Here is a 72,089-nt window from a genome sequence, read left to right as displayed (position 1 = left end):
TAAGAGTATTAAAACTGCACCAGATATGTCTACAGTTGTGTGCTTGGTGCTAATTCCCTAAGAGGGAAAACTACACAAACTGCAGTCCATCGGTGTCCCACAGAGGCTGCTATGAACAAGCAGCAATTTCACGTTTCTAATTTCTTTTACTTTGCTCTCCGAATGGCTCAGCGGGGATGGATAGAATGTGAAAAATGTCCTCGAGCTGGTCGATCTGAGGTATTTCATTTTGTGATTCTGTCTAGAAACTGCCAGCTCATTTCTTTGATCAATGGCCATCCCAGCATTGGAGTCTGTGTTATCACCACCTTAAACCAACACTGAATGAGTTCCCGAGGAGCAAGCAGCACCAAGAGCCACTCAGCTCGCTTAGAGATGTGGCTGTTCTACAGTCAGATTCCAACCTGCCATTTGGGCAATTTGCGTTTGTGCACAGACTTCTTTCTCTCAAACTCTAACTGCCTAGCTTTTGAATCAGGTTTTTGTAGCTCTTTGGATGGTCTATAATGGCATTTGTAACCATCCTGTCTCACCTTCGAAGCATCCTAGGTTTCAAGTATAAACAGGTCCAAGTAGACATTATGTCAGTCAATAGATCAATTAAACATATATCAAATACAAGCTCTGTTCATGGTCAGGAATTTTATCACAGAAGAAAAAATATATATACACACATATATACATATAAAATCTCTGATCTTAAAGACTTAACGTGATTTTTAACACAGCTCTATGGGTAATAAAGAGAATACTTAAGTAGGGGTGCTGAGAAACTGTTGAAAAGGAGAACCATCCCCCACATTCATAGATCCTCTCCTCAAAAAGATGTTAGCTAATCCCCACCCACCCCCATCCCTCTAACAAAATCATGGGCAGACCTCACAGGAGCCAGGTACTAGATCAATAACAAATAACTTCTGACCCATATATTGTTAACATGCTTTGAGTTTCCATTAATTTTACAGAACCACTCCCCTCCATTTCAAGCAGATGGTTGCATTCACACAAACAAATGTGATCCATCATTTAGTATGGTAGAGGTATATTAGGTTTAGAGTTGTGGAGTCACACAGTCGAGGATGAGAGTCCCACCTTTACTACCTCCTGTCACATCTGAAAGGGGGGTCAGTCCATCATCTTTCCTTCAAGACTTTGTCAGGATAAGATGTAATGCAAGTAGGGCTAACAGTGGTGCAAAACGATGAAAAGTAAATTCCGTACACTACTATGACCCTATTAAACAAACACAGCAGCTCTGCCCTTGCTACCTCTCTTCATGACAGATGAAGTTCAGCTGTGAGCTACTAGCGCTCGCTCAACAGGGTACTGAGCTCAGGAGACCCCACAACAGCAAGTGAAGCTCAAAACTCTCCTTTCCTCTATGTCATGTTGCACTCTTACAAGTAGAAAGACAAAATGCAAGTCTTAGGAAAACAGGCAAAACCTAGTGAATTAGAACTCCACGGCAAATGCCCTGTAAACCCATGCTGCCTGGAGAGCTCCAGGCCAACTGTGTCAGACCCAGCCACCTGCAGCCTATTGTATCCCTGCAGCCTCCTTAAAAGTGACTCAATGGGGAATAGAAGTTAACTTTCTGAGTTTCTATATTCTCGTTGCCACTGTGACAGGTATCCACATACAATAAATCAGTGAGATCCATGATTCTCTCTTTGGAAGAGTGGGTGGGGCCAGATTTCTTTCATTACTTACATCATGGTGCTCTTGGAATTCCTAGTTGGCACAGCATAGCCCAGCCGATCTTCACCAGTACATCTTTGATTCTTGTACACCTTTTCTTTTTTTCTCTCTCATATATAAACTTTACATTGAGCATTTATTGTGGTCTAAAGAATAGCAAGAAGGGCCTGGAGAGATGGCTCAGTGGTCAAGAGCACTGCCCCCTCTTCCAAAGGACCTGGGTTCAATTTCAAGCACCCACATGGCAGCTCACAACTGTCTGTAACTCCAAGATCTGACACCCTCACACAATGAACATAATTTTTAAATATTCAATAAAATACTTTAAAAAAAAAAAGAATGGCAAGAAATGGTTGAACATTTCAGAAGAAAAAGTGAGAGTATTCTACCTCAAGTCACAAAGACACTACTGAAGAAGCAGGTTGACCCAACATAAAATAAGCATTTCTTTCTCATTTATTACATGTAACCAGCTTCCTGAGTTACAGTTTCAGGGACGGACAAACACCAAGTCCAGTGAGAGAGAGAGAGTCCTACTTTCTGGAAACAAAACTTGGCTAAAGACTGAAAGGCCCAGGCAAAGCCAGCCCAACCCAGCAACACAGCCAAGGCTCTGATTGGCCATAAAGGAGAAGAAGCCACGTTTTCCTCTGATTCATGCAAAAATCACTTACTCTCCATCCTTCTAACCATTAACAGTCCAAAAAAAACCTGGTGGAACTGGTCCCCAGAGCCACCACACACTCTCACAGCATAGCCAAGAATCCCCTGCCGTGGTGACATGCAAACCAGATCAAAAGGGAATCTGAGGTTGTGGCACCCTCCTAACAGTTGACAGATGGAGAAGGGAAACCACATAAATGTTCTCTCTTGTGTCAGCACTATAAAAATGTCGGGCTGACCCATGAAAGATGGAACTGGAAGGCTAGGCAGCCATTAGGAGCCATATGGCTCACTTGGAGCGATAACTCACGCCATGGTATTATGAAAATGGTTTTATTGCACTGGATTACTTTTTTACTCTCTCTGCAAAAATTACTGCTTATCGGTGTCACAGAAGTCAAGCTAAAACCTCTCCACCTTTTATCCTCTTTAATATAGCCCCTCCTTTTGGCCAAGAATTTAATAAAATGGAACATTTAGGTATTCTGGTTTGCATGGCTCTTTTGAAGCTAAAGCTCTTGTCTCCGGTGAGCACTCAGAGAAGGACCGTATATGGGTGTTTGACTGATTCTAGCATTACTTTATTCATTGGAATACCTGAAGAACCGTGTGATGTCCACTTGATGACTCTTACTGGGCCAGATTTAGGAGTTGCAATTGGAAAGAAATCCTTATGAACCAGTGGTTTTCAATTCCATCAAATGAAAGTTTGATGAAGCTAGATTTTTTTTAAAAAGAAAGTGTTTAAAGACTTATTTATTTATTATTTTGTATACAGTGCTCTGTCCGCACATACACCTTCTGGCCATAAGAGAGCATCAGGTCACATTATAGATGGTTGTGAGCCACCATGTGATTGCTGGGAATTGAACTTAGGACCTCTGGAAGAGCAATCAGCGCTCTTAACCTCTGAGCCATCTCTCCAGCCCTGAGGCTTGATTTTTCATAAGCTATTAACTGCCTGTCAGAATCCATGAGTAAAGAAGACAAAACTAGTTGGGGAAAGAATTATATAATTCACAAACAGCCTTGCAAGGCCTCTTCTTCCTAAGGTCCATTTGCGGTTCTCACTAACAGGTCAAGACAGCAGCACTACCAGATAGAGATTACTATTTTTGTAGTGGAAGCTTCTACAACTTACCATCATATTCAGGCAATGGTCCTGATTTGAGTTAACATTCTACTAGTATCCTCAGCAGAGGGCAAAATCTTCATCCATATATAGACTATCAGGCCACATCCAGGCTTACTGAATCTGAATCAGTGTTTCTATCAGATCTCTGGGCTATCTATAAACATAGAAGGCTCTGGCTTATACTCCTTGCAAAAGCAATGTTACTAACGTGACTTCCCAGGTTACTTGCCTGTTTTTCAGTTGGTATTTTCAGTCATCATGTTACATGTTACCACAGAAGCTGTATCCAGTGAGATATGGCTGCCACTGCCTGGGGTTCTAGCATCTGAGGGGACTGCAAACAACATTGGAGTGTGCTGAGCCATCTACAAAGGAGCCCTAAGAACGCTGCAGACTGTAAGTGGCAAGAAGCATGTGACAGACGTCTCCGGGCCACCTACCTGTACCCTATGGGGATGCCTGATGCCTTTTCGAAGCTCAGCAGTCCAAGCAAAACTATTCCTAATGCAAACATTTCTGACCTTGATAGGACCTTCCCCACTCCCTCTAAGCAGTCCACCCTCTGCAAGCACATATAAAGCATTTACTCCACATAAGCATTGGTAGTCAGCAAAAGAGACCTTTTTCAAATGTTCGTGGTAGAGATGATGGCTTTAGAGGCACTCAACACATCCTCCTTTATTTCCCAGCTCATCTTCAGTGAACAAAAAGGATGAAATGTGCCCCTGATGGAAGAACTACAAGGTCTAGGCAGCCTAGCTAGAGACCTTAGGAAGAAGCTTTCCAGAAAGGGCGGGCTAGCAGAATCTACACACACAAGAAATACTTTATAAATTAAACCAGATTGCTTGGGGTTCCTTGGAGGCACAGCGTAGCCCAGCCTGTCTCTACTCATATATCTTGTGAAGTATCTTTTTTTTTTTTCTTTCATGTATAACTTTTAATCAGGCCTCTAAGTTTATTGTGGCCTAAAGAAAGGCAAGAAATGCTTCAACATGCTAAGGATTTTCCTTCGAGTTTTATCATAAATGCACTCATTTCATTTTTTTTTTCTTTAAATAACAATTCGAAAATAGAGTGAGATTTGCCCTATTGTAAGATGTTCTGGGTACAGCTGCCTTCACTTAACTAGCTCCTTGTCCTCACCTTGAAGTTGGGAAGACTATAATCTATTGGAAATGCTAAGTAACTGTAGTGTACGTATCAGTGTAGTCAGTGGCAGTCATGTTAACAAGTCAGCTACCATACTGCTGGGGAGGTTGCTTTCTAATCCAGAGAGACTGTCCTGTTGCAGAGAATCCTTGCTTAAGCCTCTCCTTTTTTTTTTTTTTTTTTAAAGATTTATTTATTTATTACGCATACAGTGCTCTGTCTGCTTGTACACCTGCAGGGCAGAAGAGGGCACAAGAATCTCACTACAGATGGTTGTGTGTCACCGTGGTAGCTGGGAATTGAACTCAGGGCCTTTGGAAGAGCAGCCAGTGCTCTTAAGCACTGAGCCATCTCTCCAGCCCTAAGCCTCTCCTTGCTGCATAAAAATTGAGCTCAAAAGTGGCAGGCTTCTCTTTTCTTGGTACCCATGACTCATTGTAAGTTTTCTCTCTTCAAATTAATCCTTAGAAGTAAAACAAGTGGGACAGTTACCTAATACTTCAGCAACATGTGCAAGCCAATGCTATGACTTTAAATAACATGTCAATCATATTTAAACCTTCAGTTCCAGAATCATATTGCTTTCTTTTTGTATTCTAAAGGAATGGGTTTTTTGTTTTGGTTTGGTTTGGTTTGTTTGTTAGTTTTTTGGGAGTTTTTTTTTTCTTTCTTTTAACTAGCCTTTTAAAAAAGGGAGGGACAGTAAAAAGTTTGTGCCTCAAAATGTATTCTAATGAGGTAACTGAGTATTAGCAATTTGGTTTAACAAGCCCAGAATACAGATAGAAATTAATTCTTCCATATGAGGTCATGAGAAAAACATATATTGCCTTTGGGTCTCCATATGAACAGTTTTCCTGCCCTGTATGATCCAAGGCATTGTAACCATATGTCACAAGGAAGCATGGCACAGCCTCTAGTCTCTAACACACGGGAGTAACAGCTCACAAGGTAAGTCTTGCTTATGCTTGTCTGTCACTGATGAGTTAAAGCTGTGCAGTCCAGTCTGGGATAGCCGCTGGTGGTCCCACATTCAGCTACCAGGAAGTGCGTGGAAGGAATGCTTGCTTCTTTTCGTCTCCTAAGTATCATGAAGTTCTTTAGAGATGAAAAAAATCAAAATGCTCCAGGGAAATGTTTCCTCCTGTACAAAGAGCTTCTTTTATCACAGGCATTCTTTGGATTCCTTCTTTACTATCCACCATGAAACTGAAGATTCAGAACAAAACTTCCCACTCTCAGCTAGATTGCCTTATGGCATGAGAAATCTATCAAGTCTATATTAAATATTATTAGTTCTCTTTCTATCATCTATCAATCAAGAACCAGCTCGAAACAAGGAACGTACAGTGCCCTGCCCACAGCAATTTTTTGGAAAACATTCATCTTTTAATCTTTTAGTATCTCTCTGTCTTTTTTCTTTCCCTTCTATTTCTTGGGGGTTTTCTTCTCTTCTCTGTCTTCTGTTTCTATGTACACGTGTCTTTTTTCATATTTCTATAATCAGACCTGTCTACCTTTTATCTTTTACTTTTATGGCTTTGTTTTTTTTCAATCATCTGATTCTATATGTTTTGTCTAAGTCACAAAAACAAATAGATAAATACCAAAGGCATCCATTCTTCCAAGATTGACTCCCAAATACTCACCCATGGGTTAAGCAGAACGGTCTTGTTCTATAGCGCTCAAATGGTCCATCGTCTGAGGGATCCTAAAAGCATCAATGTGTTCCTACCTGTGACACATATATTTAACCAGACTATTCCTCTTCAGGTTGCACCAGCTCAGGTATGGGACTCAGCTTCTTTCTACAGATGGATACTTACCTGCATAGAGCCTTGCTCACTGGTGAAGCTCATGAAAGCACACTTTACTAAAGACGTCATGAGGGTGGACAGTGTTATAACCAGCAAAAATAATCTAATCAGTTTAGTACACATTATCAATATAATTAAAATTCTATGAGATTCTAGTCTGCAGTTTTTCTTCCTTTTCCTGTGCCCTATCTTTCCTACCCCCAAAACAATAACAAATTTTCCCATTTCCTAATCACTTTCATTGTCACTGCTATCCAGTTCTAGAAATTTCCTTGTGGTCTACCATTTGCCTTTTCGATGACCTATTGCATTATTTCACAAAACAAAAACCATTTTTTCTCTAAAGACATTCATCTTAGTGCTAACTGATAGTAGTTTTTGTATATATAGCTCATATCTTATAAAGAATATTAGGTAGACTCTTACCAAAAATTCCTGCTTATGCCTGATCTCAGGTTCATTAAGCATGCTCTTTTATGACACATTGCCTTTAGTCATCAAATGTCCATTATGTCGCCTACATATTAGAATGTTGTGTCATAGTCTGCGTATAACTGTGTCGCTATTCATAATTTTCTATATGATTATCATAACTGCAACGTCCAAACCAGGAGGAGAATCCTGCGCACTAAAGATTCAGTCAAGGCAGCAGAGAGAGGAGAAGGATGAAAAAGGACACCAAATATTAATTTGCTTCTTCCACAATCTGTCAAACGTCAGTGCTGAATCCAGAAAGAAGTCCCTTTGACCAGCCTTAGTCACTGTCTCTGTCACTTCTTCCCCTGTAAACCAAGTGGCTCTGGCAACCCTGTGGATAGGAACTCCTGTGCAGGCTTCTCTGCCCCCAGAATCTTCTCGCTGCCCATGTGGGGGCTCAGACTAAGAACTGTTGCAGTCAGGGAGAGGGTGAGCCTCCCTCTAAGCCTGAAGCTGCATAGATAGCACAAGTAACATGATTACAATGTGCTCCTGCAGCATCAGGAGCAACACTTGTGTGAGAGGGAGTGCTGTCACCCAGGCCAGCCACACCACAGCTGGGTTTTGCAATTAGCAGAGCAGTTCCTCTCTTAAAGCCTTCCAGGGATGTTCCCAGGAAGCCCATGTTCCAGGCTTCAGGACCCAGGGAAGCCACGCCAGTGGGAGAAATACCCACAGGCCCTCTCAAGCTGTGTGCCACAGATTCACAAGACAGCATCTGTCATCATGAATGAGAAAAGGGACCAGAGAGATGGCTCCCCTAATGAAGGTGTTTATGGTCAAGCCTGACCACCTGACTTAGATTTCTAGCATCAACATGGTAGAAGAAAAAACAGTTTCTACAAGTTATCCACTGACTTCTACCTGCACACCATGGCATGGGTTCCGCCCACTCGACCCTCAACACACACAATAAGTGAATGAAGTGGAAAATGAGAAATCTATACTTTTCCAATCATGTGAAGAACTGATCACTCCATTTTCTTAGATGGTTTTAAGGAATTCCCAACCTTTTTGGGCCTCAATTTATCACCAGAGAGATGACACTTAACTTAATGTCCAATTAATTACAATAAAGTCATCATCAGATACCAGCCTCTACTAAATAAATATAAGAAGAGTATCCTAGATTGGGGATTTGAATATTGAAGTCATCGGATATTGAACATTCTCCCTCCATCAGCCCCAGAGTTTGAGCTTCTTAAGTATTCCTTCCCTGCACACCTCATCCCATCACCGTAGGTACCTTATTGACACAGTATTAGTAGCCTTACTCAAGTTCTCATCTTACGTCATATCTTTGCTGTCTCAACACACAGAGAAAATGCCAATACGTCTTCCCAAGGGGCACAGTTGTTTACATCAGCCCGAACGCCTTCCTCCTACCTCAAAGGACTGTTAGAATCAGAAATTTTCGTTTCTCTCACCCATAGTTCATTTGTAGCCAATGGCAGGAATGAATAGAACCCAAAAGAGAATCATAGTTTAGCTTAAACCATTATTGAAACTTTTGTGATTCTGTGTGTGTGTGTGTGTGTGTGTGTGTGTGTGTGTGAGAGAGAGAGAGAGAGAGAGAGAGAGAGAGAGAGAGAGAGAGAGGGAGGGAGGGAGGGAGGGAGAGAGGGAGGGAGGGAGGGAGCTGCCTCGAATGTATAATTTTCAAGTATGGCTTTTGTGGATGACAATGTTGCATCACCACAAAGGTTAGACTCCCTGAATAAGACACTACCCACGTCACCATTCAGTGCCCTGTGATTCTAGAACCTATGGTGGTTCGCAGGGATCTTTCAGCTGTAGCTATACATTAGAACCACTGAGAAAACATCTGTAAACACCAGTGCCTGGGCGTCAACCCAGGAATTCAGGTTTGGATGGTTCTGGGATGGAGCCCAGCATTAGGTAAGTCTGAGCTGCAGTCTCGATTGACTCTGAGAAACACTTCCAAGCTTTAGCCATGCTGTCAAGCCACCTGTGAAAATGCATGCCACCAGCAGATCTCAGAGCTGGAGCAGAGTCTTACATCTCAGGAGATGCTCACGGAGCACTAATTGAGTGACATATCTGAGGATGCCTGCTGATCTCTAAGATCTTGCTAGAACCACTACCCAGCCCTGACTCTCAGGCTTCTGCCTCCCAGTAAGGGGGCCACAGAAGTTGTTTTTCTCATGTGGTTCCATAGATGGCGGCTGCTGCTTCTCCTGCTGCTGCTGCTGCTGCTTCTCCTTCTGCTGCTGTTTCTCCTGCTGCTGCTGCTGCTGCTGCTGCTGCTGCTGCTGCTGCTGCTGCTAGTAGTAGTAGTAGCACCACACGGACCACATATTTCAAACCACTGGCCTAAAGTATTAATGTGGAAGGCACCAAGCTTTTGGGGGAAAAAATGGGTACTGCCCAGAACACTAGAGGAATTTCCTGGAATTCCTCAGAAAACAACCTAGAATAAAGCCTATCCCAAGTGGACACATGAGACATTGAGGGGTTGTACTGGCTAGTTTTATGTCAACTTGACACAAGACAAGGTCATCTGAAAGGAGGGAAAATTAATTGAAAAAGGTCGGGCTATAGGGCATTTTCTTAATTACTGATTGATGGGGGCAGCCCCACCCACTGTGGGCGGTGCCTTTCCTGGGCTGGTTGTCCTGTAATGTTCTGATTCTCAGGGGTTCTAACAACTCCCTGGAAAGGCCTCAATGGAGCCATCTACTAAAAGGAGGACTCCCATCTGTGTGTATGGGGTGCTCGGAGCCTGCCTAGAGGAAGACAGCTTTTCCCAGAGAAGGCCTAGAGGAACTAATCAAATGCTAACTTCTCCCATGATTCCATTCGCTGGCTCTCAAAGTCTGGAGCCTCCTGACGTTGAAAGTTAAAGCAGCCCACCCACTTTCTAATTACAAAGTACACCCCCTAACCCCAGGATCCCCCCCCCCCACACACACACACACACTTGCACTATGAGTCAGAATAGTGGCAACGAGAAACCCATGGGTTCCACATCCTTTCAGACTCCTCTGAATTCCAACAGAAAAACAAAGAAAGGAGCCAAGGCAGATTAAGTGAAGAGAGGTGGAAAACAATAAACCCAAAGTGCATCGAAATGATACTCGTTGGCTCCCAGGTTTGCCAACCCTCATTTAAAGGACTGCTGCTAATTGACCATAATAGCTACACCCTAGTGAGTTTTCATCATTTTCTCTGGACAGCTCCCAGGTAATGAGCTCCAACTGAGATGGCTAGATTGCTATCAAGCCAGAGTTGGGGGGTGGGGGGGAGCCTACAGCAGGGTGCCAGCATGTGTGTGTGTGTGTGTGTGTGTGTGTGTGTGTGTGTGTGTGTGTGTGTGTGTGTGTTTGAGAAATGTCTAACTCCAGGATGTCCCAGAAAGCAGCTCTGCTCCATGTTCACTGGCAACCTTGACATGCATCCTAGCAACTCTGACAGCAGGAATGCAGTTCTGTGAGTAACCACAGACTAATTAACTCAGGTCAAGGCAGAGTCTGGTTTCAGAAAAGCCTGGCTGGGAAGCCATATCACATTATAGACCCCACGACACAGGTACCCATATTGCCTTTTTACTACTGACTGTGGCAATCAGTTGATCCTTTCAGTTGTGTACTACTTGGCTACAGACACTAGGCCGCCATTTAGCCTTCGTATTGCCTCGCAGTCAGATCCTTAAGGACAAACTAGAACAAGTGCTTAAGTCGTTTATCATGGATTTTTTCTTGCATGCATCCTATGTGTGCACTATGTGCACCCCTAGTGCCCTTGGAGGCCAGGAGACGGTGTTAGGTTCCCTGGAACTGGAGTTACTGACAGTTGTGTGCCACCATATGGGTACTAGAAATCAAATCCCAGTCCTCTGGAAGGGCAGCCAGTGTTCTTAACGACTGAGCCTTCTCCCTAGGCCCACTTAACTAGTTTTTAATCCACGGACAAATCACTCTTGGCTCCATTTCCTCATTGTAAAATGGTAACAAAACATCTGTTAACAATATTGTATGAATTAAAGAAAATGTGCATACATCATCTGAAACACAGCAGACACCTTATACTATTGTTGTTACTACTGTGATTATAACTTCCAGCTATTTTTACTAATGTTACTATTCCTGGTTTCACACTCTTTTGCTCACTCCTGCCAGGATTATCATATGTAAATATTCTCAAATAGAGCAATCAAGATGATCATGTTGAACAAGTCTTGTGTGCACAAATGGCAACTTCTGAAGAAAAATACATAAATTTGAAAGTAGAAATCTGGAATTTGATGTCCTGAAGAATATAAGCCTCACTTCAGTTCTATCACAGGCATATATTAGGCCTCTCCCTACTACAGCTACTGCAGAAGGTTTGAGAGGCACCCGCCAACCAAACTCCCCTGAGTTCAAACGCAAAAATTCTCTGAACCAGGAAGGAGAGACCAATAAATAGAAGCAGTTTCCTGTGTCTTTTGGGAACTTCCCATAGCAGACACTTCAGGCCTAAAGCAACTCCTGTACTACTTTAATCCAGACAACTCTAGTAGTATTCACTTCAACCAATCAGCCAACAAGTGCCTCTTTTTAAAATATTTTTATTAGCATATGTTAATTATGAGTAGTAATGGGCCTCATTATGACATTTGTATACACGTACATGACGTATCTTTTTAGGGGAATAGAAGAAGCCCTGAGTGTGTTAAGACCTGAGTGAATGTGTGCTGCTGACAATAGGCAACCATGTCAAGGACTATGGCCTTAGATTCATGGGAAAACAGCAGAGCTTTCTCCCCCAGCCCCCAGATTAAGACTCAGTGGGATGAAGAAGCAATTATCAGGGTCTGTGTGCAGATGTTGATAGTGCATGCAGGTGTCTGCCATAGGTTTCCCCACCCCCCCCCCCAGGATCCTTCACAGCCTAAAGACTGATCCCCTACAGAGACTGTTCATACCCAGATTAGTTAAGCCTGCCTCTTTGTTCAGATGCACATCATAATCCCTCCCTCCATCAGGGACATGCTGTAACCCCACATCCCCATTGGACTGTGTAGAATAAACATGCCGCGCTTCCAGAGTGTTGTGGTTTCTCTGTCAGACAGCTGAGTCCACCCAACCCCAGATTTTTTGGGTGCCCATGTGTCAGTATATGTGTTTGTACTTTCTTCCTTTCCTTGCTGCCCAAGTCAAGTCTGTCCCTGTAGCCATGCTGGACGTAGCATATGTCAGTCTTATTCACTCTATCATAAGTCTCCTCCTCTCTCTCCCCTACTAACCCCTTTCCTCTCCCTAATTAGAGTCCCTTCTACTTTCTTGTATATTTTGTGTCATATTGTGTTGTGTTTTATTTTGTGACCCAGTGAATTTCATCAGCAATGTTATGGGTATATAGGCAAGAAATTGTTCACAAAAGAAAAAAAAAAAAAAACACGTTACCAATGACTCCATCACTGAAAAAAATGTCTCTTCCTCTCTACCATTAACCATAATTACTTAGAAATCCTCGGGGAACGCTGGTGTCTTCTCAGCCCTTCTGAAGATGTTGATAGGTCCAATCCTGTGCAGACCTTGTGCAGGTAATCACAGACATCAAGTTCAACAGTACAACAGCCTTGATACACCTAGAAGACAGTGTTTCCCAGCCTTTGATTTCTACATTCCTTCTGTTTTGTCTGCCCCTGGGTTCCTTAGCCATGGGCTAAGTGATATAGCTATTGCATCTGTGCCTATTTCCAGTCCACCTAGTCTTGAATTTTACCAATTATCATGCCTCTCTGCAGCTATGACTGCCCAGGTAATGATTCTTGAGCAAGGATAACTCAAGGATCAAGATTCACAGGGAAGGCTGATTGACTTAGGGAAGCTCACACAGTGGCAAATCCCATGCCCTAGAAATGCTGACCAAGTTCTCCATGTAGGGAAGGACCGTATTTTTCAGACTATAAGACATACTTTCCTCCCCCAAAAGAGGGGGCAGGATTAGGGTGTGCCTTATGCTCCGACTACTGTTTTTACTGTTTTACTTGTTTTACTGCTCTAAAAACTGGGTGTGTCTTATGATCAGGTGTGTCCTATAGTCTGAAAAATATGGTATGAATAAAGTGTGTGATGAAATGGAATTTGGGGTCATTTTCAAATGGCTACGCCCAGAGTAGATTGGGTGATAGATAGGGCTAAGGGTCATGTTCACACAGAAAAACCAATAGAAGATCCTGCAAAGAGAAAGATGCTCCCAAACTAAACACTGAACCCATAAACACCTTGGGTTAATACTGTTAACTTATCCTGGCAGTGACTGAAAATAGAAGGTAGGTGTCAGGAAGGAGCCTAGTTGTCAGAAACTGCAAAAGAAATAGTATCTAGCTTGTGTATGAGATCTCGAGAACATGCGTACTCCCAGAAACAATTTCCTTAGACATTTCACCCCCCAAGATAACCAATAGAATCTGGTTGAACATTACACATGTGTTAACTATCTTAGAGTAGAATGTTACCAGGATTAGCAAATTAAAAATATGAATAAAATTTACCCACTGCCTAGCTGAAATCTGAATTTCACCAAGTGTCCTTTACTTCACTGGGAAATCTGAGTTTTAAAAAATTCTCTAGAATTTAAAATCCAATTCCGTTGTTTTGAACGCCTTTATACCAAACATGTAAATCTGTCTATTCTCCAATCTTAAAGGACCAAGAGCTGAGCAGAAGCTTCCAAATCCACATCCCTTCTTTATTCAAAGCAGGAAAAACTTAGACCCGATAGCAGAAGCACTTGCCTTTCTCGGCAGTTCACTGACTTTTCCTCAGAACCTATTATAAGGAAGATTGTTTTCATAGATGAAATGATATTTGTTCCAACATCACAATCATGTCAAGTCACTATAGCAAGAAGATAGACAAACAGAAAGTTACAGAGAAAGGGCAATAACATAAGCCCAAATATGTGGTTCTTCTTGCTGCTCACTGGCACTGCTGCCTAAACAGCCTTTACAGCTGCAAACAAACCCGAGACGTGAGCAGAGAGGAGAAGACAAGACAGTAGCCATATTGTGGACATATAGACCTATGGGCAACTCTCTACCATCTCAACAAAGTTTCAATTGAAATGATTTTTACAAAATAATTTTCTGTCCATTGGTTAGTTTAGTTTTCACTTCCTGGAAAAGCAAATCCATCCTCTTCTTCCCCTCTACACTATAATCTTAAAGAAAGCTTGCAAAATCTTATTTGCCTCGCATGCCAACTCACAGTTCTTAGCAGACTAACTAGAAATGAAGCCATGGAGATTGAACTCCACATGAGCCCCTGAATTCTGAGATGGGTACTTTTGTTCTTTGCTCAACTGTGTACTTTCCCATCAGCTTTAAACACACAGGCTCCATCTCCTGCCATAACTCCATTTGACCTTTGGCAATGCCAGTATCCTTGATGAAAACCACCCTCCTTTAGACTTACTGCAGCTTCACTATTCTTTCCTCAGTGTCTTAACTGCTTTTTCTGAATGCTCTTTATCATAATCTTCTGGAATACAAAAAAAAAACAGTCATTTCTATATAGTTAAAATAGTATGAAAGAAAAAATCTCTTTCTAAAGCAAAACAAAACTTTAACAAACCTTTAATGTGTACAAAGCCTATATGATAGAAATTGTTCAATGTATTGGATTACAAAAAATGAGTAAATTTTGTTAATTTTTTTTTGGACAACAGACTCACTCATAGAATGCCAGACCTGATTTACCTAATAACCTAATTCCAATTATTTAAAAAAATCTAATAGAAATTTTCATTACAGTCACTCTGGAAAAATTAATGTAAGAAAATCTCAAATTGGAAATGTGATCAAAAATTATTTAGTCAGAATATCTTAAAATATACTGCATATCTATAGAAAAGCAGTATAATACTAACATTGGGATGAGCACATAAATTACTTGTACAGAACAAAAGGTCTAGAAGCAAGCCTAAATATACATGGAAACGTCACTTGTGACAAAAAGGATATTTCAAATAATGGGAAAATACCCTGGAGACAAAGGACATGAATGGTTGCTTTGGACCAAGACCACAGATGGATCTTCCTCCCTCCCTCTACCTTTCTAAAAACAGGGTTTCATTGTATAGCCTTGGATTGTACTCATTGTGTACCCATAGCTTTGTATGGCCTCAAGGTCATGAGCTTTGTATGGCCTCAAGGTCATGATCACCCTGTCTCAGCCTCTTGAGTGCTGTGATTGCAGTTGGACAGCACCTCACCTTGACCAGAATTTGGTGATTATTAATCTCAGAGAAACGTATGTGGCATCTAGGTCTACATAGCTTCTGTAGCAAAATATATTATGGAAAAAATGTGTCTACTATTTATGGTTTTGGAGCCTGGGAACCCCAACATCAAAGCAGAAATAGGCTTGGTGTTTCATGAGTCCTTCCTCTCATAGTGACTTCTGTATGGCCTTATATGGTTCAAGGAAATTCTATGACCCTCTTTTATGAGTTTACAACAGATAGTCTCCAAGTTAAAATAATTCAACATAATGATTTCTTTTCATTTGATTATGAATCAAAGGCAACGTACAAATAATTCTTGGAAATTTGAGTTTGGCCTTTTCTTAGACCATGTGCACTCTTTCATGATTCTGGACACCCCCACAGAGCTGGTAAGTATGAAGTCATGAGGGTAGATAACCTAAGGTGTGTACTATGTAGTTAAGGTGAGATGCTTTCTTGGTAAGACTCAGATATTTATATATGTTTCCTCTGTTTAAACTCTACCTCCTTTATGTAGAAATTTAAATGTATGTACATTTATATTAATATACTAATTAATATATTTATATTAATTTTACATATAAATTTATATAAAACACTATATATAATGTGTTTCAAGTACCATCTGAAATTTCATGGCCTAATCACCTCCCAAAGTCTTTCCATGATGCCAATACATTGATATCAATGCATGAATTTTCAAGGACCAAACATCCTGACAAGAGCAAATGCTCAGTTCAGTCTTTCATGCTACATATACAGAAATTGAGATCACATTACGAATTCAAGACTGGGACTAGGCCTTTAAAGTTCTCTGTTCTTGTCCTTAACGATATATACTCTCCAAATTTCCCAATGGAGAAAAATGTATGGTATGACATGTGCTCCAAGACTAAGCTCACTCAGGAGCCCATCAGCTGTGGCCAGCCAGCCACTCTCCCCAGCTTTCTCCACATCATAAACATAGCACCTAAGGAGAGCTTTCTTTCCCCACTATCTCCCAGGCCATGTTACACTTCTTTGCCAATGGTCTGTTGTTTCTGCTACCCCATGAATATACCATGTTGCACATTGGAATCACCTGGAGAGACTTAAAACCTCACTATGATCAGTTCACACACAGGCCTGGTAAATGCGAATCTCTGAATGAAGGAAGCAAGCTCTGTGGCTTTGGAATGTTAGCCAAATGTTCCAGTGTGCAGCCAACACTGCAGCGCCTCTTTCCAGCCTTGAAAATGTCTCTGGACTCTTCCCTGATGCAACCTTGAGCCCTCTATCTTCTGCATATTTTTATCACTGACATTTTCTTGAGGAATAAACAAAAATTGTCTCTGTTATGACCCTAGAGGAAAATAGTGGTGTCTTACTCTGCTTTTCCCTGCTAGGACCATCACAGGATATGACATAGAGCTGATGTTCCATAAACACTGATAAAATCCCTCTCACCCCACAGGAAATGCATGTATCTCTCTGTGGTCTCATAGTCACCTTGTCCCCTGTATCCCACTGCCTTTATACGTCCACTGTCTTCATCATCTCTATCTGAACCAGTTCTAAACCCTCCCAACTTGGCTTTCTTTCTCTCTTTTGTCAATTCAGTCCTCCTCCTCATCTTTCTAACCCTGGTACAGATCATATCACTTCTACCAAAGCTTGAACATAATCAAATCGAGCATTTTAGCATAAAAGCCTGCCTTGTTATTTATGTGTATGTGTGTGTACTTGTGTGTGTGTGTGTGTGTGCGCGTGCGCACACGCGCGTGTGTGTAAAATCTACAAATCACCGTGAATTCAAAGCCAGATTCATTAAAATTTTATCCTAACATATTAAATTAGCCAACTGCAAATAATGTTTTTTCTCCAATAGAATTACAAATGTTCTCTGTCTGGTAGAAAATGCAACTCTAAATTTGTAAGCTAATTAAAATACAATTTTTTTTTTAGAAAGAAGGAGAAGGAGATGGAGTTTAAACAGAATTACCTCATAGGGAGATGTAATACTTCCTCCAAAAGATAGGAGCTTTTAAGAAAAAAAAATCCTAGTGCTGTGCATGGGATACCTCCTTAGTAATGTTGGCTACATCAGGAGGCCTGAGGCACCACCATACAACAAAGGCTGTTGCCATGGCTCTTGGCTACCTACCATAATCAGATGGTGAGACTCTTGCTGTAGACACAATACAGCTTACAGGACATGGGAAAACAAGATGTAACTGGCCTGGATACTTTGTCCCTGCTGGTTATCTTCTATACTCGCAGCAGGTGCTACTCAGGCCTCTGCTGAAGAACAGTCTAACTTGAGGTTTGTTGTAGGAAAGAAAAGTCATACCTAGTATGGAAACTTGGTAAAACCCATAGCTGTGGTGGTCATATGACCAAGCAGGGAACCTACTTACTGTTGTCTTGCTAAATGACAATGGTGACAAACTATAAGTATTCATGTTTATTGCCTATACATTATTAGTGCTGCTTTTAATCCTTTTCAGGGAAGCTTTTTTCTTGCAATTGGTTTAGTTAACACAAAGTGTTGAAAATAAGTGGTTGTTGAATGTTCAGCCCTAAATGAGACATTAATATCGATCATTATAAAGCTCCAGGAACATTATGGAAGAGGGAATAGAAAGCAGGAAAGAATGACAGCATGGGAAAGAATGCTGGGAAATGTAGTCTTCTGGCCATGGCATTAAGAATTGATAGCAGCTATGGTTACCTGCATAGGCTCAGGCTGGTCAACATTCCAGTGTCAATGGGGAAACAGGTCATGAGGCCCTATCCTTAAACAATGAGCTATTTTGTCTGTTGTTAGCTGCTGAGAAAGTTGGGCAAAGAGGTTCTTTTGGAGGTGTGGCCACTGGTAGGCTCCCATATTTCAGTAAATGGCTCCAAACAAAGGAGAAGGAAAAAGCAGCAGCATCAAGAAGAGGGGCAGGGGCAGGGGAAGAAGAAGGAGAAGAAGGAGGAGGAGAAGGAAAAGGAGAAGGAGAAGAAGAAGAAGAAGAAGAAGAAGAAGAAGAAGAAGAAGAAGAAGAAGAAGAAGAAGACAATGACATGAACATGGCAGGAAGATGTTTCACGAAGGTCAAGGCAGAATGGTGTAACAAACCCCCAGACCTTATTAGGTTTCCAGACCTAAACACAACTGACACCATGATACAAGTACCATTTAAGCCTTGGAACCCAGCACGGAGGCAGCACCACCTGCCAAAATGAGAACAAAGGCCTAATCCATCAAAGTCCAGAGTTCTGGGAAAGTCCTTAAATGGACTAACCTTGCTTTTTTGGCGTCTGTAGTTTTGCTTCTGGGTAACTGTTCTTGCTAGCTGAAGTGTGTCAACCAAGGATGTGGTTTTGTGCTTAAAAGCTCACCATGAGAAAAACTCAGGACAGAATGGCAGGGGCGGGGGAGGGGGCAGGAACACCCACTTCAGTTGTCAGTTGGCTATTGACTTCAACCCATGTCTGAGCAGTCCTCTCTGGTGAATACCTCACAACAGTGGGAACGGTGAGCTCAGGGCTGGGTGGGTATAAACAAAATACATTGGACATAAGTATAAAATTGTCAAAGAATAAATTTTTAAATGTTCTAAAAATAAAAAAGAAATTAGAGATTAGCTCCAGAGATTTAGTGCTTTATTGCTTTAGAACATAAGCAAATGCTGTGTAACCATCTTTTTCAGCGTCCCTCTGTTTATTAATTACATTTGTTTTGAACTCTCACATTCTTTTTGAGCCAGCTTTTGATTTTTTTTGTCTTTAAAATTCCATGAGTTTTTTTTTAATTTTTATTAATCTTTGACCTACACCCAGCATATAATTCATTTGCTTATTTATTTGGCAGTTTTTAGCAAAACTAATTTGGGGGGGCTAGAAATATAACTAAGTAGTAGTGTGGCTGGCTAGCATATGTAAGCTTGTGGTTTTGACACAAGCACACACACAAAAAAATAGAACAAAAGAGGAGAAAAATGCCATGCGGCAATTTATACTAGAAATTTTAGCACACTGCGTATTTGCCGGTAGAGATTGATGAGTTGAAGACTTTTTCTCCTGTCATTGTTCAAACCAAAGCTCTCCATCGTGTCCATATCTATCAAAGGCTCCACTGGTCTGCCCAGGCCCATCTGCCAGGTTCCAGGGAACACTCTGCCACCCTCCACTGTGTTCTCCTCACTGTGTTCTGCCTCTCTCTCAGGCCCTGATGTCTTCCCCCTAGGGTGGCTTCTACTCTGCCTTCTACTATCTCAGCTGAGCATCTTTCTACTTTTGCTCAAAGTCTGACCAATATATGTTTATTAATTGTTTAGAAATACTCAGTCTTTAATAACCCACTATTTCAACACTTTGCCTCTGCCAAATGCTAAACCATGTAGCAGATGATGACTGGGGTATTTCCAAACTTTTCAAAACCACAAAAGATGACTGAAATTAAACAGGCGTTTACTGAGTACCTTTTAGATGCCAAAAGCTAAAATGAATATGGCATAGGGTTATCGTAACTTCTTGGCAGCAGCTGAACTTGCTTCCTAAGCCTCTATGCTCTGTTTAAGAAGAAATATTAAATCCTAAATGAGTTACTTGCTGAGTGCTACACAGACTGAGTTTAACAAGCATTTTCCTTGGCGTACAGTATCTTTCTGAGGTGGACACACTGAGAGCTATAAGGGTCTCAGCCAGCTGCAGCTGCCAGCCTCTCTAGATTGTTTTGGCTCACGACATTGAAGGTATCAACTGTCCAGCGGGTGCCCCATTGCCTATCCGTGTGGATAGGATATGGACTTAGTCCACTGTTAGCCAGGGCTTCTTCGCCCCTGTGATATTCTTTAATAAACAATGTGTTCCCACAGTTTCCATTCTACCACCATCCCACAGCTCCAACAGCAAGTTTGCCTCAACTGTGCCGAAAGGTGTAAGTAACTCTTGGTAGGAATAGTCCAGCTGCATCAAAGGAAGGAATTGGAGCCCACCCAGTGTCCCACCAATATTGCAAAAATGTTTTCCCACTTGCTACTTTGGGCTTCAAAGGGATATTTCCATTTTAATGACCTGTCGTTTAATTAGTCAGCCTCCACCCCTCCCAGCTGAAATGACTGACTACTGATGGAAATAAGCAAACACCCAAAATTTGCTATTTCCCTTTTGAATGCCAACAGTGTGGAAATCTTCCCATGTAAATCATGACTGGGTGTGGATGGGTTCTGGGCTCCAGCAAGTCTGCTGTCTAACCTCAGAGCTCGGGCTCACTGCAGGGAGCTTGGCCCCTCCAGGGGACGGCAGAGGTCATAAACCCTTTTCCCGTTCACAGAACAGAAGGCATGGCTATCTGTTCTGTCAGCCAAGTCAGGCTGGGGCCACTACAGCCACCCAATCTCAGGAAGCCAGTGCCTTTCACGCTCAGCTTTTCCAATGGCCATCTTACTTTGAGCAAATTATTCACCTGCCTGGACTCACTTTCCATATATGTAATATTTACAAAATCAATTTACAGTAACAGTTATGACAATCTATTTAATGGCAAGAATTAAGAGTGCTTTATGGCTGAAGAGATGGCTTGGCTTTAACTGACTGCTCTTGCAGAGGACTAGAGTTTGCTTCCCAGTGCCCATGCTAAGTAGCTCACAGCCGCCTGTAACTACAGCTCCAAGGGTTCTGGCGCCCTCTTTTGGCTCCCACGGGCACTCACATGTATATACACACACGAATCAACAATAAAACAAAGCATTTTTTAAAAAGAGTGCTCTGGAGGTTCCATTATAACCTGGTTTCATCATTTGCTGGAAATGTGACATGAGCAAATAAAGATCTTATGTCTGTGAACCGCAGATTCTTTATGTACAAAATGGGCTGGTGAAAATAGTAGCTAACTGTCAGCATTCAATGAAATAATATACATGAAGTAACTTGTGTGCTACGTACTTCCCGGGGTGGCCTGATCTTTACTATTACCCTTGTCAGTGTCAGTGCTCTGTAAACACTGTATCAGTTGGCATGATGAGCAAGGAGACACTCAGGAAGTAACTTTTTGTTGTTGTATTTTGTTTTGGGAGGTTGTTTTTGTTTGTCTTGATTTTGTTTTAGTTTTTGTTTTGGAGGTTTTTTGGTTTTGTTTTTTGTTTTTGTTTGTTTGTTTGTTTGTTTGTTTGTTTTGTTTTTGGCGTTTTTGGTTTTTGTTTTTGGTTTTTGGAGGCAACGTTTCTCGGTAGAACTTGCTTCATAGACCAGACTGCCCTCCACCTCACAGAGACTCGCCTGCGTCTGCCTACCAAGTGCCAGGATTAAACATGTGGGCCACCATGCCCAGAGGATAGAGTAATTCTTTAAAGGTAATAACAGCAATAGGAGATCTAGAATACAAAAATATCGGGACAAATGCAGGACCTTCTATAAAACTCTGGCACCTGCCTCCCTGGGGCAGGCCTGAGTTGTGTGTGCCAGTAGGCAGGGCTGTCCAGCAGTTACAGAGATGAGCCTGGCCCAGGGTTAGCCTCAGGGGCATGGTAGTCTGCCTACTATTCCTGCCTCGCCAGACCCCTGATCCTGGGCCTACCTGCATGTGCCTGCAGAAAGCAGTCTTAAAATGGGTTGCTCAAAAGGGTTGCACATAAGTGTTGGCATAGTTTCAACCACTATTTTTATTTTGGGTTCCTTAAATCTCTTTCTCCATACTCTACTCCAACCCCTTCCAACACCAGGTAGGAGAAAAAGAAGGTTAGTGGGTAGAGGGGGCACAGTTTTCCTTGGCTGCTTCCGGCTGTTTAGGGTCATCGGATTCCTTAGGGCAAGTCCAATGCTCACTTCAGGATATCTTCAAGTTCTTCTCGTCCAACTGCATCAACAGCAACCAGGAGCAGGAGCAGGAGCAGCAGCGGGGAAGCCCTAGCAGCCTTCTTCTTTCTTGGAGCCCCCAGTCTTTCTTTGGGTCTGACTTTTATTCCCACTGACAAAGACCATGTCCCCCCCCCCAACCCCCCGCACAGAGTAGTTCACAGCTGACGAAGATCACGTGCCGTCTCAGAAGGCGGTTACCAGCTGCGGGCAAACTGGAACACCTCCCACATCCCACCCCTGGGCTTAAAACAAAAGCATGTTTACAGACAGCCCCAAACCTTCCACAACACATAAGGAACCCACACATGGAAAGGAGTCATCTGGCTTCACGTGCATTCCAAGATGACTAATGCACAATGTTGGGCTCAGTGCTGCAGAGTCTCAGTAATTCTTATTATTGAAAGTATAAACCAGACACTATATAATAAGGCAAAACATGTAACTCAGCCCTAACTCCAATTCATATTTACAACTCCAAATCCAGAGGAAAGGCATGTCCCCACTGAGAGAAGTCCCAATCCCCTACCCCTGCCACCTCAGCACCACCTCACACACATGAACAGGCAATGCTTGACGGCAAGGGCCTAAGACTCTATTTCTGAGGCTGTAGGAAAATCTGGGTCTCTTGTCCTGCAGACCTCAAATGCAACCATCCTACACAACACGGGAAATCTAGACCCACTTCCCTTCCCCCAACATTCAGGGTCAAACACACGCACACAGATAGAAGTGTATTCTCCTGCCCGTGCGCGTGTGCGCGCATACACACACATACACATGCCCTAACATACACACAGTCATACAGAAGCACACGCACGCGCGCGCGCACACACACACACACACACACACATTTGAAGAGAAGGCTGGTGCCATGCTGCCTAAGCTCAGGCTGGAAATCCCTCTCCTCCCTACTCACCGCTAAGGTCCCTATGGATGCATTTCTGTTCTCTGTTCTTCCCCAAAGGGAGGCACACAGACCCTTCCTCTTGGTCCCTCTGCAGGCTAGCCTGCAGAAATATAGGTTAGGGATTTTACTGAAGGTTCAAGGACTAATACAATGCAACAATAGATGCAGACTAAAACTTACAATTGCCCTTTCTTACTGCTGCTCTAGTCTTCATGCTGTGACCACATGTCATTTCCCCTAGCCTTCATGTCTCTCTATGAAACACATGTGATAATTCAAATTCTGTTCTTCTCTCTCTCTCTCTCTCTCTCTCTCTCTCTCTCTCTCTCTCTCTCTCTCTCTCTGCCTGTCTCTGTCTCTCTCTGTGTGTCTGTCTCTGTTTCTGTCTCTGTCTCTCTCTCTGTGTCTGTCTGTCTCTCTCTCTGTCTCTCTCTGTCTCTTTCTCTCTGTGTCTCTCTGTGTCTCTGTCTCTCCGTCTGTCTGTCTCTCTCTCTCTCTCTCTCTCTCTCTCTCTCTCTCTCTCTCTCTCTCTCTCCCCATCTATCTGTCTCTCTCTCATTCATTCACAATTTCTCTACCTTCAGCCATGTTTCTTGAAGTGGGGTCTGCAAAGCGGTGCCAGTTCATAAAGACTGGCTCCCAGAGCACAAGATAAATATAAATGTCAAATTCCATAGTAACTGAATCTAAATAACAAAACAAATGTAGGACTTGTACTTTCTGGTTTTTTATTTTATGTTTTTAACAATATGTACTATCATGTTTTATAAAAAATAACAGTCTAGGAAGGATTGGAATTTTAAAGCTGGCTCTTTATGATAGACCATTAATGGGACCAGATGTAGACTGGTCCAAAATGCTTGCTTTATAGAACCCAAATACCCCTTTTCTGTAGTCCCAAGGAAGACCCTGTGCTCCTCTCCCAAGGCAACCAGACTAACATGGTGCAGCCTACAGGTCCAGAAAGGGCTCTTATGATAAGAACTGGCCCATTCCCACCTTCTCTTGAGCTTGTGACTCACTTTCCTGTGCACCAGCACTGTTTCCTTCCTTCTCCATCGCATCTCATCACAGCACCAGCAGCCTGTGCCCCATCTCACAGATGAGAAAACCAAGGCCTGTGTAATTAGAGCATTAGTGCAACCACAGAAGCAGGGCCGGGTCCAGCGTCTGCATCCTACACCATGTCATAATGTAACAAGGTCATCGACTGTTTCTGTTTAAGTGGACTCAAATAGGTAGATCCCCAAATTCCATTTTATCTTGAACCAAAACTGCCCTCCAATATTTTCATGTTGCTGCACTTGAGGTATAGAAACACACACACACACACACACACACATCATGCCCTTTGTTCTTTGCCAGTTATACTTTACCTACCTACTACAAGCTTCTTGAGTCAGAAGAAAAAATGCTCACTCAGGGTCTCCTGGGACCAACATTAAGAACAAAAGGCTGAGCTCAGAAGACAGCCCTGGGCGTTCCCAGAAGCAGCCCTGCCTTGAACCCTACCGTCTAATATGTGCTCTTTTCTAATAAGGCAGGCATTCTGGACTGACACTAAATGCCTTCATGGGCATGGCTATGTGCTGACAAAAGATGACCAGAACAAGTATTAAGCAAGAGTTGAAAAACAATTACAGTTTTAATTTCATTAAACTGTTGCCTAAAAGAAAACCAGAGGGGGTTCTTAGAAGCCTGCTTCTGTAATTCTGATTTCTTCCATTTTTATAGCATATAAATAATTAAAATTATGCCCACAATACATTTGGCTTCAGTCAGCAGGCATACTGAAGAATATTACATTTAGTAATTTGCATACACCGGAAACATAATACATTAGATTATACAGAAAACTAAAAGCAGTAAGCAACATGGACAGATCTCTTATGTAATGTCTGCATGAGCTGATTGCAGGCACATAAAGTGAGCTTAGGTTTTCCTAGGAATCATTTTCTTGCAAATGAAACATTTAATTATGGAGCAGAGTCCATAAATAGACCATTAACACTGGGAAGGGGGATGGATGTGGCTATATCACTGGATTAGCAGGGGAATAGCCTACAAGAAATTCATCAATGCCATAGATAATTAATTACAGCTCACCTTCTCCCCACATAGCCATGCTGTTATCAGTCAGTGTTGGGGAAACAGCAGATGGCCGACCAGATACAGAATGCAATTTTCTGTCAACTCATTACTTACAGAAGCATAGATTAGGTACGGAACCCCTAGAAGGTCACCTGGACCATCCCCTTGTGTCCAGAACAGTGCATCAGAACTGTCCCAGGAATGACTGTCTGTCTCTTGCTTAGTCAGAAAGCATCCCCCCACCCCCCACCCTGAAAAAAAAAAAAAAGAATTTCGCTGTCTCCAGAGTCTTGGGATCTCAGAGAAATTGAATCCTTCCACTGGGAGGTGGTCCCTTAGATTATAGTCTTTTTCCTCTTTGACATATGGATCTGTATCCCAAGAGAATACGGAAGCTACTAAGTCTACATGCTCTCCTGAGTTTCTCACAGACCCTTTGCTGTGGGCATCCGTGGTATCTTTTATTCTATCCTCATTCAATAGAAACAGTGTGAGACTTTACACTCTCAAAGCCTCAGACAAGACCACCTCTCTTAAGCACACTCAAGCAATGCTGTCTGGGGACCGTCTTCAAACTCTGAGCCTGTAGGGAACACTCACCTTCAAACCACCTAAGATGCCATGTGAGCATGTCACAGAATTCTGTCTTCCCCATTCCAGAAAGGGAGAAGATTCTCTCACGCTAGTCACAGCTGTAACTGCCTAAAGGAGAATTATTCCTTATATTGTGACAGTGGAGGTGAAGATAAGTTGAGTGCTGAGGCTTGGGGAAGTGTCCCCTACAGGTCTATCTAGTAAAGACTTGGTCTCTGGCCCATAAAGTTATTGGAAGGTGTGGGGCCTAATGAGAAGTTAGACCGTTGGGGAATGACCTTTGTGGGGATATTAAGATGTTTGTTCCTAATGGCAGTGTCCTCCCTTTCTCTGATACCCAAACTTGAAGCGAATATGCCCCTTTGCCTCATACCCCTGCCATGATTTATTGTGCTGACACAAACCCAACACAGTATGGATGGCCAGGAGACCATGTCCTGTGAGCACACATCAATCATTTTCCCTATTAAGCTAGTTATCTCATCAGATATTTGTGCCATAAATCCAACTAAGACAGAACTAAGAGGTAAAAGGTGAAGGGTACACTTACTGAGGCCAGCATGCTCGCTCGCTTCTGGAGCCTGTGGCCTCGGCTTTGTGTTTCCCTCCCTAAGACTATGCCCACTGTAACATCTTCACTTTGATTTTAAGCCTCTGGCAGAATGATAGGCTGCCCCGAGCCCTTTCCACCCCTCAAAGCTGATGAGTCCCAGGTTTTCTGCCTATCCTTCTATTGCCTTCGCCTCCAGTTTGTCACACCTCTACAGCCAGCACTGATACTCTTTGAAAATAACAAGCGCTACTCAGGGCAGTTAACAAACACTACCAATTATGGATTTTTTTTCCCTCTATTTACCAGCACAGTGTTATACCTTAGCTATGTTCATTGTTCCACCTAGCTGACTCCCACTAGAGAGAGCATGTTCTCTCTCTCTCTCTCTCTCTCTCTCTCTCTCTCTCTCTCTCTCTCTCTCTCTCTCTCTCTCTCTTTCTCAGCATGCAGTTGAATAGGCGGCTGTTGTGTGAATTCCAGGTGCTCATTTTCTATCTTTGTCTCCTTCTTACCTCCTTTGGCAGCTGTCATCTGGTAGGTGCTGCGCAAGTTGGGGCCGCGTCCTGAGTATGATTGGGCTCTCTCCACGCTTGCTTCTCTCTCTCCTCCCTTCTCTCTCCTCTCTCTCTCTCTCTCTCTGCCTCTCTCTCCCTCTCTCACCTCTCCCTCCCCATCTCGGCCACACACAAGCATTCACATACACCTCAAGAGAGCACATCTCCACCTCATCACCCAAGGGTACACCTTGTGCCAGTGTTTATAAGGACACAGGACTGGAGACCCACAGGCGTATGAGAAACAAAGAAGCTCAAGTCTGTTTCTCCTCTCCTCTTGTCCCCACTCTTCTTTAGTCTACAGGGGACGAGTCCCCTTTAACTCTAGCATATAGTATTCATAGCCTACCGCTACACTGTAATGTTGCAGCCCTCATGGTAGAGGGAAGCATTTGCAAACACCACAGTAATCTAAGCACAGCCGACTTTCAACCATAAAGTCACTTGCAATGATCTCAGAATGCGTTCTTACTACGCCCAGTTCCCTGTGCAACTCCTGTGCCCCCTAGTCGACTGCTTTAGTTGCCCACACAGTCACACTCTGTCATGCATCACCAATACACACAGCAAATGCACGCGATTTGCTACTTCATGTTAGGGAACAGCAGCATCAAGATTCAGACTCACAGACCGCCACAGCTCCCTAGCACGCTGGGAGAGTCGAAGTACACAGTTAATCCTTTCCCCCAAAATAATCCATCATGCTAGAGAGAAAACAAAAACAACAACAGTATGGAGGTGGCCAGTTCATTCTATTATCATTTATTCTGAATCTCGATGACAGAGTATTTCACCACATGTCAAAAAAAACTCATCCAATGCTTCCTCAGTGTGGTACCGTTAGAGTCCCAAGACAAGTGAATATACATACATGTAGAATTGTTTATTACTAAGTCTTAATATGTTTTCAAACATCATGATTGTATCAAGTGTGTGTGTGTGTGTGTGTGTGTGTGTGTGTGTGTGTGTGTGTGTGTGTGTGAACTCACAGGTTAAAAACCTATGCATACCCCAACTTACATGCCATTTATATCTTCTGTTGAACACGCATTAGGCTCTTACAGTGAATAATGAATGAACTCAAACCCTCACTGCAAGTGTCGTGGGGAGGCACTGACGTCAGTGGCCAGCTTTAGCCCCTCCCCTTGGTTTCTAGCAATATGAGAACAAACCTCTTCATCATGGGCTATTTCCTCATGAACTTCCTTCTCATCATTGTGTGAGGAACATACGGCATGGTGGGGAGATTTATAAGGCTAATTTGACTCTCTCTCTCCGCGGTGGAGCATGCATCGGTGCTCCCCTCTAAAAGGAGATGGCTTATGTTCTCATTGTTTCGTGTGATCACAGGACTCACCCAGCCAAAGAACCACAGACCCAAAGCACAGGCGTGAAGCCATCACTGGGGGAGTGAAGTAGGAGGAAAGCAAAGAAGAAGGAGGTCTGTTAAGGGCTCCTAAGCAACAGCCCATAAATGTGAGTGGTCTCAAACATAGATGATGGTGGAAAGAAAAAGGTTTTGGCAGAGAAGAGAGATCTTAGTGGTATAGCAGATCCCCTAAGCCCTAGTGATCCCCCAAACATGAGCTTCCCTAAGTCACATAAATGGAGTGCAGGTCCGTTCTATGGAATCTGACCTTGGTTCTGCAGGGTAAGATGAGCTTCATACACAGATCCAAAGGTATCCACAAGACGTGGTTTAAGATTGACACTGGGTCAGAGGGACCTTTCCATGCCCCTCAGGCCTGCCAAGCTGGCTTCCTCACCAGAGCCTATGGAAGACCCTCATGAGATCCCATAGACGGAAGTAGCTCCTGTTATGCCAAAGAAGTGCTCACTGGTGGGAGGATCCTTGACAACTGATTCTCAGCCACTCTTTTCCATCGACGTAACGTGCTCATGTATATTTTTCAGACTGGAAAAATATTTCTAAACTTCAGGACTCAAAGGTTTTCTGCCAGAGAAAAGCCATTCTAACCAACTGAAGTCAACTGTGGCTACATCTGTGCCTTCACTTGAGCCTGTTCTGTTGAGTGGGGCATATAAAACTAAATACTTTAGAGCCATTGTTACCAAAATTGTCTTCAAAAAGTTAAAAAATGATATAAGGAGAGAAGTGGCAAACCATAGCCTTAGAAGAAGCCTAGGCCAGGGTCATCCCACTCTCCACTCTTTAGGTTTGTGGGCAAAGAACATGACAAAAAAGAAGACTGGCCATCACAGGCCCTGAAGGCCTGGCGCCATAAATAAGAAACGGGTCACAACCTGTAGGATGTTCAGGACATCGTGATAAGGGCTTGAGACCCAGGTGGCCAGCTCTAGCCCTGCCCAGCTCTCTTTGCAACCGTTTCTGTTCTTTGTGTATATGTGTAGAGTTCCATCATAAATACTGTCTTACAATGCATGTCAATCTGGAATCTCAGAATTCGAGGAAATTAGATTTGGAGGGTATAAAATTAAGGCTCTGAGAATGAAATCACCTTGGATAGAAACCCAATATTAATGTCCTTATAAGAGGAAATAATACATACAGGCACACAGAGAAAGTGACATGGGGTGGTACGTATTTAACCCAATCCATACCGAGGATATCTAGAAATCGTTATATATTAGAAGATACCAAAAGGAGCCAAATCTGCCAGCACCTTGATTTCAGACTTCCAGAATATAGATCTATAAGGGATTGGATTTCAGCTGCTCTAAAACTCCCATTTTGTAGCAACTTGTTTCTGCTACCCTAGGAAATTAATAGGTGAACTTCAATATTTCTCCACACCACATCTCCCTATTTTTAATAACTAATTTATTTTTATTTAATATACATTGGTGTTTTGCCTGCATGTATGTCTGTCTGTATTAGAGTATTGGATCATACAGATAGTGGCGAGCTGTCATATTGGTGCTAGGAATTGAACCTAGGCCCTCTGGAAGAGCAGACAGGTGCTCTTAACCTCTGAGTCCTCTCTCCAGCCTCAAATCTCCCTTTCTTTTGTCACTGTTTTCTCTGAATGGTCTCTACCTGGACTCCAAACATGATGTTCTCAGAGCAGAAGCAAGGAGGAGGCAACAGGGAGGCCCCCACTTGTGTCTCCAGTCAGTGATGAAAGCCAGTATTGATACGGTATTGAAAGGGGAGCCCCTTCTAACAACCCACCCCAGCTCATCAAGTAGCAGCAGAACTGAGCACATCCTCCTCCCCTGTGGCCTAGCAAGGCAGCCCCAATTGGGGGCAGGGGTGGGCAGGCAACTGAATCCATGTCAGAGACAGACCCTACTACCATTACTAAAAAGGACCCACATGAAGCCTGAGCTGCCCATCTCCTACATCTATGTGGTGGGCATAGGACCAGTCCATGCATGGTCCTCGATTGGTCTTTAATATCCACAAGGCCCTCTGAGCCTTGGTTAGTTGGCTCTGTTGGTCTTCTTGTGGGGCTTCTGTCACCTCCAGGTCCTTCTATCCTTCCCCCCACTTTTCTACAAGACTCCCTACACTTAGCCCAATGTTTGGCTATGAATCTCCACATCTGTTTGGATCTGCTCCTAAGTGTAGCCTCTAGGGGAAGAGAGAGAGGTAGGGTGGGACCAGGAGGAGAGGAAGGAGGGAGCTACAATAATGAATGAATAAATAAATTCATTCATTCATTCATTCATTCATTTAAAAAGAAAGAAGTGTCAACTCCATGCATCTGCTCCAAAATTCAGGTCTAATGAGTGACATGACAGCAAACTTGGGGTAGGTATTTATACCAGGAAAATTAAACACTACAAATCATGGCTTTGTCTCCATTTACCAGCACAATGATGTGTCCTAGCTGTGTTCAACATTTTTCGGATTCTATCCATTGTGCCACATATCTAATTCCTACTAGGGGATGAGGAGTAACAGAAGTGTTACCATTAACAAAGCCATGAGCATCTCTTCCTAGGAAGGACGTCCTTAAGCTTCGTGCTTTCTTTGAGCTGTGATCATTACTGCATTGCTATATATGAAGTCATTGTTCCTGCAGGCATTTGAGTATTTCTTACTTCAGAAAGCTTATGCAGTCATTCACTAGGCTTTCAGCCTCGGCAGACAACCTTCAATAGGAATATGGAAAATGGCCTGAGCTTTAAATGATAAACAGATGAGGAGGCCTGATGAAAATCACACATGTTTGAAACATGTGTGTGTGTGTGTGTGAGAGAGAGAGAGAGAGAGAGAGAGAGAGAGAGAGAGAGAGAGAGAGAGAGAGAGAGAGAGAGAGAGAGATATTTAATTGATGTTGACCTTGATTAGTTCAGGGCAACATTTTTAGCTTGCTTCATTACAGAGTTATAAGAAACTATAAAGAAGAGACTGTGATCAAGATAAATCCTAGAGTAATCTGGCTTTACCTGATTTCTCTTTACTCCCTTAATCCCTGAACCCCGCACTCAATTTTATTGTGGAAAAGGAAGCATTCTCATGTCCAGCCAGCCAGCCCATCTGCACACACTGCCATAGGGGTAGTAGTACCTCAGGTAGCATCTAGTAGTGTAAGGTGCTAAAGGCACGTGTGGCCTTCATATTTTCGGTGGCCACTGATGCTCTTTTCTTAATTAAAAAAAAAAACTAAATTTTCTACCTTCGGAACACATGATTGGATCATATATACAAAACCCTGATGGTGGATGGGGTTCGGGAACTACTTCTAGATGAGTTAAAATAGATTGTGACACCATGTTCTAGACAAAGCATTTAATCTCCAGTTTACTAACTTAGAATCCTCTTTTTCTCTGGCAGAGTGACCCAACACACTAAAAAGAGTAGCTCTGCCACTCTCAGCTCTAGAGGCCTAATCAGCCCCCTCTGCTACATACGTGTGTACACATGCACAAGTATTTGTGTGTGTGCGCACATACACACAGAGAGACAGACAGATACACACACACACACACACACACACACACACACACACACACACTGAAATGGCCTTGTAAACACAAGTACAATTTTCTTCGAAGACACTGAGATATGAAGGCTACTTGCAACCATCTGGAAAACACCAGCCTTCCTTCCTATTAACGCATAAAAGGTCAAACAGTGCTAGACTTTGCTCCACTTAGAGCTCAGGAAATAAATCCTGGGGAATCCCCAGCCCAGGAAAGTTTTATCTGAGACTTGAAAGGGACCCTACAAATTATCCACACCAATCCTTTTGCTTGTTCCTGTAAAATCTGAGGCACAAAGTGGGGACATTTTTGCCTTAAATCATTAAATTATTAAAAAACAGTGGTAATTTTCATGATCTCACCTCTTCTCCTAGGGAATTTGGCCTTATCACAACTTTTCTAATCTGTAGTGTCCTCACAGTAGAATCTCACCCAGCGCCTTTGTGTCTGTGAGAACAGGATACCCTGGCCAGATGAACTGCGCTTGACCTTGTCCTGTACCATGTCTACTGAGTCTTCCAACATTTGTACCATCACAAACTCAAAAGCACCAATCTTTTGAATTCCGAGACAGTCAATATCTCCCCAAAGCAGGGCTTGCTTTTCCCAGAAACTAAATGTGGCAAGTAGTGTCTATGTTACTTAGATAACTTAAACAATTGTGATTCACTGAAAAATAATGCTATTTCACTCAAATTATTCAGACAATTGCCTCGGGTCTGTTTGCTCTAGAGGTGAAGCCTAGAGCAATAATTACTTATTTCTTAGACTTCATCATCCCCAGAGACCTTAAGTTCTATTAGCATAAAAAAGAGGAAAACATCCCTCAAAATGTGAGCAAAGACTTACTAATGAAGAAAATCCTTTCTCTGAGCCCACTTAGATGCTAAAATGTCAGCTCTTGGATTATTCATCAGGTCACAGTACCTGACTATGTGTGTGTTTGAATATCAGAAGAAATGTATGAACTACAACCTAGAAAACATACCTAAAAGACCTTCTTATTTCCTTTCTCTCCTGAGGTGCCCAGTGGTCTAGTAGCATCTCTAAAATGTCTTCGGGGAAGGCAAATGTCCAGTACAGGCATCAATCATAAGACTCTACTCACAGGAGCCCATTGCAGAATCAGTGAAAAACAGACTATGGACCTTGAATCTTCCAGAGATGATTCTTTTCCAATAGGGAAAATACATCCTATCCAAACTGAAATGTAAGACTAGAGTCATGAGGATCTCTGAGAGAGGTGACAATTAAGTGTTCCCTGGAGTCTTGTTGCCTGAAATGAGATTGGGGACAGAAAGTGCTATGTGTGGCTAAAACATACAGAAAGAAGCACCCATACAGAGGACCATATGGGCGTGGAGCGGTAGGTGATCTTACGTCATCCCCAAGTCTTCTACCTCCAGCAGCCCTGGGCAAACAAAGACTTAGAACGCAGATAACTTAGCTGCTTTGACATTCCAGGACTTTCCCCTCATGCCACAGAAGACATAACCACCAAGCCATAAGCATAAAGAGAGAGCTATGCAGCAGGACCAGGAATCTGAGGGGGAAGCCAGCATCCAACAGAGCCTATCTAGCACTCTGCTTCTCCTGACTCTAGCCGTGGTGTCTAGTTATATCAGGGCATGGTTCAAGGTGTCATTCCTGTACTCCGCTGGATTGCAAGGCTCAGCAGGTGTTCCTCATACCAGGCAGAGTGGACCAGAACTGCAAGAGGGATGGGGTGGTTCATCCACGCTGTGCTACAGCTTCGATATCATAGCTTTGTCTTTCCTCAGAGAAAGCAGCGCTTTGTCTATGAGTCAACTGGGCTCAGCCATAAATCTGTTCAGGTGAAGGTTTTGGCCAGCCACAAATGTTTTTCATGTTAGGAGTTAGATGGGGTGGGTGGTTCAGGAGGACCCTGAAACAGATCACTGGGGACTATGGTGTTTATTAGTAGAGTTACTAATAGGATGAACAGACAGACAGAGAGACAACAACATGACAGGTGCTCCAAAGAAAATTCAGGCCCTAGAACCAGAGACAGGCAGCATGTAAGGGTTTCTGAAGAGAATCTGAGCCCAAATGGCAGAAACAAAGGTGACTTCATTTATAAAGAACTTTCAAATAAAATTTAAAAAACATGATACACCAAAATTACCAAGGCTAAAGTCTATATAGCTCTGTGAACTTCTATGTAGATAAAATATTCATTTTGAACCTGGGGAGCTTCAGACTGGTGTTTACGCTTTCACTGTCACATACATTTTTATGCAGGAATTCCTTCATGGCATCTGCTTTGGTTCCTGCCTCCAATAAACTCTTCCCCAAGTCGCTTTTTGTCAGTGTTTGCCACAGCAGCACAGAAGCAAACTAATACACTGAGGATGGGGTTAGTTCACATCGTGATTTTGCAGCCCCGTTCTCTGGTTCCCAGGCAGAAGGCAGGGAAATGCGTGGTAACTTGGCTGTAGCACCCTTTGATTGAAAACTTACTTCCAGATGAGATGTCATGTCCTGGAACTAGCAAGCCTCTTAACTAGTGACTCAGACAATGTCTCAGTAGGTGCCTACCAATACCTGTGAACGGCTAGACTCTAACATTCATGTAATTGGCAGGGAAGATGCCCTGTTCCAAGCCTCTACTTACACGCAGTTATCTACTATCCCACTGGCTGATTCAAGTCATGTGGGGCAAGCCAGAATCAGAGTGAGACATTACAGACCAAAGGGCATGAAGAAAATATATTAGTTAGCATATTAAAATGATCTGTCCACAACAGCTATCTTCCATGGTGGTAGACCCAAATGTATTTTGAACTCTGTCTTTTATCTTTAAGGGTTACACACTAGGAAGCTAATTAAAAGCTGCTTGGGGGTCGGGGAGACAGGTTTGGGGACTGTTGAAGGTCAAAGTAGAATAATCATTAGAGGACTCCAGAGGACAGCAGAGGGCTCGCTTAGATGGATTCCTCTTGAGTTGGCTGTGTTTCCCAGAGCAACGCCTCCTCCCAAGGATGGGATGTACCTTCTGGTACTCCTGAGCATAATCAGAAGGAATTGCCACAACACAGTTTAATAGAAACGTCCAGGGTTTAGACTCTCCTCTGCACATCTCAGAGGCCAGCATTCCAGGGTGCAGAGTCTCTCAGGTCAATTGTTCACAGAGATTATTTTTCTGGGCTGTGTGGGGTGGGTGAATATAAAGGTGGTAGGAGAACAACTGAGTGGAAGGGAGGAGAGCTTCTTGGCTATGCTGGATGGAGGGAGGTGGTGCTTAGAGTGGTCCATCGTCCCAGTGCTCTGCACTTAGATTTTCATCCCACCTCCCCATGATGCTCAGTGCAGCCTGGTATCTCTCCTTCTGGGCTGCTTTCCGGTGTCTGGAGGCATGAAAGCTCCAATTCAGACATGACTCCCCTTGAGGAACTTGGAGGGGCCTCGGGAAGGCAAGGTGTAGATGACTCATGTTTTCTGTTTTAGTTCTTGGCTTTTAAGGACATGTCTATTTGGATTATGCCAAGCAGATATTTAACTTTGAAAGAAAAGCAGACTTGAGAGAGAGAGAGAGAGAGAGAGAGAGAGAGAGAGAGAGAGAGAGAGAGAGAGAGAGAGAGAGAGAGAGAAAGGCCTTTTGCCATTTTTACTTGGTAGCCGAATTCCAATTTAAGCCACAGGGTTAGCTCGGTTCATTTGGCAACTATAATTGGGGCACTGTTCGGTCCAAGCTTCTCTCCACATGTTTTTCACTATTTGAAAAAGACAAGATAGAGCAAGGAAAGCCAAGACAAAATGGAGGGATAGTAAGAAGGGAACTGGGACACAGGAGAGGATGTAAACATAGGAGAAGTTATAGAATACATGCATTAGGAAAAGAAGGCAGCCAGCCAGAGTGGGAAATAAAGCACAAGGGAGAAAGTGGGAGGAAGGAACCAAGAATGACGACACACATGTATGAAGATGCAATGATAAAATCCTATACTTTGTATGTGGCACTAAAAATAATTTGAAAAGGGAGGAAGGGAAGGAGAAAGAGGAAGGAGAGAAAGAGGAAGAAGAGGAATGGAGGAGGAGGAAGAAGAGGAAAGAACCATTCAATTTTAATTCATATCATGGCTCACATAGAAAATTGTTTCCTTACCGGAAACAACGTGTTCTAGTGGCTGTGGCTTAAGTTATCCCAAGCATCCTACAGGAACCAGAAAGGCCCAAGAGTGATCTAGGCCTTCCTGAAATTTGTGCATGACATACAAGTTAGAAGCCATGCCACAACATAGCAAGAAGTGCACCCCAGTATGAATAAGTATTTATGCCATAAGCATAGTCATGTGAAGGAAACCAGTGCTTTGGACTAGTGAGAATGGCAGGGCCTTTCCTGAGTCAGAGAATGACAAGACTTTTCCCTGGTCTATGTATAGATGCTGAAAACTGTCGACTTTAAGCTAAAAACAGTACATGCCAAAAGCATCCACTTCATCTTCCTTAGCCCAGTGACTTCATGACCAAATTCCCCTGAGACCCTTCCCACCGTCCAAGATCGCCTAACTTGCCTCCTACTTCACGCTATACATAAAAAAATGTGCTGAGTATCCAGGCTGTTGCCATGTCTCTATCTGAAGGTAAGGGCCACCCAGTCACAGCTTTAAGTTACTTGTGTCTGTCTTTCTTAATCTCCTATCACTCCAAATCAAGTTTCCAGGCCCAACCACACAGGCCATGGCACCAAGTGCTTGGTTGTTTACTTCCCTTCGTACGTCATCTGTTTCATGCATGGGCCCACTATGAACGTCTCACGCACAGCTCACATTCCATGGCGCTTACACGCAGCTTCACCAGCACCCAGGAAAATCAGTACCTCTTCAATGAGATAGCTCACCAATCATACAATTGGATTATAGTAAAACTGTCAAGTAGATTTAAGTTCTTTTAAACACCAACCAGGTTCTATATTTAGCTTGTCATCAATCACTAACAAAGAGGCACCAAGGAATAGCCCACACTTAATCTCCTAAGACTGGCTCCTGCCCAGGGAAAGTTGAGGGCCAAAGTCGCTTTCAATCTAAAAGAGCTACAGTTTTGCTTTGTTGATTTTTTTTTTTAAGGTCTGTTCTTACCTGCTTTATTCCAATTCAGTTCGTGAGTCAATGGCCATACCTAAGACATTCTTCTGAAGAAAGAATTAACTCAAATTCTCCATTGTTTCAGTCACTGTTCTATTACTGTGAAGAGACACTGTGACCATGGCAACTCTTACAAAGGAAAGCACGAAACTGGAAACTTACAGTTTCGGAATCTTTGCTCATTAATATCATGGCAAGCAGCGTGGTGATAGACATGGCAGGCATGGTATTGGTGAACTAATCAAGAACTCTAGATTGATCCAAAGCCTAACGTGGGCTTCTGAAACCTCAAAACCCACCCCTAGTGACGCACTTTCACCAACAAGGCCACATCCATAATCCTTCTAAACCAGTGGTTCTCAGCCTTCCTATTTCTGTAAAACTTTAATACAGTTCCTCATGGTGTGGTGACCCCCCCCCAACCATAAAATTATTTTGTTGCGACTTCATAGCTGTAATTTTGCTGCTGCTATGAATTGTAATGTAAATGTCTGATATGCAGAATATCTGTTTGCAACCCCCCCCCCCCCCCCCAAGAGGTTGAAACAGATAGGTTGAGAAGCACTGTAAATCTAAACCTTTCAAAGACTTCCATTCCTGGTAAGTAAGCACTCAACCATATGAGACCATGGGAACCATTCTTTCACATTCCATCTGCTGGCCTCCATAAGCTTGTAACCATGTATGACAGGGCAAGACAGTACAGAAGTTCCTCCATCTTGTATCCTTGCTGAGACCATTCAGGTTTGACTAGGATTTTAATCTCCCTGATGGAGAATCCCATGGAATATTACCCATCCCTATTCTAGAAACCAAAGGTCAGGATGCACTAAGTTATCTTAGCATCGGTTAAACTGCCTGTTTGTTCAAAACCCCTCTCTCTAGCTAACTGCTTATCTCAGAATCTCTTAACTGCTTGCTTTATGCAAACCTCCCTGTGGCTGCTGAGCAACATGCCAGATCATGGTCTGCCTTAAAAAATTGTGTGTTCTGAACCCTCTGGGCCGCACCTGGGTCCCCATCCCTGGTGTGGGCTCAAGTAGCTGGAATAAAGACTTTCAATAGACTATTAAGTGTGTCTAAGTGGCCATCTCTTGTGAGCTACCCATAGTACATATCACAATGTAAAATGCATTCAGTCCAACTTCAAAAACCCCCACAGTCTATCACAGTCTCAACACTGTTAAAAAGTCCAAAGCTCAAAGTCTCTGAGACTCAAAGCATTCTTGTAACTAATAGCCCCTTGTAAAATCAAAATCAAATATCAGATTTCATACTTCCCACATACAGTGGCACAAAATATGCATTAGCATTCCAAACAAGAAGAAAAGGAGCACAGTGAGAAGTGCTGGACCAAAGCAAGACTGAAGACCAGCTGGGAAAGCCACACATTCCACTTCTCCATTTCTGATATCAACGCGCTCTTCAGTAATCTAGTTGAGTTCATCTTTGTTGACTGCAATCTCTCCCTCCTTCCCCCCCCCTCTTTCTCTGTGTGTGTGTGTCTGTCTCTGTCTCTCTCTCTCTTCCTCCCTCCTTCCCTCCCTCCCTCCCTCTCTCCCCCTCTCTGTTAGAAGCTCTCCTTGGCAAGTATCCCATGGCTCTGACTTCTCCAACACAATTCAGACTTCACCTTTAGAGGCTCGCACAATTGTCTCTCTGGGCCTCCATGCAGGGACAGTGTTGACATACACCTGGCCTCCACAGCCTTCCTTATTTATGGAAGAAGATTCCACAACTCTTTTCTTGTATTCTTGACTGTAATGTCAGAACCACGTGGCTGATGCTACCAAGTTCTGCTGCTTGATGAGACTGGAACTTGGCCTCCCCCTTCAATTACACTTGCATCAGCTTTCTGTTGTTGATGGTTCCCTCCACCACTTAATCTTTCCTCTATTTCCTCTTCACAAGGTGCAACTTAGCTGGGTGGAGTCTCGTCCTGAAGTTACTACTTCCTTTATTCCATTTAGCATCAGGCTTTTCTTCAAACTTTTTAATCTTACTGAGCACTGGACTTAGGTCCATTATACTTCCTGGTGCTGCTTTTATTCATAAATTTTACATTTTGCATTTCCCTTGGTTCAGCTTGTTCCTTTCCATCATAGATCTGCAAAAGAGTGGTTACTAATAATCACATGACAGAGTCAATACTAGGTTATCTTGAAATCTCCTCTGCCAATGACATTAATCCCAAACTCTTCAATTTAGCCTCAGACATATTTTTTGTACAATGGCAAAAAGCAGCCACATTCTTTGCCAAAATATCACAATGGTCTCTAGACCACCTACTAATATTCTTCCCCTCTGAAGCTTCTTGAGCTGGGCCTCCACAGTTCAAATTGCCCTCAGCAACACTATCTGCCATGCCACTACTAGGATGGCCCACTAAGCTATACTTAAAATGTCCAACTGCATTTCTACTCCAGTGTTCCAAAGTTTTTATATTCCTCCAACAGACAGCAGGGTCAGGCCTGTCACGGCAATAGCCAGTCCCTGGTATCAACTTCTGACTTAGTCACTGTTCTGTTGCTATGAAGAGATACCACAACCATGGCAATTTTCATATAAAAAATTAACCAGGGGCTTGCTTCCATTTTCAGAAGGTCTATTATCACCGTGGTTGGGAGGCATCATGATCACAGACACGGTGCTGGAGAAGTAGCTAAGCATGATATCATGGTCTGCAGGGAGAGAGAAAGAAAGGCTGATTGGCCCTGGCATGGGCTTGGAAGCCTCAAATCCCACCCCTAGTGACGCTTCATTCAACAAGGCAATACCTACCAGTCTGTCTAATCCTATCAAAGAATTCCATTTCCTGGAAATTAAACATTAAAATATATGCACCTATGAGGTCATTCTTCTTTAAACCACCACATCCACATCCATTTTTCAGAAGAAGATTCTGAAAGCTAAAGAAGTAAACTGGTTTTCAAAAAATATCTCCAGGTATATGACCTGAATGGGTATTCTTGTTGTAGAGTCATTTTCATAGATCTAACAAGACTTTGAGTAATGATAGTTGGCCTAACTGTCATCTAAAATAAGCAAACAAAACAAGCAGAAACCCTTTTATTCTGCCCTAGGAATTTGGGGTTTTTTACATGTACATTTACATTATTACATATGTAAAAAATAAACTACATACAGCAAGAAAAATCATAAAACAATCAAGAATTATATTAATGTTACATTCATAGTGTTTTGGCTATTTGTATTTGGCAATCTTAAAGAAAACATATTTCCTATCTTGATGAGTCTAAAATTCTGAATGTAAATCACTATCTACCATATCTCATCTCTACCAGTTTAAAACATCTATCTAGACCTAAAAACATTTTAACCCATAAACAACTAAGTTTAATTGTAAAACTAAACTATCTGGTCTTCACCCGCATCAAAGACTTGAGAAGGAATAAAATTAATTACCTGAGTAAACAGGAAGTGCAGGTTAGCAGCATCCAAAGTGAAAAAAATGACAGAGACAGTTTTCTGCCTGAACAGTCACTCAAAACTCTCTATAACATTGGACTCAGGGATGTCTCTCTTTTGCTTTATCTTTATTTCTTAGGTTTGGAGATAGGGGTTGAAAAGAAAGAAAGGGAGATATAGAAATATATAGGGATGATAGGACAAAAAGTAGATCATTGAGTCTACTCCTCAACTTAAGGCCTTAATTGTTGCTCACAAGGTTATTTTTATTTCATTGGTAAAGAATAATGTGTACTGATGCAAAATAACTTTAATTTTGATACATTGGTATAGAATTCAAATTTAAGATTATTCTTTACACACATTATATCTATTTCTACTCTAATATGAGGTATTGCACCCATACAACTCAAGTAGAATGCAAGGTTTACCTCCAATACTTGCAAAGTGCTATTGCAGGCTGTTTAGGATAGTAATTTATACAAGTTAATTGTTAGTTGATCAAATCATGGTCATGCCAATTACTAATTTATTTTTATCACAAGAATAATCCTAGGTGTAACAGATAGATATGATTTTATAGGTAGATAAGGTAAAATAGGGAAGTTCTTCAAAAGCCTCAGAGTCTTACAGAATATGTCATTTAAAGATGTTTTTATTGTTTCAAGGATTCTTTGACAATAAGACAGGTTAACTCATGGCAACAGCCAGCTTTCCTCAAAGAAGACGATGAACATCAAAGAACCTTCATATTGAGATGGCTTCAAATGTGGCAAACTGGCCACTGTCTTCATTTTTGCTACAGACAGAATTCTGTCTAAAAATGGGCAAGCTTGGATGCAGGCAGAGTCAACAGGCAAACCCTGACAAGACAGGGACTCAGTAACAGCATTGACTGCTCAATTCCAGAATTAACTTTGGTGGGTGAGAACCAATCAAAAGCTTCCTGGGATCTGGGATGCAGGCTTTCCCCAATTCTGAAATTAGTCAGTGAGGAGTAAGCTTCCTGCCCAGGAAGGGTCAGAACCCATTAGATGCTAAGGGATCAAGTTTCACCATCGTTTCTTTTTCTTTTAACATTAATAGAGGTATGATTGTTTCTTCAGCAATTGTATTAATGTTGTTCCTACAAGGTTCAACAGAGAGAGAGAGAGAGAGAGAGAGAGAGAGAGAGAGAGAGAGAGAGATATTTTGAGAGAGAGAATGTGACCTCCCTAGAGTTTAGGAGCTCCTATTAATCATGGCAGGATCTGAATGGTTGAAAGGAAGAAAAAAGAAATGAGCGGCCAGCATCATGGAAAGGTCTCGGGGTGTGGGACCCAGAGTCCTTAGGTGGCTACACCATCCTGGGCCATCTCTGTCTCTGTGTTTACCACTTCTGTCTCTCTGTCTCTGTCTCTCTGTCTCTGTCTCTGTCTCTGTCTCTCTCTCTCTCTGCCTGTATGTGTGTATGTGTATGTGTGTATGTGTCTCCATGTCCATCCAAACCATGGTGTTCTTACCCTTTTCCTCGAGGAGAAGTTATGCAGAGAAAGAAAGCAGAGACATTTTCCTTCTCCCAGCGTGGCAGTGTGCCAAAGCAAGGGGCGTGTAGACCAGAGACAAGCTAGAAATATAAAGCTTGGGGGAAATAGAAAGAGCCATGACACAAAGAGGACAGGCACCAAGACCCTGTAGATCCAACACCCTCAGTACAAATGTTTAGAACATTCCAGTTGCCCAGTTCACCAAGCTAGCCTGGCTGCTGTGCTATGTGTGTCCTGTGCTGCCACAGGCTCATCTGGGATCACCAGCATAAGCTGTGCATCTCCCAGCCTTGGTGTCAGCCTCTGTTAATCTGTGTAACCTCCTGGGTCCAAGTATCTCAAAGTGTTAGTTCTCTCACGCTGAAGCTGTGTGCTTTCTCATGTAGGCATAGGGAGGAGACTGTCCAGATACACTCTCACTCTTGGCTCCTGGCCACATAGGGACCAAGAAGAAACAAATTTAACCATGCCATCTCCTAGTCAAAGGGAATATAGAGAAGACAGAGAAATGGGGATGAGAACAGATCACACCTCCTCCCTGTAGGTGAAGACAGGAAGGTTAAGTGTAAATGAGGCTAAACTAAAGCATGAAAAATAGACCATGTGGGTGACAGGTCTAAAAGAAATTCCAATTCTCCAAGCTCCAAACGGTCCAGGAACTCAACCTGGACCATAGGAGGATTTCTGGCAGTTAGATAAACGCCAGCATTCCTCAGAAAATTGTGAAGCTGGTTCCCCTCGACCAAAAGGAGCCATTGCCCTTACCTCTGGCAAAGGGACACATAGCTCTCCAAATTAACATTTACCTGTTCACCTACCAGCTTCTCGAGGCCATGCTAGCCTCCATGCTCCCTCCGTCCCTACTCAAAAGTACTTGCTATACATTTTAAAGTCCATACCAGCATCTTCCTCTACCCTAAACTCCCTCCAGCTCGTGGGCTTACCCGCCCTCAGGCATGCCTCCTCCTTATAACCTGGCACTTCTTACTAGTCTCCACTGTGGCTACTCTCACTCTGCTTTCTCCACTCTCTTCTGGCTGTTCTCTCTGTTCTCACAGATAGCATTGTCCGCATTCACTCTACTTCTGTCTCTCTCTTTCTTTGCTCTGTACTCTTTCATATTTCCCTGGATTACTTCCTCTCTTTTATCTACAATAAAAACGTAACCAAACGATGGAGTGGACATGTCAGCAGTTTTCTTACTACACCCCCCTTCACTTATATCCATTGCCAAACCATTCACCACATACAGTGGACCCCACACGGTACAACTATCCTCTCGCTTCCACAAGTTCTCTCTCTCTCTCTCTCTCTCTCTCTCTCTCTCTCTCTCTCTCTCTCTCTCTCTCTCACACACACACACACACACACACACACACACACACACACAAACACAAACACACACACACACACACACACACACACACACAAAATAAAGTAGGGCACTGACCCATGTTCTGCAATTTCCTAGCCCATGCACCAGGGTGATTCGGGAAAGTGGGGTGTCCTTGAAGGGACAAATATCCTGTGACCTCCAGGTTCCCTTCTCACAAACTAGAAGGTGAAAGCCATGGACTACAGAAAGGTGAATCTCAAAGGAAGTTTTAGTATTGGACTGTAGGTGGGACCATAAGGAAAGATGGTAGATGCCCTACACAGCAGGATGGCTTCCTAGAAACAGGGTACCACCGAGGCATCAGTCCAGAGGCTTTCAGTGGGACTTTTGGCAGACGTTGGGGTAAGGCCTGTGGCGGGTGGGGGTCGGAGGGGTTGATGTGTTAGTCCATCTAACTGTCCCACCCACGAGGTGTGCATGTGGTCGTGGTTTTGGTCACATCCTCATATAAGTCCCAGACAGGAGTGCTCATTTATAGGGAGGAAGAGCAAGCTGGACTTCTCTTCTGGCATGTCTGCCATCCAGCAAGAACAGAACTTCCTACAGGACAAAGGAAAGACATCTTTCTACCTTCTGACCTAGGGCAAGAGGCACAAGCACTCACTGTTGGGGTCCTACAGTCTGAGCAATACCTACCTCCTATCCTCATCAGTTTCTTACCCCAAGTGGCATATAAGCAATTGATTTAGGAAAAGGACTAAACATCTCTAAATAAAGTACAGGCTACTCAGTTACATCTGTATTTTTTTGGTTTTATTTGGTTGTTTGGTTGGTTTTGGTTTTTGGTGTTTCAAGACAGGGCTTCTCTGTGTAGCCTTGCCTGCCATGGATTTGCTTTGTAGAGGCTAGCCTCAAACTCACAAAGATCCTCCTGCCTCTGCCTCCCTGAGTGCTGGAATCACAGATGTGTGCCACCATGCCGGGCTATATGTGCATTTTAAATAACCCACTAATACCTTCTTAGAGCAGTGATGTCCCCTAATACATATGTAAGTTCCAAAATAAATTATCTGAAACATATATTTAATTAAGTCTTATGATTGTATTTGCCAACTCCAGCCACCCTAATATTTGAAGAACAGTCTGGGCCACTCTTTCTACTCTTTTTAAACTTATAGGAAACTACACTGAGACCACCAGGCTGTTGTTGGTCTAAATGAAAAACATAATTTTTCTAAAGAAAAATTGCCCTCCCGAGTCTCTTAGGGCTAATAGGAACTACCCAGCTGTTCCAACAGGACCGTCATTACCAAGCTCAATAAAATGGATCCTCACCAGCTCTGGGGGATTGAAAGCTGTAGCGCTCCCTCACACAACCCTGGGAACTTGTCGGTTTTGTTTAGTAAACACAGCGTCTGACTCCAGGTGCAGCCCGTTTTTGTTTACATTTGGCTGCATTGCCAGCCAGGGGTAAGGCCCAGGGTTCCCCCGGTCAGGCATCTTGTTTAAACAGCAAGCGAAGATCCTAGGTGGTCCCCGGAGTAAAGACACAAGAAGGCAAATGTGTTGCTCCCAAGACCCACAAGCCTGTCTAAGTAAGGGTGTACCTCACTTTGTGGGGAGAGGATGAAGAGATGTGGGAGATCAATGAGCCAAGGAAGAGAAATCCATGACTGTATCCCTTACTGCATCCCTCCTAAGAAGCAGAAAAGGTGCCCAGGGAGATAGCAAGGAGCTTGACTTCTGCTGCTTACCCACAACAGACAGGTTAAGACTCTGAGTGGGAAAGATGCATGTCCTTCCCTGCATCCCCGACCTCTCCCCCTTGCCCCGCCCCCCAGTCAGCTCCCATTCTAGCAACCCAGCAGCCTCAAGCCTAGGCCAACTCCAAATTCCCACCCTCACAAATTGTCTCCCGCAAGAAATTCCATTTCCTAGTCATGCTATTCTTATTGTGACTTGGTCCACACTAGAGTGTGCACAGAATTGTGTACATATATTTTTATATATGTACACACACACACACACACACACAAATCATGCATTCACATAACCTCTCCAGTTACTGTGGCTGCCTAGCAAATTGAAAAAGGAAAATTGACTTCCAACTTCTCCTCTTGTTAGGAAATGTCATGTGGTGTCAGAAATACAGTAGCCTGTGTTTTTAGAAAACGGGCTTTCCCTCATACTTAACAAGCCGCATGATGGTGGATTGTTAGTGTACGCCTTATACGCATACACATTTTCAAGTACTTATGATGTCAATGTTCATAAAGCTCTCACATAAAAGAGGGTAGTTAATGGTATTCTTTTTTCACATACAAATAAATACCCCCCACACACACATATAAAATATTTTAAGAGATTTCTGGTCATGCTGGCGTGCATCTATAATCCCAGCATTTGAGAGTCTGAGTGAGGCAGGAGGATCATGAATCCAAGGCCAAGCTGGAAGCTGGGCTATATACAACCAATCCTGTCTCGGAATAAAGAACGAACAGAGGGAGAGTCAGACAGAGAAACAGAGATTGAAACTGAGACTTCCACCGTATGGGCTGGACTATTTCCAAGTTCCCGTATGCAGTAGCACTGAGTCTGGGTGATGCACTTTTAGACACAGCAGCCTCAGGGGCTATAGGGAACACAGAATTCTAAGTACCAAATCTGTTTAGACAACATGGTGCTGATTTGGTATCTGGCCAAGGTAACTGATGCTGTACGGCTGCGTAGCTATGGGTCAGCACAAATTAGCTGGTACTGGAAGTCCAAGAAACTCGAAAGTGAGTAGTGACTTAATCAGTTATGTAACTGTTTGGGGCAGAATGCCACTTTTGTGTGGGCTTTTCGTAAATAAGACCTTTGGGTCTAAAGCCTTCACCTCTTCCAGTTGCGAGCACGAGCACACGTGTGTGTGTGTGTGTGTGTGTGTGTGTGTGTGTGTGTGTGTGTGTGTGTGTGTAGGCCTGTATGCCTACCTGTGGCCTATGCACCAGTCTGTGCATGCTTCTGTGCAGTCCAAATGTGCAAGTGTGTTCCTGGGTGCCTTCCAGCATCTGTCTGCAGAGTGAGTGGCCTTTGTCTGGAGCGCACAAAGTAAGCCTCATCTGTTTGTGACTCCCAGCGTTCAACCTCCCAGCTACCTGTGGCACTGGAAGTTGGACCTCACAGTGGTCCAGACTGGAGAGGTCAGTGTAAGTTATCTATAGGCTCCTCATTCCCGCCTTCAGCATGTGTCATGCCTGCCCACATGCTGCTGCATGGATTGGAATCATCATTCTGAAACTTGGTGGCTTCCTAGCCATTCACTACCATCTGTTTCATCAAGTTTATCTCCAATAAGATAAACTCTTCCTGACTCCTGTGGAATTAGTATGACATTGCCATGGATGTTTACAGTTTGTGCTCATGTCTCTGCACCATTCTTAGAACACTCTTTCATGGATTTTTCTCTCAATACCCCTGCATCTCTAACATTCAAAGTGCTAAATAATAATTAACAAATATGATGATGATGATGATGATGATGATGATGATGATGATGATGATGATGATTGTGATAATAATAAAATGTGAAGAGTTTGGAAATCCCACAAAAAGTTCTAGACACAATTACTATACGACCCAGCAACCCCAGTTACTCCAAGGTGCATACCTCAGCCATTGAAAGGAGAGCATCAACAGAACATTAGCCCTATACACCAGCACTCACAACGGCATTGGTAAGAGCCAGAAAACAGAAAACAACCCACATGTCCATGGACAAATGAATGGATCCACAAGGTATGTATGCATACAACAAAGTATTTTTTTGATACAAAAAGTAAATCTTATCAAATACTATAGATGAAACTCAAAGACATCTTAGTAAGTCAAGAATAAAAATAAATAGATATTGTACAATCCCCCTGATGGGAGATGGGGAGAGTTGACAGAGTCCTAGAGAGAGCCACACTGAGAAGTGTAGGCATGACCAGGAGCCAAAGTGAGGCAGAAGAAGAAGTACATGCTCACGAGTACAGTGCTTCTGTCTGGGCCAGATGAACATCATCTGACCTTGGATGACGTTAATGATTGTGGGATGGAATAACAGGTGTAGTTAAGCCTCTAAATTAACTTTAAAAGTGATCGATTTTATCACACACACAACATACACATTGTATTACATACCATATATACCACACCAGCAAGTATTATTCATTCAGTTCTTCAGCTCACGTAATACAATATAATAGAGCTGCGCTGGAGTAGGATGCATGTCACATGAGCCAGCTTTGGTTCACAGTTCAATTCAACCATGAGCGGCTCCTCTCTCGCTTACTGATTGGCACATGGAGCTCCTGAGATGGTGACACCTGTAGGGGGTTGCCTCCCAGGACCAGCTGCTGCCCCCACACACACATACACACACATACACACACACACACACACACACACACACACACACACACACACCACACCACACCATACCACACCATGGGTTCTAACCAAGATCAGCTGAGAAGCTCAGGAAGACATGGAAGACATATCCTGTGGCCTGGCGTCTTGTTGGCTTTGTCTGTTTAAAACCCCATGAAGCTTTCCAGACTGCAGCACAGGTTGGGCAGACTGAAATGTAGGCTGCTCGCTGAGCCAGATCGTCCCACACACGGCCTCAGAGAACCTTTGGGACTTGATAGTGAACAATAGTTTCTTTTATTGTTTTGTGTTGTTTATGGTTTTTGTAACAATCAACATTGCAATGTGTGCTGCCCAAAGCATCACATTCTGCTTCTTCCCCAAACATTTGCCCAAAATGCTAGTGATCTACTTATTGATACGTCCAACTGTAGTTGACTTTCCCATGGCCCCTTCAAGCTCTCCCAACCTGGCTTTTTGATTAACACCCAATTTTCTCATAAAGTCTCTTTCAATTGTTCCTGTCTCTGCTGAAAATTTCATTTTTTTCCAAACTCCACATGTAATACTAAGTCCACTGTTCTCCCACCTGGTGTGACAATTTACTGCCCCATAGCTTTCATATTTCATTGGTGCTATAGATTTCCTGTTGTAGTTTCTACATGATACTCAATTTAACAAACATACTTTGAGCTCTTAAAATGTATAGAAGACATGATGAGGATTTAGAGATAGTTAGGACCTTCTCTCTGCATCCATAGATGTATAATCTAGTAGGAATTTTTAAAGTATGTTATAGTCTTCAAAAATATGCACATACATTTTAAAAGATATGAGTTCAAAAGAGGGAGCCTCTCACTCACTTTAGGCAGCGTGGAACCAAACTGAGAACAAGAGTTTCTGTCTGTCAGCAAAGTAGAGTGAGGTTATCAGGAAGGACGAACCTCAGGGAGACAGGTTACATGTATATCAGCTGTTCCTTCCCACTTGAAGCCTTTCTTATAGGTTCAAAATACAGGAGGGCCAAGCTTCCTTTCAATAAAGAGGACATTTGCTTACTTGCTACATTAGGTAGGAGCTGGGGAAAAAACAAGTAAGTCTATGAGTGCAACTTTGGCCGCAAAGTAAAGAACTCATATCCAGAGTCTGTTGACCACCTTACGGAAGTATGTCATGTCCCCGTAGAATAGAAATTTAGACAGAAAGCTCATCTAACAAGAAGCATGTACTGGCTGGTTCTTGTTGATTCTGAGCCAGTGGCTGTATCTCCTGAGAGTGCAGATCTTTGGCCAGATTACAGGCATGGAAACTCTAAGACCATAGTTTCTGGGGCTGACTAACCCTTTGGGAGATTTGCAATCACACTGAATGTTGAGAGCTGTGAACCAGGTAGCTGCCAACATTCTTCCAACTCGAAGAATCTCCTTCAAAAATCAAAAGGGAAATTTGCCTAGCATGTGAAAAGTCCTTCAATTCCCTGCACTCCTCGCACAGAAAGAGAGATGAAAGGACATTGGAAGGAAAGGAGATGAGAAGGAAGGAGGGAAGAATAAGGGAGAAATGACAGAACAATTAGCAATGGCATTGTGGAGAGAGAACGTCTTCACTAGCTTTTTAAAAGATATTTCCAAAATCCACCCATAGGCTTCCGGATACTTCTCATACTTTATGGCTCTACTGCGGTGAAAGGCACACACTTACAGATAAGAAGATCTAGGGAGGACCACACAAGGCTTCCTAAGTTATCTGCCATTACAGTCATTTCCATTTCCTATGAGCCCAGGTCCATCATGCCAAGAACACCGAACAATGAGTTTTGAGTTCATACCAGAACAACCACGACAGAAGCAAACATTCAGTCACAATTAAGATGGATTCAGTGACCAATTTTGAGCCAACTCTAGAAAAACCTCAGCTTCTGGGAGCCTCTGGTCCTAATAACCAACATCTGAGGTCCCGGTGCACATAAAATATTATCCAAGTATAGTTGCCTGTGCTGAATACCAAAAGGAAAGCAAAGGACTTGTACAGTCTCTCTCCAGCCTCCCAACCCCCACACACATTGTATTCTGCACACATACTGAAGCATTAGCATCGGCTGATTTGGAAGGAATATTGGAAATGAAGTGATAGCAGAGTAAATGTCAATGCATTCAGTGTGACACCGTGAGCGCCAGATCTTACACAGCTTCATCATTGTGGCATTTACTGTGTCCTGAAATAATATTAATCCCACTGTTGTCCTTCTTGATGGAATCATCCATGAATATGGTTTATGGGCCTGGCCAAAGTGATAATAGGTTAAAAGAACAGCCTATCCAGTGTTCCACTAAATTAAGGTTGCTCCATGGAGTTTAATGAAACAAGTGCTGCATGGGGTTTTTCAAAGGACGTTCTTGTAATTCATGTCTATTTAGGGCTCCCGATAACCAGAAACCTAATTTCTTAGAATAAAATAGCCTTTTGTAAAGCCTGGTCACATAGAAAAAGAAAAAGAAAAAACTTTAAAGGGCAATAGTCAGCCCTTTGTTATTTCAAAGTCAAAGTTTAAGCAAGAAGAAAAGTTAGATGGGAATAAGAAGACATTTTGAATAAAAATAAAGAGGAAAATTAATCAAATCCATATGAAGTGCCGCAGCTGAGTCCTAAAATAAGGGCTTTGTTCTAGCCACTCCCTCTAACCACACAACTATGGAAATAAAAAAGTGTTGAAATACAGAAGGCATACTAGATACATTGAGAATTGAAGAAATTATTCGGCGCTAAGAACTGCAGAGGGAAGACAACAGCAAAAGCTCCTGTGTATCTATTTCTATTCTCCTTGCCAAAAGCTATACACAAGGCATTTAAAAACCTCTCTAAGAAAGGCATATCCCCAGACTGGGAGAGTAGGACCATTCATTGTCCAGCCAAAGACTGGGCCAAAATATCAAACAAAACAAGATATTTATCTCTTGTGTAACATGGGTGGGTAGACATTTATGTTTTAGGGTAAAGGCAATTTCCCCATCAGGACCCACTGAGTTCTCCCTGAACTACCAATGTTATTTTCTCTATCAGAGACTTTGTATTTCTTTGTTAGAGTGTAGGTCACAGGCTCAAATAGCAATAGGAACCAAACAGATAACTGAACTAAATAATGGGGACAGGGTAGGGCAGGGAGACAAATAGACACAAGAGAATGTTTGTCCTGCTGATAAGGAGAGAATGAGTTTGGGACTGGTGGACTGTGCAACAACACAGATTCATTGTTGCCATATTTAAGAATTTTGTGGAGACTCCAGGAACCCCAAATTTTTACATGAAATAATCTAGCTCTTAAACGTGAGATAATATTTTTTTCAAATTGCATGGCAGTGAGAAATTGACAGCCGTGTTAGAACAATGATATGAAAGGCTCAAAGCTCTAGACTAGAAAAGAGAAAACAATATTCTCTATGTACCCCCACTGTCCCTCTACATTGGGTCTGTGCATACTAGATTTTCAGTTATCGTTGGCTTTTCTAGGCTAATTGTTGTATAGGGTTGGAGGTCAGAGTTATTTTCTCTGACTCCAGGGTAAAGAGGGCATTGGTCACCCAGCATTGCCTGTGCACTGTTTGCTGTGAGTCTCTTTGAAAGAGTGAGCACCCCCAACACAATTGGCAAAGTCCATTCATAGAGGGCCATTCACATTACGATTCACCCTCACCCATCCCTCTCTCTTTTCTCCTCAATGATGTCATTGTCATTACTCAAACCAAACTAGGTTAATTACCCAGAAATTGGCTGTCCATCAGGGTGCCAATTAAATTCAGAAGCTGAGTGAGCAGTGTAGTCAACATAAGCTTCCAGTTCAGCCTCCCCAGTTCCTAGGCCAAGGATGGCAGGATATGCCACATTTTCTGCTTCCTAAGCATGTTAAAAAGGTGTAGGCTCCACCCAGACAAGAGCCCAGGTATCTTTGTTTAAGTACATGTCCCCTCTTAACCAAGTACAATACCATAACAAAACAAGCAGCAGTTCCAAAGTGCTGGGTCGTTTCCCATCAATTTGACACACATTAAAGGCTGGGATCTCAATTAAGACAATGCCTCTTTAAGATTGGTTGTGGGCAGTACTATAGGGCACTTTCTTGATTAATGATTAATAGTGGAGGGCCCAGACCATTGTGGGTGCTGCCATTCCTGGGCTGGTGGTCCTGGGTTCTATAAGAAATCGAGCTGAGCAAGCCATGGGGAGAAAACCAGTAAGCAGCACTCCTCCACGGCCTCTGCATCAGCCTCTGCCTTTAGGTTCCTGTCATGTCTGAGTTCTTCTCCTTTAAGAGCAGCAGTGACGTGGACGTGTAAGCCAAATAAACCCGTTGCTCACCAACTTGCTTTTGGGTCATGGTGTTTTATTGTACCTATAGAAACCACTAAGACACCCAGCACAGGTGAGGTGGTGGCAAAAAAAAAAAAAGAGTTACAGCACCTCTTGTGTGTTGGAGAACAGAATCCCCAGCTGTCTGACGTTTTCAGGAGAAAGTGGAGTGTGAAAAGCAAAGCCTTATCCATTCATTGACAAGTACAAGCACATTATCTGGCTGACTCCTCCCTTCCTCTATCTTCTTCTTCCATGAGGAAATTCAGTAGATACTGAGTTTGAGTCTTCTTAATCTATTATTTAATTCTTTTTGTGTGTAGACTTGAGATAAATTACATGATTTTTAAAATAGAAATACTTGTGCTATCTCTGTATTTCACACAGCACTAACACTGAGCCTTAAGTGTAAGCAGAGCTCAGTCTACATTTAAGAGTGGGAATGGCATAAGGAATTATCTATCAACATGTGAAAGTCAAACTCAACCGCAGAGAGGAATTCCACTGCATTAAAGGCAAAATTCTAAGCAGAAAGATTTGCACATTATAATGAAATAACAGCTCTGAGATGGTTACTCTTAACTGTCAACCTGTTGAGCTCTAGAGTCACCTAGGAGACAGTCCTCTGCAATTACCTGTGGGGAATATCTTAATTGGTTAATTAAATTTGGAAGACCAGCTCATTGTGGGTAATACCATTCCCTGGGATGAACTCCGGAGCGATACCAAAAGGAGCGATACAGGCAATACACAAGTAGGGTACGTGCGTTCTTCACTGTCTGCTTCTTGACTTAGGGATAGAAAAGCCAATATACTTGAAAGAAAAAGACCTGAAGTTAGAAAAATAGAGATAAGAAAGGAAAGATTACAAAAGACACTCAGGGAATAATAAAGATATACTTGTCAGGCTCAGTAGCACATGCCTGTAGTCTCAGCACTCTGGGAGGCAGAGGCAGGCAGATCTCTGTGAGTTCAAGGTCAACCTTGTCTACAAAGTGGAGCCAGGACACCCAAGGCTACACAGGGAAAACCCTAACTCAAAAAAAAATAGATAGATGATAGATAGATCGATAGATCGATAGATAGATAGATAGATAGATAACTTTAAAAGTCTATATTCCACTAAAATGGAAACTCTAAAAAAAATGGATGAATTCCTAAATGCATATTACCTACCAAAATTAAGTCAAGATGAAGTAAATTATTTTAACAGACTCACAGCAGTCAGTGACATTAAAAACAGTAATTAAAGGGATGGAAAGGTGGTGTAGAAGTTGAGTGTTTGCTGCTCTTCAAAAAAAAACCAGATTTCAGTTTCTAGCATCCACATCGGTTAGCTCACAGACACCTGTAACTCCATTTCCTGGCCATCAGATGCCCTCTTCTGGTCTCCACAGGCCTTGAACGCACATGTGCCCATTCACGCACACAGATACACACACATACATACATATAAATAAAGATAATAAAAATACATCTTAAAAATAGAAATTAAAAGTCTCCCTCCTAAAACAACCTCAGGGCCAGATAGATTCAGCGTGGAATTCTGCCAGACCCTCAATGAACTCCTCAGATTATTCCACATAGAAAAGGTGGAGAGGAACTTCCCTTCTAAATTCTTTCTTTCAATGACAATGTTACTTTAATATCAAAACCAGAAGAGAGAATAGGGGAGAGAAAGGGAGAGAGAGAAGAATGAGTATTAAAGACCAGTCTCTGTGGTGAATATAGACTCAAAATTTTCTGAATAAAATGTTTGCAACCCGAATTTTAAAATGCATTAAAACAATCATTGACCATGACCAAGGTGGCCTCATGGCAGAGTTGCAGGGATGGTTTGATATAGATAAGTCAATCAATGTAATCCACCATGTGAATAGACTCGAGTCCTGAAGTCATATAATCATCTTATTAGATGCAGAAAAAAAAGTTTGACAAAACCTAGCAACTCTTTCATAATAAAAGTTCTAGAGAATCCAGGGATATAGAAGACATAGCTCAAGAGCAAATCTATAGCCAAAATCGTGTTAAATGCCTCAAGAAAAACCTTGAAGAACTTGCACTAAAATCAGTAACAAGGAAGGTGTCCATTCTCTCCTGCTCAACTTAGGACTTGAAGGCTCATGCACAGCAGTAAGAGAAAAGAAGGGAGATAAAGGGCATACGAACAAGAAAAGTCAAGGTATCCTTATTTTCAGATGACATAAACAAACAGCCCTAAAGACACTACCAGAAATCTCTTTGCACTGATAAACACATTCAGAAAAGTAACAAGATTAAAAATCAACACATAAAAATTAGTTATATGTGCCCTGCAAGACCATCCTTGCTGCACTAGATGGTGCCACACCTGTAGGCAGCATTAACCCAACTCAGTGTCTTAGTTTGCTTTTCACTGCTTTGATAAGATGCTGAGCAAAATCAACTTGGGGAGGAAATGGCTTATTTCACCTTATACTTTGAGGGAAGGTAGGGCAGGGATGCAAGGGGGAGTCTGGGACTGGGAACTGAAGTAAAGTCCATTGAGGAATGTTGTGGTCATTATACTAAAGATGGGGGACATTTTATCACCCTAAAATTGACTGAATGTCCCTTTGCCCTTAATGATCTCTTCCTACTTCAAGCCTCAGGCAGTTACTAATATCTATCACTTTTGTTTTTCCCTTTTCTCATATAACTGAACTTAAACAGTTATGGGATTGTTTAGTTCTCTCGTCTGTTGATGAACAGCTTTCAAGATTCATACCTGTTAGTGTATGCAGTGTTAGTTTTCTTGTTTTAGTGTTGAGTTCCAATGTGGGTTGTGTGTGTGTGTGTGTGTGTGTGTGTGTGTGTGTGTGTGTGTGTGTGTGTTATGATATACACCATACACAATATGTTACCTAAGCACTAGTTTACTGTTTGATGGGTTATTTATAGCTGTTGATTTATTATAAATACAACAGAAAATTTTCATGTACAGAATGTTTGTAGACATATGCCTTTATTTCCCTTGTGCAAATACATGAGTGGTATTTCTGTGTGAATGGTAAGGATGACTAATTGGAATGTTTTCCACAATGGCTGCTTCATTCCGTATTTCTTCCAAGGGCATATGAGAGAGATGCAGTGTGCCACAGTCTCCCCAACCTGAATGTCACCAGGCTTTCTTATTCTAGCCATTCCATGGAGAGGATAATAATATTTTATGATGATTTTAATTTGCACGTCTCTACTGACTGATGGCACTGTGTTTCTCCTGGCATGCTCACTGACCTCTTGTCGGTTCGTGGTTCAAATGTTTCACTCACTTAAAGAAATAAAGTCTTTGTCTTCCTATTGAATTGTTTTAAGATGTGGTCTGGAGAAAAGTCCTTCAGGAGATACTTGTTTTGAAATATTTTTCTCATCTGTGATTTTTCTAAACAGTATACTTTGAAGGTTGAATATTTTAATTGGGTGGAACTTTAATTTATTGTGGTTTAATTTATGTTCTGTCTTGTATGTGTTTTTCTTTGAAACTTTGCCTAAATCGAGGTCATTTTTTCTTACTTTTATAGTTTTAGCTCTTATATTTAGATTTATCACACTTTTTGAGATGACAGAAGTCAACTGGGCCTGCACCCTTCTGCACTCATCCTGTCTCAGGATTCCCGTCCCTGTGTCCAATCATATTAAGAGTAGAGCTCCCTGTCCCTCTTTTCCTCTCTCGCTCCCCCTCCCCTGTCTCTCCCCTTTCTGTTTATATTCTGATCTATGCTCCTAAAATACTCACACTTCCCTCCATCGATCTTTAGCCTTTCTGAGTCAATGGCTGTGCTCAGTCTATTATTTTTTTTCTTACGAGATACTTTCTCTTTCCCTTTCCTGACATTTCACTGCAGTCTCCTTACTATTCCTCAAAAATCTCCAACATGGAAGTTATTTCTTCTAGAGAGATGTTCTCCACCATTCTAAAGACTCAAATCCCTACCAAAATAAAGTATGTCTTCCATGCCACTCGATCCTCAGACAAGAATAAGATGGTGATTAGACCCATCTATTTTGTTATTCTTCTTGCTTGGAATAACCTAACACCATCACTGCACAAAAAGATGATTAATTGATATTCATGGGTCTACACTGAATCCCGCTATTGTATTCTCTGTTAGGTATAAATAGGATGAGAGGTGTTAGGAATACAAAAAAACAAGAGGTTGGCTTCCATCTCCAGATATAAATTCTGCCTGAGACAGAAGCCCCAGAAATAATCTGCTGAAGCCCATGGCCTCCTTTTATCCTTTATAAATGGTGGAAGCCAAACTGGTTATGTCCAAGAGAGAAGGATATGGTGACCATCAGTAAACATGAGTGGGCTTCAGGAGCATATCTATAGCAACAGTGTCCTTGCCTCTGCTGCCAAACACATGTCCACAATGTCATCACACATTACAGAAATGCACTGAACCTCATATCTACCTCCTCCCCGTTTTCCCCCATCACCAAGTGTAATCATTGTTCTTCGGTTTAAAAGATAAAACAGAAGTTGGGAAAATGGCTCAATATATAAGAGCTGATTGCCTGCACAAGGTTGAGGACCAGAGCTCAAATACTGATCGTACTTGTCGAAAAGTCCTCTGTATGCCTGTAACCTCAGTGCTGCTGGGGACGGACAGGGGCAGGGACAGAAGGTTCTCTGAGACTTGATGACTACCAGCTAACTCCAGAGTCAGTGAAAAACTTGATCTCAGAAGGAAATAGGTAGACAGTGGTAGAACGGGACCCTTGACGTCCTCCTCTGGCCTCTGCTCATTCACGTGTGCACACATCTGCATACGTGTGTGTACATATCACCTATACCTACTCCACCCCACACACACACACACACAAACAAAAATAAATTAACATTTTAAACTATCTGGTATTCTTGCTAACGACTTAAAAGGGATCTTATTGAAGGTAGACCTCAACTAGGAGAGGAGTGGGGTAAAGAATTTGTTCAGATATTGATGGTTGATTAGACACCAAGACTGTAGGTTCTGGCTAAACCAAGATAAAAGGATTCTCCATTAAATTTGGTGAAACAGTGAATCACAAAGCTCCAGATGTCAAGGCACACTCAGGAAGAAAAGTCATAGTTGCTAATGAAGGTCCATCAAAAAGAAATGGAGGTTGGTTAAAAAGAAAATCTTTGTCATTCCTAGGATCTAGCAGGGGCAGTTCAGTGTATGTTTAAGTATGTAAGCATGTTCTCTCTCTCTCTTTCTTTCTCTCTCTCTCTCTCTCTCTCTCTCTCTCTCTCTCTCTCTCTCTCTCTCACACACACACACACACACACACACACACACTTTCTATATCTCTGCCTACTTCTTTCTATTTGTCTTCTCATTTCTTCTTTACAAGTTACAAGTTCCTCTTTTCTTTCTGCTGTGCTTTTGGTAGAAACCGGTCCCAAATACGACATCCCAGGATCTCACAGAAAGTGTACGTTAAGGGGTGAACAAGGAGTTGGAGGCATAAGGACTTGCATTAAATAACAGGATGAACAATACACACAATCCAGCCCGGTAAAACTGGTACTTAGCTACTAAGAGGCCCAGTCAATGGCCCATCTGTCATATTGTTAAGACCTTTAGAAGTTGTTTAACAAAATGTTAAATGAGATGACATTCAGCAGGCAACAAATGCTTGACTGCCTAATGCAACCCCAAAGAGACGGTCTGGTGGCTCTGTTTGATGTAAGGCTTTGTACTGCCTTCCCAAGATCCTGGGAGCAAGAGGTCTCCCTGCTTGTCACTTCCTATCTGGGTAAAGTGAGCCTGGGATGAGAAGGACACAATCACCCTTGGCAAGAAAGCCTGGCCAGCTAAAGGGGGCGCTTTGTAAAGGAAGCATGACTGAGCAGGACACCTGGGAATAAAGCCAGTAAGAAGAAAAAAAAATAATCATTTATCTGAAGTTTCATATTCTCTCCTTCCTTGTCTCCAAGGGCCTCTCTCTCTCTCTCTCTCTCTCTCTCTCTCTCTCTCTCTCTCTCTCTCTCTCTGCCTTGAGGGGAAAAGGCAGAGGTGTAATGAGAGTAGACTCTTTCTAAGGGCTGAAATATGAAGCCAATTACTAAGGGGCAGATTTCCAGCAAATTGGCTTCTGATAGCTCACATTTATCTGCTGTGGATTTGCATAGACAGCTGTGAAGAGGGGTTTTCTGCTTTGATCCAGGTAACAAAGGCAGAATCCACTCAGTGGGAGGTGAGCAACTTACTCAACTTACCTGCAACCTTGTGTGCAGAGTTCAGCAAGTGCAGGCAATTAGGAACAAATGATGCCAAAAAACTGGCTTAAAGAAATAAAAGAAATAAACCTGTTTAAAAAAAAAAAAAAAAAAAAAAAGTCCTTTTCCTCTGGATGACATATGAACTCTAGCAGAGGCAGCCACGCAGGCTAGGCAACAGCTGAACACCACAACACTTTTGCAACGGCAAGATTTTTTTTTCCAAGAGGGTAAACTTAAGTAAGGAAATATAATTTTCTCCTCAGCTTATGTAGAATTGAGTGGGTCAAATTCTATAAGAAAAGAAGGATTTGTGAGGGGGGGACAAACAAATTTAATAACATGGACACCTGGATGTATAACTGAGATACCCGGAGAACCCGGAAGGGATGCCAAGGAGGCAGTCTGAGCTCAGGCTTAAACACAGCCATGCGTATTTGGAATGGCATGCCGTCCTCTCCTCTCTCAGCTTCAAGTGCTTTTCATGCTCTTCCTCCCTCTTAGTTCCTGGCCTGTATCCTATGTTCAAATACTTACTAAATACCCAGACCTCAGAGGCAGCCCTCACAAAGTCCACAGAAAACAGAAACTATCTGCACTTTGCTGATTAAAGCAATAAAGGCGGGTCGTCAGTGAAACTAATCCTGACCCACAACTCCAGCTTACACAATTGAATAGTAAAAGACAAGAAAATAACCCTAGTGAACATGTGCAAAGAATTTGATCGACGAGCAGCCAGTAAAAGCAGGAATCAAAACCTAGTTCGTACTTAGCACCCTAGACTTCCAAAGCCTCTGGCAGCACACCACAGGTTTGAGCACAGAGTGGGCTGTGTGGGCTGATCCCACTTAACAAAAACAGCAACAGCAAAACCCTGAAGTGGTGGGATGCTGCCGTGTAGCTATTTCAAGCTCTTCTTTCTTGAGGGAAGGAGGTGACAGTAACAACTTCTGGAGGGGAAAGGAACTTTCTGACTGGCTACCTGCGGGTCATTCCCAGAGCCCCAGGGGTGAAGTTTTCGTGAGCTGCTGCTGCTCATGCTAGGATAGGCTTTCTTGATGATGCAGCTGCCTTTGAGTCTCCCATCCCTCTGTGAGGGCTAAAGTTATGTTATAAGCTTAAATGACTGTACTTAAGAGACCTATAAAACAAAAATGCCTCTAATCTGTAAGCCCCACATGCCCAATGACAAATAACTTCCTGGAATGTTGGAGGTTGCTCAGGTAAGACAAATAGCTGTGTGTTTTCACTTCAGTAAACAAGATTGGTTGCCCCAATCGCACAGGATGTGCTTGATCACACGTAGGCAGGAGGTAGGAAGTTAGGACGTGTGTCAGGATGTATGCTTGCCCCTGATTGGATGAAGGTGGGGAAAATGTTGTCTTGCGGGGGTTTGCCCTAAAAAGTCCTTGTCTACGAGAAGTTTCAGTCGGAGTCCCCCTCATATCCTCCCAGAAGCCTACCTTGACTTAGGTCTCCAGCTTGTCACAGAGATGCCCCTGCCCACAGTTGCTCTTTTCTCTATGGGCCTTCTGTTCCCACGCACCCACCCCGCCCTCCCTCACCCTCCCCAGGTCTAAATCTGCTTAAAAGTGAGTACACACCATGTGTGTCTTTCTGGGTCTGGGTTACCTCATTCAGGATGATCTTTTCTGGTTCCATCCATTGGCCCGCAAATTTCATGATTTCCTTGCTTTTAATAGCTGAGTAGTATTTCCAGCTATTGTTTCCAGATTCGGGCTATTACGAACAAAGCTGCTATGAACAGGGGGAAAGGACACGTTCACTCCTGATGCTACTTGATGAGCTGGGGTGGGTTGGTAGGGAGCTCCCCTTTTCTGAGGAGTAGGGAAGCGGGGATAGGGGAAGAGGGAGGATGGTGGAACTGGAAGGAGAAGAGAGAGAGAGCTACTACCAGGATGTAAAGTGAATGAAATAATTAATAAAAAAAGTCCCTGTCTAATGTGATTTGGCACCATTCTCTGGGAATCCTGGGTACAGACCTAGCCAGTGTCGTCTGTCTTCCTGGCCAATATTTAATAAAGTTTGCTTCATATTTGGCTCAAAAATTGTGCGACTGGTCTTATTCTTGCCCTGTGGAATTAACATTCCCCATGCTCCTCTATGTACGACCAATAAGCTTACTGGGCTTTTTGTTGTGGTAGTTTGGTTTGGTTAGGTTTGGTTTGGTTTTTGAGCTAACCTGGGTGGAGTCATTTCTTTCTACTGTTCCAGGTACCTCCTTGGAGGAGTATATTGACATCTCCCTAAGGACGCAAATGTAGATGAGCTCATATCATTCAAAAGAAACAAAACGTGGTACGTCCAGAACAAGCTGGTAGCGGAACAAAAAAGTAAGCAGGTGGTTGCTTAGAAGTAAGCAACAGAGTTTATGGAGAGTTATTGCTAATGGCCACAGGTTCTCAATATTCTACATGTGATTGATTAATAATTGAACAGCTATGTGAATATATTTTTTTTTAATCCTTGAGCTCTGTCTCTAAAAAGTAGGTAAGTTATGGGCTATAGCACACTGAAGCTTTTGTTTAAAAAAAAAAAAAAAGACATTTTGTTTCGAGACAGGTCTCATACAGCCCAAGGTGGCCTCAAACTTTCTAGAAGCTTAGGATGACCTTGAACTCCTGATCCTTCTGCTTTTACCTCCTGGATGCCAGGATTACCAGCATGCACTGCCATTCCTGAGATCATGTGGTGTTGGTCCCTGAATGCAGAACCTCGTGGATGCTAGAAAATCACTCTAACAACTGAACTACATTTTCAGTCCAAGAAAATAATACGTTTGTTATTGTTGTTGACATATATGTGTGTCATATATATATGTGTGTGTGTGTGTGTGTGTGTGTATGTATGCACATATCATATATATGTCATTTATATATACTTGTTTTAAATTTCTAGGGATGCCATACCACTTGCCATAATCTTGGTGGCTTAAACAAGGGAGATCTATGGTCTTGCAGTCCTAGGAGGTAGAAGTCAGAGATCTCAGCATCGGCAGTGCTTACTCCTTTAAAGAACTGTATAGAAGAGTTTCTTCCATGCCTTTCCCTAACTCCCAGTGATTTTTTTTCCAGAAATCATTGAGATTCCTTGGTTTAATGGAACATTGCTCCAATCTGTCTCCATCTTGTCTCTCCACATTGACCCGTTCTACAAAGATAGTGGTCACGTTGTATGAAGAACCACCCCCCAATCAAATCTTTTCTTATTTTATTTTATTATCTCTGTAAAGACGCTACTTTAAATAAGTTCCATTCAGCAATTCGGAGGCACTGTCGAGTAAGATTTCAACATTTGAATCTGAGGAGAGGGACACAGTTCCATGTGGAACAGACTTGTTCAGAAGAATAATATCCAGTTGACTAATAGAATCTGTACGCTGACACTTGGTTGGGAGATTAGGTAACATTGCACTATGACCTAGAATTTTACATGTCCATGTCACTTTTTAGTCTCTAAGCCATTCTTGATCTTTAAGTAAAGCATAAAAAAAAAAAAAATCATTGCAAATAGCCCAACAATCAAGTTGTCATGGTTTTACCTAACCTCCAGTGTACAGAGAAGTGCCCAGGACACAGTGAAGCAAGGGTACTGAAAAACAGCTTTGATGGCTACCGCGGATGGGATCTGAGAGTGCAGGATAGCACTTTCTGACAAGATACGGTTTTTTCTTCAGCCAGTGGAAACTCTAATACAGTCATCTATGTATAATTTAAGCCACGGTTTTCTTGTATTATTTTGAAAAATAAGCACTCAGACCATAGTCTGCTCATTTCTAGGCTTTGCAAGATACCAGAAAATCACTTCTTGGAAAACATCTATGGAGGGTCAATCTTCAAATGGTCTGCACCATGACATATACTGAGACAGGAGATGGAGAGACTGTCTAGGTTGTCTTGTCACTACCCTGAAAAATGAGTGAATGAGTTACAAATTTGTCAATGGTCTCAGTTCTTAATACAGATGGAAGCCCACCAGCTAACAATCTATCAGCTCCAGCTCCACCATCCTCAGCGTATGGTTCAAGCATCATTCTCCATGTGTCCTATGAAGTCAAAAAAGGCCTAGACATAAGGGTCTAGACAAAGAGTCACCAAGATATGGCCCACACCACATCCAACCAGCTACCAATTTTATACAGCAAACAAATTAAGGAGTGCTGGGGAAAATGTTCAGTAGTTGAAATCAAAAACACGAGAAGTGTACAGCAACAGGCTGGTTGATCAGTGGAATTGAATTGAAGACCCAGATATGAATCCACACACATATGGTCACTTGATTTTCGACAAAGAAGCCAAATCTATTCAATGGAAAAAGGATAGCATCTTCAACAAATGGTGCTGGTCTAACTGGAGGTCTATGTGTAAAAAAATGCAACTGGACCCATATTTGTCACCTTGCACAAAACTCAAATCCAAGTGGATTAAAGACCTCAACATAAAACCAGAGACACTAAGTCACTTAGAGGAAAAAGTGGGGAAGAGCCTGAAACATATTGGCACAGGAGACAACTTCCTGAACAGAACACCAACAGCCCAGGCCTTAATGTCAACAATTAATAAATGGGACCTCATGAGGCTGAGAAGCTTCTGTAAGGCAGGAGACACTGTCAAGAGAACAAAGCGATAGCCTACAGACTGGGAAAAGATCTTCACCAACCCTACATCTGACAAAGGTCTAATATCCAAAATATATAAAGAACTCAAGAAATTAAACACCACCAAACCAAATAACCCAATTGAGAAATGGGGCTTGGAACTAAACAGAGAATTCTCAACAGAGGAATATCAAATGGCTGAGAAACACTTAAAGAAATGCTCAACCTCCTTAGTCATCAGGGAAATGCAAATCAAAACAACTCTGAGATTCCATCTTACACCCATCAGAATGGCTAAGATCAAAAACTCAAGCGACACCACATGCTGGCGAGGATGTGGGGAGAGAGGAACACTCCTTCATTTCTGGTGGGAATGCAAACTAGTACAACCACTTTGGAAATCTATCTGGCGCTTTCTCAGAAAAATGGGAATAGGGCTTCCTCAAGACCCAGCTATTCCACTCCTTGGAATATACCCAGAAGATGCTTCAGCACACAACAAGAAAATTTGCTCAACCATGTTCATAGCAGCCTTATTCATAATAGCCAGATCATGGAAACAGCCTAAGTGTCCCTCAGTAGAAGAATGGATAAAGAAACTGTGGTACATATACACTATGGAATACTACTCAGCTATTAAAAACAAGGAATTCCCGAAATTTGTGGATAAATGGATTGAGCTAGAAATGATCATAATGAGTGAGTTAACCCAGAAGCAGAAAGACTTAAATGGTATATACTCACTTATATCTGCATACTAACCCAAGGGGCATGTCCCACGAAAGCCTTCACTTACCAGGAAACTGGGACAGAGGGGAGGACATTCTATTGGGACTCTAGATGAGAGAACCATGGGAGAATGGCAAAGTAGAAGGATCCAGAGGGTCCTAGAAACCTACAAGTAGAACATTACGATAGGCAGATTTGGGCCCAGGGGTCACGCTCAAACTAAGGCACCAGCCAAGGACAATACAGGCGGTAATCTTTAAACCCCTACCCAGATCTAGCCAATGGTCAGAACAGTCTTCACACTTGAGTGGAGAGTGGGATATGACTTTCTCACGTACTCTGGTGCCTCATATTTGACCATGTCCCCTGGAGGGGGAGACCTGGTGGCACTCAGAGGAAGGACAGCAGGTTACCGAGAAGAGACTTGATACCCTATAAGCATATACAGGGGGAGGTAATCCCCCTCAGGAACAGTCATAGGGGAGGGGAATAAGGGGAAAAGGGGAGGGAGGGAAGAATGGGAGGACACAAGGGATGGGATAACCATTGAGATGTAACAAGAATAAATTAATAATAAAAAAATTTTTAAAAAACACGAGTTTATGCAGTGCAAACCACAAATAAAACTTGATTGAAATATATCCATACTTGTCCATATAAGTGCTGCCTATGGGTGTTCTTACACTTTAGGAGCACAGCTGAGCACAGCAAGGGACACCAAATAACCCCCAAAGTCTAAAACAGTTACTGTGTGGTCCCGTATCATATAACTATGGGATAGCTCTTGAAGATTTGAGTTGTGTGTTATTAGAAAAATGAACTTTCCTTCTATCCACTTAGGTTGGACTGGGGAAACAGACCTTCAAATTAACTGGTAATAGGTTAGCAAGAGAAAAGACAAATGTTCACACTTGTCTGTGAATTATTTGCTCACTGAATGTCCAGAGGTTTAGGCTTCCAGTTTAACAGAAAACAGGTACATATAAGGTTTCAAGAAAATATGGAAGGTTCTGCTGGTCTTTTTTTTTTTATTATTATTAATTCACTCATATTACATCTCAATAGTTATCCTATACCTTGTATCCTCCCATCCCTGCCCCCCTCCTGTGTTCCCCCTACTCTCCTCCTCTATGACTGTGACTGAGGGGGACCTCCTCCCCCTGTATATGATCATGGGGTATCAAGTCTCTTCTTGGTAGACTGCTATCTTTCCTCTGAGTGCCACAAGGCCTCCCCATCCAGGGGACATGGTCAAATATCGGGCACCAGAGTTCGTCTGAAAGTCAGTCCCCATTCTCTACTCAACTGTGGAGAATGTCCTGTCCATTGGCTAGATCTGGGTAGGGGTTCGATGCTTACTGCACGTATTGTCCTTGGTTGGTGCCATAGTTTGAGCAGGACCCCTGGGCCCAGATCCGCTGTCATAATGTTCTTCTTGTAAGGCAGGAGACACTATCAACAGAACAAAGCGACAGCCTACAGACTGGGAAAAGATCTTCACCAACCCTTCATCTGACAAAGGTCCAAAATATATAGAGATGCAAAGGTCTACAGGCCCATCTCTGATCCCATCTCTTGATACTGTTATTCGAGGCAAAATACAGGATTAAACATCTTGACATTCTCGCAAACAATGACAGATCAGCATAAGAGCAGACTGCAGAACAGAGTCCCAGCATCCCTCCTAACTTCAGCAACCCTTCACAAATTCAGAGCTTCCCACCCCCCAGCAAGCAGCACTAACACCATAACTACCATAGGAAAGAACATAGTACCACTCACCAGGCCATTGCCTACTAGAGTGCCTGTTATACCCCATACTTTAGGACTCATTCAACTTAGGACAATCACCAGACCCTGTCTGTTCACACCCCAATATTGTTCCTATGCAGAGTTGAGTTCCATGGGCTAAGCCAGTCCCATCTCATTTCTGTCACAAGCATCATATCCTGCTGGTGATCTCAGTAAGAAAGTCAACTCCAAATGAGATCCTTGGGCATAAACATCAAGCTGACTCAATATTTTCTAATACCAGCACCTCTGGTCTCGTACCTGCAAGCTCTCATGGTAGTCAGGCAAATGCTGGAGGCAGACTGGAAGCTTCTAGAAAAGCTGTGAGTTCATTCCTCACAATCCTGAGATTTATAGTATTAATTTAAATCCCTGAGACATCTCTAACTTCATAGCACTTTGGCCAAATTTTCCACTAGGAGCTGTATGGATTTTGTAAAGAACTCACTGCTAGATCAATATTAGCTGTAAAGAAAAAGTAGCACCCAGAAGTCAACGCAACCACGTTGCTAAACCATACTTCAGTCATTCTACGTCGCCAGAAAGATGCTTAAAGATAAGCACTATGAAGCCGGGCATGGTGGCGCACGCCTTTAATCCCAGCACTTGGGAGGCAGAGGCAGGCAGATCACTGTGAGTTCGAGGCCAGCCTGGTCTACAAAGCAAGTCCTGGACAGCCAAGGGTACACAGAGAGACCCTGTCTCAAAAACAAACAAACAAACAGATAAGCACTATGGCTAGAAAACTGGGGTAAGCGTACTCCTCCCACTGTCTCCAGAAGGGAGAAAATAGAACACTCCGAGTTTGTTTCTTTGTTTACCTGAAGGTGTGCCTTTCCTGCTATGTGTGAAAATTATGCGTGTGGGAAGGAAGACATCAGGAATCTCCCAGACAAAACTGTCTAATAAAGCATATTTCACACACACACACACACACACACACACACACACACACACACACACAAGAAAATGCCCTCTATCCATGATTTCCAATAAAGTAGCCGCTGGTCATGCATCACCACTGAGCACTTGAAAGGTGACCAGGGAGTCAGAGGAGCTGAAGTTCCCATTTTAATTACTTTTAATTTAAATAACTTCCCATAACTGCAGAGTCCTGCACCCAGGATACAGCTTTAGGCAAGCCATTGCATTCCCATGAATTTTCATTTCTGTTTTGGGGAATTTGATCATGGATACTGTGGTTTAGATCTGATTTGAGCATGTCCTCCAAAGTATCATGTGCTGGTACCCAGACTGGTGATGCTGACAAATATGGACAGCTATCATGTCTTGAGAGTGTCACCCTCATAAGGGACAACAGTAGATTCATTGGGTGGAGTCCACTGCCATGAGAATAGCAACGCTAAGGGAGACTGGCAGCTCCCCTGAATCCATCTTCTGCATGTACTATTTGTCACTCGTTCCACCATTGAGATGCCATCTGTCATGAGGCTCCACCAGAGCCAAACAGATGCTAGCACCATGCCCTCCCACCTCCAGAGCTGTCTGCTAACAATAAATCTCCTTCATTTACGGCATCCCCATCATCAGGTATTTCATCACAGCAGCAGAAACTTCACCGTGACAGTGGAACTATGAAGTGGGTCTGGTTTCATGAAGTGACTGCACTTTCTAAGCCAAGAAAAAACAACACAGCAGTTGGCCTTGTAGGCAGGGCTGTTACCAGATCTTTGATAAAACCCAGCAACTCTGTTTTCCTTCGTCTTCCCATCATACATTAATGACTCAGCATGTGTGGTAACCCCTTCCAGCACACGGTCTAAACACGTGACCAGCACCTGCTTCCCCACTGGTTTCACCACCTGTTCTTCTAATATCACAAGGAAAGAAACAACATTAAATGTCTCTTGTTCACTTTGGCAACAATAATTCTTACTAACCTGAACCTCAATCGGTATATCACCCTAAAGGCTACCTTACTTGCACACTGACCAGAATCCTCCAGTGTGGGGTCACAGGGCACAGTCGGTTGGAGGAACTGATGGCACCAGGGTGCTCACGTGACACAGCTCCCCTCCAGGGAGGCCAACCCTGCAGTCCTTAGTTAATTTCAGAGCAGCAGGCCACTGCCTCCTACAAGGTTTGAAAAGACCTGGCAAGATCAATTACAGAAATGATTAGCATGCAAATGGCACCAGCAGGCTGCAGGCAAGGACTCTCTCAATAAGGATGGCAGAGGCCAGCCCTGCTAGAAGCAAATCACTCAGCAATAAACAGAAGAAAAAGTCATTAGCCTCTTTATGGACGGAAAACATATTTCTCCCACCACATCAAGTATGATGCTGATATCCTGAAACCCTTTAATCAAAGGCTGGAAAGTAAAAATTCAGCAAACAAAATGAAGGAACGATTATCATTCTCTGTAAAAGACCGTGTATCACCAACAACTAACATGCTCATCTCCCTGGTGTCTTCTTGCTTATGTTTCTTAAGTCTTCACCAGACTCAAAGGTTCTCAAACATGGGACAGGCATTGCTGGCGTCTCAAGCCAATGTGACCATAGTCTCCGGCTGGTCCTTGAAAATAAGGAAGCTGTAACCAACTCCCCATCAGGCTAAGCTGATTTAAGCTAAGGGAGACTGCTACTTTGTCTTGCTTGGTGTGCTAAAATGTTCTCGATTTTAGGAGAGTTTGATTTTTGCTCTTAATAAATCTCTTCACTGGCAGTGATAAAAGCTAACAACTGCCAGCCTTGTGTTGTGGGAGAACAGAATGTGCCTTAGGAAATATGGAAGATCGGTGAGCTGAAGGCAATTAAGAGGCAGCAGATGCAGGCCCTCCCTAAATTTGCCTGAATTCAAGATGCAGATTTACTAAGATAGAAGATATTGTGCCTGCTTTTACTCCAGGAAGAGCAAAATAACTGGAGAATATATGCAGAAGGTTACAGTGTAATTCAAGTGCTGATTTCGATACCCCTCGTATCTGGTTGCAAGCCTTGTTCTGAGAACCTCCCGTCTCAATGTTGTGTAAACATCACACCTCAATTGTTCCCTTGGTATGCCAATTAAAGCTTAGAGCCAATCACTAAGCAGGAGAAGAAATAGGGCTGGACTTCCTACCAGCCATGGGAGAGGTCCAGTGTACATCAGGAGAGAGGTGCCAGAGCAGGAAAGCTACAAAGTGCAAGTATCTTGGGGATGTATGCTGGGAGGAAACCAAATTAGCTTAAAGGGTTAACAATGGTGGAATAACTTCTCAGTTCTTGTGCTGTGAAGCTTGCTATAGTAATATAATAGAGTCCCAATTATTTGTGTGATAGCCCAGTTAAGAGAGAAACTGAGTAACAAACAGAGTTTTATAAAATACCTCTAACAGAAGAAAGCGTTGGGTTTTCATAGACCTAGAAAGGACTAAAAGAATCTCCATGCACAGGCCAGCCTATCTTTTATCTTCCATTCATACCATTTCCCAAGTTGTCAGCAATAGAAAACTCAATTCCTTCTTTTTTTCTTCTTCTTCTTCGTTTTTGTTGTTGTTGTTGTTGTTGTTGTTGTTGTTGTTGAAGATGCTATGTAAGCTTGGAATTCAGAGCTACCTGTCTGAGATCTGCTCACCCTCTAGATGTTTTCATGTATAAAAATTCCACTTCAGTATTGCTCCTTTAATGGCTGATTTAACCCCAAATATTAAAGAAAGAAATTTTATTTCCAACCCTGATATCAGTACCACCCAAAATCTGACTGGAGTGACTAGTTGGCAGTACAAATAAATAACCAATTGTTATGGCCTGGATAGAAAACGGACCCCAAAACTCAACCGCTGAAGAGGTAATCCTCAGGTCACGGTGCTGAGCCGTGATTAGGTCTTGTGGTGCATGTATGTGGAAGGTTCAATCCACTGAAGAGTTCTATTAGGTGGAGGAAGGAAGTCACTGGGTATATGCTGCCCTGACCCTTCTCTCCCAACGCACCCTCTCCCTCTATCTATCTGCAACTCTCTCTCTCCTCTCCCCTCCCCTCCCCTGCCCTCCTCTCCTCTCCTCTTCTCTCTCTCTTTCTCTCTCTCCAACTCTTTCTCTTCTCCCCTCCCTTCCCTTCTCCGCCCCCTTTCTCTCTCTAACTCTCACTCTCTCTCTCTCTTTCCTCTGCTTCTCTTCCCTCTGCCCCCCCTCTGCTTCCTGGCCCCCTAGTGGTGGCCCACTGGTGGACAGCCCATGCCTGCCCTGTGCTTCCCATTACAATGACTTTGCCTTACCATGGGCCTAAAAATAATAGAAGTCAAGCACAGAACCATAGGATGGACACAGTGATAGAGATATGACTAGGATACAAATCTCTTGACAAAGCACTGAGCTGAGGGGTAAGAGCTCTGTGTGGTCCCACCTGAGCCTTCTATTCATCCATCAGACCTTTCTCACATAGCTCACCTGGACATGGCTCATGACATGAGCATGACCCCTTTACCTCCATTCATTCTAAGAAGAATATGCAAACCTCAATTTCCCAGGCCTGAAGTGTTGGGAAGAATACATCCTCCAGTGGGAGTAAAGTATAGCCAGAACCTCTGAAGAAATGTATAACAGGTTGGCTTTGTGTTATCATTTCCACACTTATATTTTTTTCTCTACTCCCATGCCATATATAAATACATGATTTGATGTATATATGTAAGAGATAAATACCATAAATGAAAAAGCTAGGAAGTATCTGTCTTTCTGAAACTATAGGAAAATCTGGGCATGGTAGCTTACACGGTTTTGTTTTGATTTTGTTGTTGTTGTTGTTTTCTCTTGTTTTGCTTTTCAAGACAGGGTTTCTCTGGGTAGCCTTGGCTATCCTGGGCTCACTTTGTAGACCAGGCTGGCCTTGAACTCACAGAGATCCGCCTGCTTCTGCCTACCTGAGTGCTGGGATTACAGGTGTGGGCCACAGAGCCTGGCAGTAGCTCACAATTTTTATCCCTGTACTTGAGAAGCTGGGCAGGAGATTTGCCCATAGCTTACAGCCTCAAGGTAAATTCCAGGCCAGCCTAGGCATGTACAGTGATGGGCCAGCAGTTTCTATGAGTTCGGCAGTCTTGAAAGAGTAAGTAATGTACTATTTGGGCATCTAACACGGTTTCAACAATATTAAGTAACAAGAGGAGGGTGTGGCTATGTGCATTATCACGGAGAGATGCAATTAAAGGGGAAATGTTAAAAAGAGGCCAAGCACAACGGCAATGTAAGGATGATGACAAGGCGCGCAAAGGCACACTAGCCCCTCTCTGTGCCAGATGCAAACTGAAGAGCTACAGCCAAAGCACACTGAGAACTCACTCTACACTCCTCTGCATGCTTTCCCAGATTAACACACTGAATCCTCACAGCAAGCGATAGGGAAGTGCTCCTAACATTCCGCTCTCTGAAGATACAGAGACTGACTTAGGTTATGCAAGCTGCCTGACAAAACAAACATGGTAAGTTTGCTTCTGCACTCACATGTGGCATAGTACCAAGGCCCTTCATAACAAATATCTTTATGATGGAACTACTTCAGATTAAAAGGCTGGACCAGAGAACACTGAAATAGCTACTTCAAGGATTATTTTAATCATTGTTACTACATTATATCCAATTTTGTAACTGCTCTGGAAGGTTAAAACAAAGTCATTTCTGATATTTATTTTGCTCAGGGCTGCCATATTAAAGCTGCAAGAAACCTCCAGGACCATTTGGTTCAAAGCTTTCATCTGATACAGTCTCATAAAGATAAAGGGGCCACTCAAGGATCAATGGTGGAAAAAAAAAAGGCAGCAGTTTCTACAGAGTTCAAGTTGACAGTCTAGATGAAATGAGTTAATGTAATACTTTGCATCTTATAGAGTTCCGGCAATATTTAAAAGTATTATCACTTTATCATTTCAGTACCTAAAATACACTAGGTCTCAAATGCATACAATCAGGCAGTAACTGCCAAGAACGGTATTGACACAGAAAGGAAAAGATCCCTAATAAACTTGAGATGAGAGCATTAAGTTACAGAGCATGGTGAGGTTAGTGCTGTCTTGTTACATTTGACCTCCCATTTAACTTCTCAACTCTGAAAAAACCAAGTAAACAATTTAGCTTGAATATTTGAACTTGTAAATGCACGTGACGAGGTTAATTTTATGCCCATAGTAAGACATTTTCTTTCGTCAAAAAAAGTATGTTACATATGACTTTCACATATTTTATAGTTGATTCAGAATTGTCTTGGCTCAAAACAGGAACTAGACACTAGTACAATCTCAGTAATGCCTTGTTCTTTTCATCCTCCTTGAGAATTCTGATCTTAAAAATCTGTCATGACAGTTGGCAAAGCAGAAGAGCCACTAGGTACTTCTTCAAGCCTTTGACTTTACATGGATCTCTATAGCTTTAGCTACTTTCTCACAAGATCAATGACCTTTAACATGACTAATAGAACTTTACAGTTACACAGAAAACGGTCTCATCTTGCTAATTTACATTCAGTTTTCAAAAAGCCATATTCTAACTGCAAATCCATAGCATTGCTTCACATTGGAACAATAAATTCTGAAGTAAGTAGGAGGCAAAAGAAAAGATTAAGACATTTTAAATTTTAACATGAGTGTGCTAACTTCCCGAAATAGATAGATTCTCTTTGGGCAGTTAAAGAATTAAAGACCTAGAGGTATCTTGAACTAAACAGTGAATTCCTAAGATAAGACAGTCATTTAAAGTCAAATCCTTAAGAGATCCAAGATGGTGGCACCCAGCTTTCATTGTTTCTGAATAACAGGACCCCAGTTACTGCAGAGCAACTGAGACGCCAGCCTCTATGTTTCCTAGGTGAGAGGAGAGCCCATGGGTTCCAGGAACAACCAGTTCTAGACTCTGGCCACCTGGCTATTTCCTCTGTCCTGGAGAAAGCTCCAGGTTCTGGGGATGCTTGGTTCCAACCTCTGGCCCATGAAAACTCCCAGGATCCAGGGAAACAGTCCCAGCCTCTGGTCCACTATTC

Source organism: Acomys russatus, chromosome 22 (assembly GCF_903995435.1).
Source record: "Acomys russatus chromosome 22, mAcoRus1.1, whole genome shotgun sequence".
NCBI lineage: Eukaryota > Metazoa > Chordata > Mammalia > Rodentia > Muridae > Acomys > Acomys russatus.
Note: the sequence above shows the minus strand (reverse complement) of the source record.